At 43.4% G+C, this 70616-nt stretch overlaps 6 protein-coding genes across 8 annotated transcripts; 4 read left to right on the top strand and 2 right to left on the bottom strand.

The window, feature by feature from the left end:
* The first annotated feature begins 22107 nt into the window (after positions 1–22107).
* On the top strand, positions 22108–22781 carry LOC127338828 (uncharacterized). Its single transcript, XM_051364796.2, has one exon. The coding sequence runs from the start codon at positions 22301–22303 to the stop codon at positions 22550–22552; it is 252 nt and encodes an 83-aa protein (XP_051220756.1). The 5' UTR covers positions 22108–22300; the 3' UTR covers positions 22553–22781.
* Positions 22782–24249: 1468 nt separating this feature from the next.
* LOC127345415 (uncharacterized) lies at positions 24250–26621 on the bottom strand. Its single transcript, XM_051371892.2, has 5 exons — positions 26447–26621; positions 25734–25851; positions 25573–25641; positions 25381–25487; positions 24250–24921 (listed from the first exon to the last, which is right to left on the bottom strand). Exons 2-5 carry the CDS (start codon positions 25840–25842, stop codon positions 24448–24450), a joined length of 759 nt encoding a protein of 252 aa, XP_051227852.1. The 5' UTR covers positions 25843–25851; positions 26447–26621; the 3' UTR covers positions 24250–24447.
* A 4440-nt stretch (positions 26622–31061) lies between these two features.
* LOC127345414 (uncharacterized protein At4g15970) lies at positions 31062–32874 on the top strand. Its single transcript, XM_051371891.2, has 3 exons — positions 31062–31536; positions 31637–32005; positions 32119–32874. Exons 1-3 carry the CDS (start codon positions 31288–31290, stop codon positions 32608–32610), a joined length of 1110 nt encoding a protein of 369 aa, XP_051227851.1. The 5' UTR covers positions 31062–31287; the 3' UTR covers positions 32611–32874.
* Positions 32875–35432: 2558 nt separating this feature from the next.
* On the top strand, positions 35433–43631 carry LOC127345410 (mannosyl-oligosaccharide glucosidase GCS1). 2 transcript variants are annotated; one of them, XM_051371885.2, is made up of 22 exons: positions 35433–35844; positions 36349–36422; positions 36742–36993; positions 37582–37756; positions 37874–37960; positions 38086–38154; positions 38319–38415; positions 38681–38763; positions 39214–39321; positions 39523–39644; positions 39773–39880; positions 39966–40039; positions 40637–40762; positions 41115–41182; positions 41343–41492; positions 41581–41631; positions 42213–42269; positions 42342–42488; positions 42601–42692; positions 42855–42964; positions 43061–43124; positions 43219–43631. In XM_051371885.2, the coding sequence occupies exons 1-22, from the start codon at positions 35512–35514 to the stop codon at positions 43370–43372; spliced, it is 2601 nt and encodes an 866-aa protein (XP_051227845.1). In that variant the 5' UTR covers positions 35433–35511; the 3' UTR covers positions 43373–43631. The 2 variants fall into 2 exon arrangements, with proteins under 2 accessions (XP_051227845.1, XP_051227846.1); XM_051371886.1 differs by lacking the exon at positions 35433–35844 and having other exon boundaries at positions 36349–36435.
* Positions 43632–45019: 1388 nt separating this feature from the next.
* LOC127345413 (probable arabinosyltransferase ARAD1) lies at positions 45020–48190 on the top strand. 2 transcript variants are annotated; one of them, XM_051371888.2, is made up of 5 exons: positions 45020–45643; positions 46253–46291; positions 46764–47060; positions 47170–47265; positions 47457–48190. In XM_051371888.2, exons 1-5 carry the CDS (start codon positions 45134–45136, stop codon positions 47868–47870), a joined length of 1356 nt encoding a protein of 451 aa, XP_051227848.1. In that variant the 5' UTR covers positions 45020–45133; the 3' UTR covers positions 47871–48190. The 2 variants fall into 2 exon arrangements, with proteins under 2 accessions (XP_051227848.1, XP_051227849.1); XM_051371889.2 differs by lacking the exon at positions 46253–46291 and having other exon boundaries at positions 45021–45643.
* Positions 48191–48540: 350 nt separating this feature from the next.
* LOC127345412 (9-beta-pimara-7,15-diene oxidase) lies at positions 48541–50462 on the bottom strand. Its single transcript, XM_051371887.1, has 2 exons — positions 49481–50462; positions 48541–49285 (listed from the first exon to the last, which is right to left on the bottom strand). The coding sequence occupies exons 1-2, from the start codon at positions 50450–50452 to the stop codon at positions 48656–48658; spliced, it is 1602 nt and encodes a 533-aa protein (XP_051227847.1). The 5' UTR covers positions 50453–50462; the 3' UTR covers positions 48541–48655.
* Positions 50463–70616: the final 20154 nt, after the last annotated feature.

The raw sequence follows: 70616 nt of genomic DNA, 5'->3' as shown, positions 1-70616 counted from the left end.
TCACCAAAGATAATCTTGCAAAACATAATTGGCAGGTAAGCAAAACGTGTGTCTTTTATCATCACGACGAGACTATAAACACCTATTCTTCCGGTGCGAATTTGTCAGATCTATACGGCTAGCCATCTAGATAGGTTCTACCTTATACCCCACATAGCATTGGGAATACATTTGGTAATTGGCATAATGGTGTGGATCCTAGGTTTAAGCTACTTATTAGGACGACAATGATTGCCGCTATTTGGTTGTTTTGGCTACGCAGAAATGACAAGATTTTTAACAATAAATATATCTCTTTAATGCAGGTTATCTACCGGTCCACAACTGCACTCTGTTTGTGGCCGTCTCTACATTGTGTGGAGCATCGCGACATCTTTATGAAGGTATCTACACGGTTGGAGGATACGACGAGGGGTATTTTTCTCAACATGGATAGCAACGTGATCTTCGGATTGGACCTCCTTCGCCTTAAACTTTTTATGGTCGTAACTTGTGGATTGGTACGGTTTTTTTTTTGAGAGAATGTGGTCTTTATTGATCAAGAAACATCATTACAAAGTTCGTCCCGGATGAAACCCGGGATAAAACCTACTGAAATATTACAAACCAAATGCTCAGAACAACGAGCCAACTTGTGTGCTACCACATTCACATCACGACTAGCGAATTTAAACGAACAGGACTCAAAGTCCGTCGCTAAGGTTTTGATATCAGCAATAACTGAGCCCAAAGGAGAGCGATCCAAGCCCTTCGAAGAGATGCGTTGAACCAGAGATAAACAATCCGAAACCAGAACGGCTTTTGTTACTCCATGATCACGTGAAATCACCAGAGCTTGTCGCGCGGCCAGAGCTTCAGCCATCTCCGGAGAGGGTAGCCCAGCCGGTCCTTCACTTACTGACAAGATGAAGTCGCCATCATGGTTCCTGAGAACGATGCCACAACCCATCCGATTCTCCTGCGGAAAGAGAGCTGCATCGACATTTATACAAGTAAAACCTTCCGGGGGAGGCGACCACCGTGGAGGAACAGCTCCACCCCGAACCTTGGGCGCTGCTGGCGGGGGAACCAGATGTGTCAAGATCATCTGCACATATGCCAAAATTTTTGAGACAACTACAGCAATCCGGGTTTGGTCTGAGTTGTTCCTCACATCATTCCTAGCATTCCAGATGTGCCAAACCACCACCGCTAACACAGTAGCATTTGTCTTGGATTCTCTTTTCAAGAAATCGAAAACCCATTGCTTTGCATTCACCAGCTCTTTGCGTCTCAGCTGTAGAGGATAGTGTTGCTTAATTTCCTTCCAAATCTCTCTAGCCAGGGGACAGAATAAGAATAAGTGCTCCACTCTTTCCACTTGGCCACAGAAAACACACTGATCGTCCGCGGGAATATGACGATGTACCAGCTGGTGGCCTGTTGGGAGACAGTCATGAACCATTCGCCACAACACAATCTTCATCTTCCCCGGAGCTGAAATTTTCCAAAGTTCCTTCCAGCATTTCTGTTCTGCAGCGAAGTCAGAGGACGCACCACGTCCTCCCGTATTCTGGCAGCAGAAGAAACTCTCTGTCCGAGCCAGGTTATACGCCGACCGGACTGAATATTGGCCAAATCTATCGTGTGGCCAGGACACAAAATCTGCTCCTCCATGTCTGCTAATTGGGACTTGCAGAATTTCCTCTGCTAGCTCATCATGAAAGAAAGCTCTAACCGTGTCCTCCTCCCATCCATTTCCATGTTCATTCATCAGATAACGAACCTTGGCTGTCGAGGGAATAGGAGTGAGTGGTTTGATGGTACCTTGCTGATGTCCAGGGATCCAATTATCAGTCATGATCTTCACTGATTCTCCATCCCCAATGCCCCATCGAATACCCTTTTTGAGCAACTCTCGCCCAAACAAAATTGAACGCCAAGTAAAGGACGCCGATCTCGGTTTACCCGCAGATAAGAAGTCAGTATTCGGAAAATAGCGACCTTTTAACACCCTTGCACATAGCGAGGTCGGATTTGTAATTAGGCGCCAAGCTTGTTTTCCCAGCATTGCTTGGTTAAAGAGACCAAAGTCCCTAAACCCCATACCACCGAGAGATTTTGGTGAAGAAAGCCATTCCCACGACCTCCAGTGCATCTTCTTCACACCATCCTCAAAACCCCACCAATGGTCTGCAACACTGCCTGTCATCTTATCGCAAATCGAAACTGGGACTTGGAAACAACTCATGACATAGTTTGGAATGGCTTGAACTACAGACTTGAGCCATGTTTCTTTCCCAGCTCGGGATAGTGGTCTACCCGAGCAACCAGTGGCACACTTCCAGACTCTTTCAGCAAGAAACTTGAAGGATGATGTGGCTGCTCTAGCAATCTCTGTCGGCATGCCTAGGTATGTGTCCTGAAGAATCTCATTTGACACCTCCAGAGCCTCTTTCACCCGGTCTCTGATGTTACCTTGACATTTAGTTCCGAAGAAGATGGAGGATTTCTGTAAATTAACCTTTTGACCAGAAGCCTCACAGTAAGTGTTGAGAACTGATTTCAGAGATTCAACACTACTTGGATCACTGCGTGCAAAGAAGATACTGTCATCTGCGAAGAGTAAGTGTGATATAGAGGGGCCTTGTCGACCATTTTTTAGTCCTTGTAGCTCACCAAGACCCTCCTTCTTCTGCATCAGACATGATAAACCTTCCGTACACAATAAGAATAAATAAGGACTAATTGGGTCTCCCTGACGGATCCCTCGAGATGGAACCACAGGAGATGTTAAAACCCCATTGACCTTCACTGCATATCTAGCCGAAGTGACACATCTCATCACTGATTTGATCCAGCTATCAGCAAAGCCGAGCTTACACAGACAACCATGAAGGTATTCCCATTCAATCCTGTCATACGCCTTCATCATATCAATTTTGAGAGCAAAGAAGGGGTGCTTGCTCTGCTGACGACGAACTGTATGAAGACTTTCATAAGCAATAAGAGCGCTGTCCGTGATCAACCGTCCTGGGACAAACGCACTCTGAAACTCGGATACAACATCCGGCAACAGAAGTTTCAGTCTATTAGCAACAACTTTGGACGCAATTTTGTATAAGACATTGCACAGACTAATTGGTCTAAATTTAGACAAGTGTTTGGCCTTAGTCACCTTGGGTATTAGTACAATTACTGAGTCACAGAAACCCTCCGGAATCTCCTCTCCACCCAAGAAACTACGAACTGCATCGCAAACCATATTCTCCACCAGGTCCCAGTGCACTTGGTAGAACATAGCAGGGAAACCGTCCGGGCCAGGCGCCTTAGTCGGTCCCATTTGGAAGAGTGCAATTTTAATCTCTTCATTGGAATAATCTTTGCACAAATCAGCATTCATCTGATCGTCCACCTTGGATGGAATAGCCTCAAGAACAGAATCCATAGATGAAATTGGTTCCGAAGAGAACAAGGTCTCGCACCAATCATGAACCATACCTTTAATTTCACTCTGGTCAGTACAAATCGAGCCATCCTCCCTAGTCAAAGCATCAATACGGTTTGTGTTTTTCCTCCCCGTACACCTCTGATGGAAGAAGGCAGTGTTTCGGTCCCCCTCACGGAGCCATTCTTGTGGATTGGTACGGTTGTGTATCTCAGTTATGCAGAAACAACGGTTCCGCTTATTAATGAAAAAATAAATAATCTCATTGTAGGCAAATTTTCTATTCCTATGTTACTTCTCCACCTTTCCTTTGAACCAAAAAGGCCCTAACATTCTAGATGCAGTAAGAGATCAGAATTCAGAAGTATCCATCATACATGCTACATGCAGCATGTAACATAGTGTTGGTGCGCTCCACCCTTTGGTGATTATTATCTTCTGTCAAGCTAACACGAATGTGTTCTGAATCTGCTGCGGCTGCAGCAGAGCCACGAGAATAACCAAGAAGACGGTGAGCACCATGAAGAAGACGTTGACCATCCCGGAAATGAGCAGTAGCGACACCTCGCTGCCCTCGTCCGGGACCTCGTGAACGAGTAGCATCCTTGTGAGGTTGGCGATGAGCGTAACAAAGATGAAGAAGACGCAGGTCTTGTACAGCTTGCTGAAACCGGGTGCGTCGCCGCCGATGCTCCTGGAGTAGGACGCCATGAGGACCCCGAACATTGCCGGGCAGAACCCGAACCAGATCAGCGACCGCCGTCTGCGTGCCACTACCGCGTCTTCTCCGTTTCCCCTCCCCGAGATCGAGGTCGACCCAGCCGGCATTCTGGTCACGTTCCAAAACAGGCCGCCGAGGAACGCGCCGAAGACGAGCACAAACGCCAGTACTATGTACGCCTGCAAGATCTCGATCGCTGCCAGGAATGCGACGATGGAGAGCAGCGCCAGGAGCGCGTACGTCGAGTACCTGATGAACACCCTGACGAACTTCTCCCTGCCTTCCTTGAAGTCTGCTGCCAGGGGAACCGTGCACACGAGCATGATGAACAGCCCGAACAGCACGGTGTACATGGTGAGCACCTCCGGCGCCCTGACCTCGACGCTGTGCGTGCACTTGCTGCTCTTCAGCTGGCTGAAGAGCGTCGTCGGCAGGCCCAGGAATGCTGCCTGCGTGACCTCCGACGACAGGTCGAAGAAGTATTTGATGTCGTCCTGAAACTCCTCGTACTGCACGATGCCCCAGGTCACCGTGTTCCGCGTCGAATTCTCGATGTGACACGCGTAAGGAAGGGCAACAAGAAACAATACTGCCGCCGCGAGGTAGAGGTAGACGACGTTTAGCACCGCTGTGAGGCAGGCGGCGGTGAGCATGAGAAGAATGTTGGAGACAAATACGGTTATGCACAGGCACCGTATCCGGTGGCGATTGTAGTCCTCGACGAGCTCGGGATCATGTCTGCCTTCCTCCGGCCGCGGGGTGCCCTGTCGGCGCATCTTATCGGCAAACAGCAACGGCGTGGTGTTCATCACGAGCGAGAGAAGTGCAGAGACGCTGAAGGCGATGGTAGCATGCCTGGTGCTCCTGCAGAACGTGATAGGGAGGAATCCTACCAGCATTGGGAAAATGATCCCAGATGCGGATCGCTTGAAGTACTGCAGGAGCTGCCTGTCTACTGTCGAGTACTGCGAGCGCTTCGTCAAATCTAACGGCCCCTGCACGCACAAGGAATCACATCCTACTCATTAGAAACATGAACATTCAGACTCCACAGCAACGATACTTAACACCAGAATCAATTTCTGTCATGTAGCGATGTAGATGATACTCAAACAAACCGCTTATTTCGGATAACGCTCGAACGTGTATACTTAAAATTCACATACCGATAAGATCTACAACACGCATTTAATAATAAATAGTATAAAAGTTACCATAGTTTTGTAACAAATAGGTACACGCAGGTAAATATAGGACATCGTATCTTTTTCGTTTTCTTTGAGAAATACAGCGAGCCGGGATCATGCATAAAAAGCGAAGGACCTCTAACTTGGAGTTGATACACACTACCGTAAAGTTAATGAACCAAAGATCGTACTTGTTGCTCCGGCATTGCCTTCGCACTGGACAGCAGCATTGGATTATGGCGACCTTATGAGAGCACCCCCAACCTGCACCACCTATCGAATTCGAAGATTACCATACATCCTGACTTGCCTGCTTGGAGGAGGAAGAATTTAAGAAGCTGATCGAGCATATATGCATACCAGAAAACAAAATAGCAGATGAATCTACCATACAAACCTTATCAGTTAAGCAGCTCCCAGACTCCCAGCTCGTACCACCCGAAATGTCGAGCAAGATCAAGAACAAACGGCTGTTCAGAGCTTCAGCATTCCAGCCATATATATGCCATATGATGTGTCCACAACAAGTGGCACCACAACAAGCTGTTGACGCGCCGTCCCTAGGCCTAACACAAGCTGCATACACTTAAAGTCATTTTTCATTTTTCTTCGAAAAAGGGGAATAAGCCCTGTATTGCTAAGGCATCACAACTTCACAAGTCATGCAGAATAATGAAGGAAACAAACCGGCAAGAGTAGACCAGTCAGTTTGGGACTTCTCAAGAGTACACTTTGGAACAACCGAACAAAACGATCTAGCTAGTTGACAACAGCACAAGGTTATTCAACTGTTAAAAACAAACTACCATTAGTAGTCGTGCAAACAAGTATCAATCAGTGCACAAACCCTCCCTCCTGATCACGGACAGCCAACCTTCAGGAGGTAGATGTATTCGTCGTGGAAATCAAAGAGGGTCAACACCAAAGAAAATAATCGTTTAGCTTAATGAACCTGCACGACACCTAAATTTCCTTGACTAAGTATATTTTTACCAACTATATTAATTTTACAAGGTGGCTCAGACCCAAGCTAACTCAACTAATTAATCTTCATATATCATTGGTGAGGATGCAGTCGGAACCTGTCTACACATATTTCTGTCGGATATCAAATAAAGGTGATTATCAATGCATACAGAGAAAGCTATGTTTACGATACAAAAAGAGGCATGAAAAAGAGTTGAAGGGGCATAATACAAATTGTTCATGCATTATCTCAACGCGAACATACAAAACACTTGTATGCGGTTACATTATGTTGTAGCATGCCAGTACAAAACAACTGTCCATGCATTATCTCAACACGCGGACATACATAACAATTGCAGACTACACTTGTATGCAGTATCTCAACGCGAACATACAAAACACTTGTATGCGGTTGCATTAGGTTGTAGCATGCCAGTACAAAGCAACTGTCCATGCATATCATTAGCCCAACCATGAACACAGAAAGCGGATACCACAGGATTTGAAACTACCAATCCGGGTACGATAGATGCTCTCGCTTAAAATGAAACATTCTTCCGTCTAGACTTCAGTCAGAATGTGGTAGTATTTCCTCCGGCACCATGAGACATCTTGTAATGGTTTAGTATTGATTCTGCGTGATGTACATCGACGAAGTCGCAGGACAGATGCTGGCCATTTGTCTTAGTTCCCTTAATAGTTAAAATTTTCACGTTGGTGCTTCCAGAAAAGCTGCGAATTCAGTAAATTAAAAATTATCTTACGAGCCAATCTTAAAGCCGCACAAAGATGATAGACAGCTAGCCTGTCTTAAGCCTCTATATTTTATGAAGACGAGTAGGGAGAATGTGCTTCAATTATTGAATGCATGTGTAGAAATATAGAGAGGTTCCCAACCTATGGTAGTTGATATCCACTAGTTCAGATATCTTGGTTTCAAAATGACTCTTCATTGCATTTTCTGCGACACAACATAAGTCGCCTGAATACAGTAGCGCATAAGATCTTTTCTGCAATGATCAAGGACAGAACGATCCATCAGGGTATACCATTGGTTAGGGTAACAATTTTTCAGAATGAGCATGCTCAATTCCAAATTGATCGAAACTCTATTATAAGGACTGTATTTCATTCCAGATTCACCACAGGAGATCAAAATTTAGAAATCAAATAACCAAAGGTATTTTATTTGTGTCATTCACAATTTATTTACATTGCAAAGAAACATATATTTCATTACCTTCTTGTGACGAAAAATAACCCTGTGCATCTCATTCCAGTTCACGTCGTGCATCATCTCGAGCTTATAAAAATCCCTTAGGGCAATGCAAGCTGCACACCAAAAGATAATATGGTGAGCCAATTATTCTTGGAAATGAATTTTCTATGCTATTTCAATAACATATCGATTTTTTTATTTCAATAAACGAACATGTATGCCACCAATGAGGATCCAAGATCATCCATTACACTCAGATCGGCTCGGTAGTGCACAGCTCATTAACTGAAGTATTCTAAATGACCCAACCCCTGCATATGAAAGTAGTAATAATGTTGCCCACTTTAGTTTCAAAAGAATGAACTAATGTCTCTAAATGCCAGAACAATTTTTTTTAGTTCCACCATGTGTGTTTTTAGAGCAAGTTCCACCATGTATTGGGAGTTATCTTGGCATCTAAAACTGATGAACTCACGCTGCCTAGCTTGCACCTTTATTTGTGCTCAAGTGACAACAATCACTCCCAATTAAGAAAAAATAGGACATGCGCAGCAGTTGCTTTAAGATATGTTTCTAAACAAAAAAAAAAGTAGTTAAATAGCATAGATAAACTTATGGAACAACCTAAAACATTATTAGAATATGACTTTAGATCTCATTCCTTCTACTAGATTTTTGTTGTTGTTGTGTGTAAGTGTACAACGGGAGTTAGTTAATTATTAACCGAGTTTGCCAAACTAAGCCCATAAGACAAATTCATCATAGCACACTTCCACAAATAAGCTCTTATGCCAAACATCATTGAATTAACATCGCTTAGTCTCTTGATTTTATTCATGGATGTGAGCATGATGCATGATGTCAATACTAATACTTGGAACAGTAGGAAGATCACTCTTAGGAATAAACATTTATATCCACACCAGCTACTTTGGGGCAGTTTTGGGTGAGCTCAAGGATAATAGTGGCATACCATGCTTGGAACAGCTAATGTATTTATCAGACGTATCGTGCAAGAAATATGTGAAAGTTCACAATTGATAATGAAATCATACTCCAATAACCACAACATGATATAAGAAACATGACATGTCTTACTATGGACACAAGAAGATATATATCGATAATAAGAGATCGATGCAAATGGAATATTAGGAATCTTAGATGACTATAAATTTATTTTATGCTCCTTGGGTGGTCTTCTATGTCCAAATGTATGCTCCAGCATACTATTGAATTATATTGCATGTCTTCCAACAATTAACCAGATTAAGTTTACAATAAAACTATTTGTGCCGTTGATGCAACAATTAATCTATGAATAATTTATGGAAAAGAGTAGTAATAGAAGTAACGATGAACTAGATTCCATTTTGTCCTACACTTTCATGGTTAGAAAAAGTGAATTAGATAACACATACTCCCTCCATCCTACAATACAATTCCACTTTATTTTTTGAGGAAAAATTTGATTAATAATACGGTCAACCAAATATAAGTTGCATGTCATTCAAAACTTTATCGTCAGATCCACGTTTTAAGGGTTAAGTGCATTTTCGGTCACTCGTGTCTTGTAGAAGTCTAACTTTGGTCCCTTAACTCTGTTTTGGTATAAACCTACCCTCAAACTCTTAACTAAGTCCATTTTAGTCCTGGTAGCGGTTTAACGATGGTTGACAGGTTTTTGACTCTCTCTCTTTTTTGCCATGTAGGACCATCTCACCTCGAGATCAGTTATGCAATTAGCATTACAAATGTTCGGTGGCGAGATCATGATCATGATCATTATCCGTTTAACGTATTAACCCTAACTCTTCCCCAACTCCTAGCGGTGGTGCCTGACACTACGAGGGCGGATAAGCCAGCGAGAAAGGCAGAATCGGCGGACATGCAAGGTCTTTTATGACAGGAGGAAAGGCGAATGCGGCTGAAGTGGCGAGGATGGTTGCACCAAGCTAGAAAGGCCGAGGCGCACATGTGTGTTAGGTCAAGGAGATTTCTTCTATTTGTGAGGAAAATTGATCACAGGTAGATTAAAACCGGCCAATTTTGTCCATGATGACAAAAGGAGAGTAAAACCCGGTTAGCCATCATTAACCGTTGTTAGGGATCAAAACTATACTCTTGACTTAATTAAGAGTCTGAGGGCAGATTTAGACCAAAACAGAATTTTGGGACCAAAATTAGATTTCTACAAAACTTGAGGGATCAAAAGTACACTTAACCCACATTTTAATGAACTTCCAATTGTATATTTTTAGATGACATATAACTTATATTTGGCTGACTAAATTATTAGTAAAAAAATTACACGCAAAACGATTGGCCTTGTATTCATGGAGGAGGAAGGACCAGAAAAAACTATGGTTTTGATAAGTGCAAATTAATTACATAAGATCGTTGCTATCATTACCATGAACGATCATAGTCGATCGATTACAAGATAGAATGTCCATGTAAATTTTTAGTGATCGCGTATTGTATGGAAAAGAATGTTGAGATATAGAAAAAATATTGAGAAGAAATATATAATTTTATAAGATGTAACATGTTGTATTTGGACGTTGTGGATATTATGTGACCAACTCACTCTTTTAGGTGCATTTCACATCTTATGAGCACTTGACATGTTAGTTGGTCATAGTAATTTATGTTGGCTAAAATATTATCAAATGGTTATAATGAAATTTTATATACTTTTTAAAATGTATAGTAAGTGTACATTTAGAGTTCGTTAAAATCAGATGAGACACTAAACTTAGAAGATGAATTCATGACAACGCAATTCCACAAATTGTCTTATGGGCCAAGTGTCAACTTAATTTGTATTATGTATTGTTCATGAATATGAGCATGATGATTTCAATACTGATATACCAATAGCAATAGAAGGCCTGTTATATGAATAAACATTTGTACCAGCATCCAAAATTTAAGGTTTCATTTTGGATGATCTAGAGGTTATACGGTAATAGTGGCTTATCATGTTTGCGATAAATATGTTATATGTGAGATCAGAAATTACTAGATTTCTATTGTAAGAGTTAATAGTTGATACTACCTCTGATCTAAATTAGTTATCACATGTTCAATGAACCTAGAAAGATTTAGGTACTCCTTATTTTTTTATCTAAATCTGCAACAATTAATTTGGATCAGATGAAGTAATAACATCCCACTCTGCAAATCATATGCAAATATACCAAAACATGTCATGTATGAACTGGCATGTATCTCTTCGGACACAAGAACATATGGGTGACAAAGGACTAATGCAATTAAGGTATTATGAAGCACATTTTATATGTTCAAAGACTAAAGAGATTGATATGCTCCTCGATGTTCTTCTTCGACTAGTTGTCGCCGCGGAGATCATGTGGGATTCCAATGCTTGTCTTCCAACTGTCGAATTAATATAAACTGTCGAATTAATATAACAAGGACTTTGCCGGAAATCCATTTTGGCTCATAGGTGTAGATGCACCTATTACTGAAAAAACATATTTCAAAATGTCTAAAAAAAATTAAAATAAATTCGGGGTGTACTTCCACATATTCTATGCCCGCACACAAAGTATCGTGAAAAATTATTATTTTCTATGGCCTGTGCAAAAAAGACAATTTCTGATCCTCCAAAAATGTTTTTTAGAGATATTTATTTGTCTTTTCTACATAGGCCACATGAAATATTTTTCCCCCCAAAAACTTTAATGAGGTAACATAGGATGTTTGGATGCACGGTGAGGAATTTATTCAATCTTTTTAACATTCTAAAATAAATTTAAATTTTACGTTTTCTAATAGGTGTATCTACACCTATGACTCAAAACGCCTTGTCCAGACTTTGCTGTCACTATTGCAGGAACAATCCATACATGAATAAGTTCTCACAAAATAAATACAACAACAACAACAACAACAACAACAACAATAACAACAACAACAACAACAACAACAACAACAACAACAACAACAACAACAACAACAACAACAACAACAACAACAACCAAGCCTTTCAGTCCCAAACAAGTTGGGGTAGGCTAGAGTTGAAACTCATAAGATCTCGAAGCCAAGTCATGGTTCCGGAACGTGGATAGCTAATTTCCACGCACCCCTGTCCATGGCTAAATCTTTGTCGATATTTCAAACCTTCAGGTCTCTCTTAACGGACTCCTCCCATGTTAAGTTTGGTCTACCACGACCCCTCTTAATATTCTCAACACGCTTTAGCCGTCCGCTATGCACTGGCGCTTTCGGAGGCCTCCGTTGGATATGTCCAAACCATCCGAGACGATGTTGGATCAGCTTCTCTTCAATCGGCGCTACCCCAACTCTCTCCCGTATATCGTCATTCCGTACCCGATCCTTTCTTGTGTGTCCACATATCCATCTCAACATGCGCATCTCTGCTACACTTAACTGTTTGATATATCGTCTCTTCGTTGGCAAACACTCCGCGCCATACAACATCGCATGTCGGATAGCTGTCCTACAAAACCTGCCTTTTAGCTTTTGTGGCACTCTCTTCTCACAAAATAAATCTGTATGAAAAAGTTAAGAAAGAAAAAGGGCATGTACGATCATAGTCAACTGAATAAGAAAGATAAGCTTGTACCGATAATATACTCATTAAATGCTTCAAGCATTAACATGTGAAGGCAGAGTTCAGGAAGCAGGCTCTTTTCGATAATGGGAATATATTAATATAAAAAAAATACCAATTACACTCAGTCTCTGCAATAACGCAACATCCTAATAACAGTACGGATGCACACAGCTAAAAAAAGAAAAGAAAACTAAGAAACAAAAGTTCCGCTATAACATCATAGGCTTAGCAACAACAATACAACCACCACCAAGACAACACCTGAAATACAGAATCTCCAAGAACAACGCCTGAAAGAAGGAAACAGTGCACCAGCGCCGTCATCGCCCGACCAAAGTGCCTCCAACAAGATCATTGTCAGGCACAACCAGTTAAGTCCAGACCTTGAGTTTTCACCCTAAAAGGTAGGACTCTGCACTTCCCCTATGATGCCGCCCCCACTTCCATACTACTGATGCGGAGCCCGGGACATCAAGAAAGTCCCTCGACAACAAGCATGTAGGAAGCAGGCTCTGGATGTAAAAACAAAGCATGTAGAGTGCTCATAGATATTCATTCTATTTTCCTAAAGAGGGAATGTGGTACAAACACATCTTAAGTTGTCGGCTAAGCCTAAGCGTAAGCGGTCTATAAGGACACTTGACCTTTTCCAAACGGGCTACCCCTTTCCATTACTGCGACTATAAGGACACTTGACCTGGATACGCACCTACATGGCTCGCCTGCCAGCGGGTTGTGGTAAACTATGCAGTGGCGGAGCGTGAACAAAACATTAGGGGGGGCTAATGGATAATAAGAAATACAAAATATATTACATGGAAAAATGCCTAGTTATATAAAAGAGAACATGGAGGTAGTGTTAAAATAACAGAAATGTTGTTTCGACGCAAAATAGGAGATATTGGTTCACATATACCTGAGAATTCATTTTGTTTTAATGCAAAACAGGTGATATTGGTTCACATATATCTGAGATATTTTTTTGCGGGAAATACCTGAGCATTGTGGACAAGTACTTTTTTTGTGCTCCAAAGAAAAGAGAAATGCTAAATGCTAATGATCAAAAGGAGCAAAGGACTGTATGTTCGTTTCCCGGCACAGCAACATAAACAGCTAGTAACCTGGGCGAGGCATCAATTACAACAAATCTTCAATGAAATAATCAGAAAAAGGATTTATCTAACTTTGGCAGGGGAAAGGAGGCGGCTGGGCACCATGGCGATTGTCTGCAGGGTGCAGGCAGCTAGCCAGACTACCAGAGGCGGAGATGCAGCAGTACGGAGTGTCGGCGTTGGCTGGGATCGCTGATGGTGACACCAAGAAGAAGAGAAAAAGGGGATGGAGGAGACGAGCGGCAGAGGGACTAGGGAGGCCGTCGGGAAGGAGGAATCCACGAAGCCGTCGCCATGGGGTGGATGCATCTCGGACGTCTCTGGCTGATCTACTTCGCTTCATGCTCTGTTTGGTGGAATTAAGGAAAATAGGCTCGTCCACGAGGCTGAGCATACATAGTAAAATAAAATTTGTATTTTGGAAGTGGGGGTCGTGGCCCAGTTTCGCCTCCACTACCCTCCGCCCATGAGAGTATGAGACTATGTGGCCAGCTGAATCGAGTCCGTACTATCAAGTATCCGGTCACCATCGCATGGTTTTGCCATCTCGTCGCCAACGGTGGGAAGGGAAATGGGACTGAAATCGGACAACGCCCAAGTGATCTCGCGGCCACTACAATTTGGCTTTGGGGATTTTGAACAGGTTGGAATCTTGAACAGGGGTTCACTAGCTGTTGGTTCATAGAGTTTTGGCTGTTTAGATTAGAATGATGTTAGGAAATTAAATCAGCAACAAACGTTTGTCGCTAGTCAGCCCATTGTGCAGAGCTAGTACGTACTATTCCATTGTAAACGTTACTGTACATGTTAACTAGAATCATTAAGCATCGAGAAAAACTAAACAACCTAATCGAATGCATGATTAGCCGGGAAAACAATATAATGGCAAGAGAGACAAACCGTAGCCAAAACGGTCGAAGCTATCTTTCACACGTTCCACCACATAATTGTCGTCTGCGTGGACGGACGGATCTGCCGGAAGCTGGATCTTGCAGACGACGCAGAACAGCTTCCCCTCCGCTCCTCCCACGATAGTCATCCACTTCTTCATCTTCTCAACCGCCGACGACCAGAACGAGCTACTCATCGCTTTCGGTTTGGGTCCTTGGATCTAGGATAGTACTTTCAGAGGATGGATGGGTAGCTGCGTGGATTTATACACATCCTATATATGAGCCTAAATGTCTAATCTGTTAAGAGATCGGTCCACATACATGTGTATTTGTATCGTATGTGCTTTGTATTGTAACCTGCCAAGTATATAAATAGAAGAGGTGGGGAGCACGTTGCTCCATCCACGAAAACCCTAAACTTGTGTTTTGACTTGGTATCAGAGCCTACAGCCGCCGCACGGGTCTCCTCTCTCCCGATCCGATCTCATCGCCGCCACCCTCTCCGATGGATTCCTCTGGCGCCGCGATGCAGCTTTCCGTCATCGGACCGCTCGTCTCTCCGCCCGCGCTGACGGCTGCTCCCACGGTTCCCCCCGTCGGGATTCGACTCGACCGCAACAACTTCGCTCTGTGGCGTGCTCTCACGCTCACCAATATCTCCGGGGCTTCGCTCCATGGTTACCTCGACGGCACGATGGCGGCGCCAGCCAAGACCATCACCGAGGGCACCGGCGATGCCGCTCGGCAGGTTGACAACCCCGCGTATGGTACGTGGTGGACTCAAGACCAGAAGGTCTTGGGCGTGCTCCTCTCCTCCATGACTGAGGAGATCGCGAGCCAGCTCCTCGGCTGCAAGACGGCGGCCGCGGCTTGGACGGCAATCCAAGCCATGTTTTCTGCGCAGAGCCGAGCTGGAGTCAGGCATCTCCGTCGCCAAATTCAGGGGCTGCGGAAGGGCGATGCGACTGCAAGCGAGTATATGCATAAGGTGCAGGCTCTGGCTAACGCCATGGCCACCGCCGGGTCTCCTCTTCGTGACGATGAAATCATCGATTACATGCTTACCGGCCTCGGCTCCGCTTTCAATCCGATCGCGGCGTCTCTGAACATGATCACTAGGGTGGTGACCGCCGCCGAGTTCTATTCCATGGTCCTGAACTACGAGGGCCTGCAGCTATCGCAGCTGGCTGAGACTGAGGAGTGGACCTCGTCTGCCAATGCTGCTGCTCGCGGTGGTGCTCCCTGGCAGCCCCGCGCGCCCTCGCCCGCCTTCTCTGGTGGAGGCTCTCAGCCTGGTTATGGCGGGGGCAACAGCGGCCGCCAGACTTACGGCGGTAACGGTGGAGGCGGCTATGGGTCGCCAGCAGGTGGCCACGCCCAGCCCTACGGTCCGCCAGCGGGCGGCAACGGCAACAGTCGCCCAACTGGCGGCAATTACGGCGGCGGTGGCAACCGCGGCAAGAACGGAGGACGCCGGCGTCAGCGCCCGCAGTGTCAAATCTGCGGCTACTGGGGGCACACTGCCGATGACTGTCGGAACCGCTTCAACCCCGACTTCGTGCGCGGCAACAACCAACAGCGCGCCGGCAACAATCAGCAGCGTGCCGGCAACTCGGCATCGACCAGCTCTCCGCCTTGGATGATGGATACTGGGGCGACGGATCATCTGACAAATGATCTTCAGCGTCTTCACATGCAGGAGCGCTATGGTGGGACGGATCAGGTTCAGGTGGCCAACGGTGCAGGTTTGTCTATTGCCGACGTTGGTCACTCTTCTTTAGCCGGTTCACAACTAAAACTGAATAATATCCTTCACGTCCCACATATTAGTCAGAATCTTCTCTTTGTTTATCGCCTTGTCTGTGACAATGATGTCTTTGTTGAATTTCACCGATATTTTTTCTGTGTTAAGGACAAGGTCTCCCGGAGAATTCTGCTTCACGGTAGAAGTCATGGCGGACTCTACCCCGTTCCGTTTAGCCGGGCGTTTTCGCCGCCCACTCGTCATGCTCTTTCCGGTGCCAAGGCTTCATCATCTCAGTGGCATCAGCGTCTAGGTCATCCCACAAATAATATTGTTCACACTATTGTTAAGAACCATGATTTATCCTGTACTTCCACTAGTCCTCGTTTGGTTTGTGATGCTTGTCAGTGTGCCAAAAGTCATCAACTATCATATACTTTGTCTCATCGTGTTACCACTATGCCTCTTGAACTTATACACTCTGATGTTTGGGGTACTGCTATTGCTTCTTCCGGTGGTTTTAAGTATTATGTTAGCTTTATCGATGACTATTCTCGTTTTTGCTGGATCTACCTCCTTAAACATAAATCTGATGTTGAACGGGTGTTTTATGCTTTTCAGGCTCATGTTGAGCTCCTTCTGAACACCAAAATTAAAGCCGTCCAATCTGATTGGGGCAGTGAATATCATAAACTCCATCAGTATTTTCAGCGCACGGGTGTCTCACACCGTGTCTCTTGTCCCCATACCTCCCAGCAAAACGGTGTCGCTGAACGCAAACATCGTCACTTAGTTGAGACAGGTCTTGCCTTGCTCGCCCACTCCTCTCTCCCTTTACGCTTCTGGGATGAGGCCTTCCTGACGACTTGCTACTTGATTAATCGCATGCCTACACCCGTTCTTAACAAAGAGACACCACTTTTCTGCCTTCTCAAAATTCAGCCCAATTACGATTTTCTCCGTATCTTTGGCTGCGCATGTTGGCCGAGTCTTCGCAAGTATAATGCTCACAAGCTCGAGTTCAGATCCAAGATGTGTGTTTTCTTGGGCTATAGTCCTATGCACAAGGGATACAAGTGCCTTGATAAATCCACGGGTCGTATCTACATCTCCCGTGACGTTATTTTTGATGAATCCGTGTTCCCGTATGCCACTCCTGGGGTTACGGTTGATATTCCAACACTTCGTGAAGCTATTAATTTCCCTGTCACTGAACCGGCTACGAGTGATCATGTGCGTCAATATGACCTATCTTACCTGTCCACTAACCTGTCCTCTCCAGCTGTTGCTCTTCCTGTGCAGAATGCCGCGCTGATCAACGTCCCTCCGGCTATGGACGTGCATGTGCATGCCCCGGGGACCGCGCCCCACTCGGATGCTGCCACGTCGCCATCGGGTTCTCACGGCGCGGATGCTGCCGCGTCGCCTCCGGGTTCCGCCGGTACGGATGCGGCCACGCCTTCGGTGTGTCATCCTTCGTCGCCTGCGCTTTCTCCCGGATCGCCTGAGTGTGGCGCGTCCACGCCACCGCCAGCTCCTTCGTCTGGCGGGCCGTCCGCTGAGCAGTCGGCTCCGCCGGCCTCGCAACCTGGCCATGGCATGGTTACTCGTCTACGTGACAACACTCGTCGTGAGAAGCATTACACCGACGGCACTGTGCGATATGATACTCGTCGCCGTGCTCTCTTTGCAGCGCCGGTGTCTCACCATGATGCTCTTCGTGAACCGGAGTGGCGCGCTGCCATGGCTGATGAATTCACTGCTCTTGCTCAGACGAAGACCTGGACTCTGGTTCCTCGCCCACCTGGCACTAATATTGTTGGCAGCAAGTGGGTGTTCAAAACCAAGCATCGTCCTGATGGTTCAATTGAGAAGCACAAAGCTCGCCTGGTTGCTCGCGGGTTCACTCAACAGCATGGCATTGACTATGGTGACACTTTCAGTCCTGTTGTCAAACCAGCCACCATTCGCCTGGTTCTCTCTCTCGCTGTTTCTCGAGGCTGGACCCTTCGTCAGGTTGATGTCAGCAATGCTTTTCTCCATGGTTTTCTGACAGAAGATGTCTATATGCAGCAGCCTCCTGGTTTTGAGGATGTCCGTTTCCCTTCTCATGTCTGCAAGTTGCAGCGTGCTATTTATGGTCTGAAGCAGTCCCCTCGTGCGTGGTATGCTCGCTTGAGTACTCGCCTTTTTCAGCTGGGATTTCTTCCTTCTCGGGCTGATACGTCCTTGTTCATCTTTAATCAGCATGGTGTTCAAGTTTTCATGTTGGTCTATGTCGACGACATTGTCATTGCTGGTTCCACTGCTGCTGTTGTGGAGGGTCTTGTTCGCTCTCTGTCTGCCACTTTTCCTATCAAGGATCTTGGCGTTCTGGACTATTTCCTTGGATTGGAAGCGTCGTACAATTCAGGGGGCATGATACTTATGCAGCGCAAGTATGCGCTAGACTTGTTGCATCGGGTTAATATGGAGAATTGCAACCCCACTTCCACTCCAATGGTGCCCACTGAAAGGCTAGCTCGAGACACTGGTGCACTTCTTGGTCCAGAGGATTCTTTCAGATATCGCAGTGTGGTTGGTAGTTTACAGTATTTGACTCTCACACGTCCAGATATATCCTTTGCTGTCAACAAGGTCTGTCAGTTCTTGTCTCAGCCCACTGAAGTGCATTGGGAGGCCGTGAAACGAATCCTTCGTTATGTCAAGGGAACATTGGATACAGGGCTTCGCATTAGGAGGTCACTGCAGCAGAGTGTGAGTATCTTTACTGATGCAGATTGGGCTGGAGATGTTGATGATCGACGCTCTACGAGCGGTTTTGCAGTGTTTGTGGGTCCGAACCTTATTTCATGGAGTTCGAAGAAGCAGCCCACAGTTTCCAGATCGAGCACTGAGGCAGAGTATAAGGCTCTTGCAAATGGAGCAGCCGAAGCTATGTGGGTATGTTCATTGCTTCGAGAACTTGGTGTTACCCAGCGGCAAGCTCCAATCTTATGGTGTGATAATTTAGGTGCTACCTACCTGACGGCGAATCCAGTCTTCCATGCTAGGACCAAGCACATTGAGATTGATTTTCATTTTGTGCGAGAGCAGGTGGCTGATGGCGCTCTGGTGGTAAGGTTTATCTCTTCTAATGATCAGTTGGCTGATATCTTCACTAAGCCAGCGACACGGCAGATGCTAGACCGATTTCGAACCAATCTAAACCTTGTATGTAGTAGTAGTTTAGATTGAGGGGGAGTGTTAAGAGATCGGTCCACATACATGTGTATTTGTATCGTATGTGCCTTGTATTGTAACCTGCCAAGTATATAAATAGAAGAGGTGGGGAGCACGTTGCTCCATCCACGAAAACCCTAAACTTGTGTTTTGACTTAATCAAGCAGGAGTGCGGAGTGCGGGAGTATGAAGTTTTCTCCATGACCCCTTCCTTTTCTTGCTTGAGGGGTAAGAGAACGCGTCTTGCAAATGTGTCCACGCGGCCACGCGGCTTGATGTGGACAACGTCAACCTAAGTGGACCGACTTTGGGAAGTTGCTGATGCAATTTCGCCTGAATTAAGCACTAGCTAGCTCTTTCCCATGATCTCTCTCTCCCTCTGGCGATTCAGGTGGGACCGTGGGATGTAGCGGAGTGGTGATCCATTCCGACTCCATGGATGTGATTCAGAGTATGCTAGTACATGCATGGTAGTCAACGCCATTGTAAGGCGACAGCGAACCTTCATGCTTGTTTCCCTCTAGCGGGTGAATTTGTCAAGGCAACCTGCGTACTAAATTATTTCCCTTAAGCAAATTTGGTAGCTCATGGTTGAGCTTACCTGGCGGCAAGGGCGGAGCTAGCTACATGTAGCTGGCAGGCAGTGTGTACATGATTAGTGCACCACTATGGCATAGCTCCTCCACACGCCACATGATTTGCACCACGATGCATAGGCCACGAATGGTGCACCCTGATTAGTTCTAGTCTAGGCGTCTAGCTCCGCCCCCTGGCTGGGTGCCAAACGCGAATGGTCATAAAATTAACACCGCTAGGAGCCAGTAATTGCAGATGGAATTTCGCTCTCTATGCAATTGAATTTTGTCCCCGAATCAAATTCTTTGTCGTACTAGTAGTCTAGTACCCTTAATGTCTTGCGGTTGCGGCAAGCTGATGACTCCGGCTATAACTCAGTAAACAGAACGTAAACACTCGACTGTGCTATTCAATCACCTTCTAAAATGTATTTCTCTCTAGATCTCTGCCTAGCTTTTATCTCCTCGTTCTTACAAATATCAGAAAGTTCAGTAGAAATTGATTTTATTTCAGCTTTTGAAATAGGGGATAAACACTGAGTTTTGTAGATAATATCCAATAAATCATACTCAACAACTAACTTTTGCTTCAGATTATGTCGGGCAGATTCAATATTAGCATACCGGCCCTTGACGCCTTTCCTAGTATTTCTAATCTTAAATTGCCACCTATAATAGATTTGCTTAGGTGGCAAGGAGCTAGCCTAAATTTGGCCACCACCTGCTCAAACCCTTCCATTTGTAGCCTCCATTTCTAAAATCTAAACTGCTTTACTTTGGAAATATGAAGAGATCCAATGTAAACAATGAGAGGGATATGATCACTGCAAACTCTTGGTTTTGAGGTAAGAGTACTTGAAGGAAACATGGTATCCCAACAGGTAGACACAAACACACTATCCAACAAAGCAATAACCAAATTGTCTAGCCCAAGAGAATTGCCTACTAGCATTTTTTTATTTCCATTAACCCAAACTTGTTAATCAAATCATTGATAAGTTCCCAATGTTGATTAATATTACCAGTGTTCTTTTTATGTTTTTCTCTAATGGGATTAAAATTACTACCCACAAGAGTGGTTCCTGACTAGCATGAATAGACATTATGTATCTCATTAATGAAATCTAGTTTATGTTCCTCATACAGAGAACCATAAAGAGCAATAATTCTCCATATTACACCATCTTTGGATTTGATCCAGAAAGAGATAGAATATGTATGACCATCCCATCTGATTACATCAAAAAGGTCAATACTGACACCTACTGAAATACCACCTGCAGTGTTTTAGCCGGAAGCCAGTTCCAAGAGAATTTCCCCAAAGGTGGACATTTCTCTCTAATGAGATTATTGACTCTGATAAGCTTCTTATCAGAACTATTGACACCTCCAGGATTCCATATTAGAGATACTATCATAATGAAAAATTAGTTTCTTTTTACACTTTTTCCTACTGGATACCATAACCCAAGGCTCTTCCTCGTCACGTTGATCACTACTGCATTCATCCTAACTTTCTTGGGGTGGAATTTTTTTCAATTCTGGATGCTCTAATATCTTCCATTGTTAGACTAATGTCAACAGGAAGGAACATGGCTTTGTTAAGATGGAACTTTTCAAGTATATCCACCTCAACAGCTTTAATAATATCAATATTTTTCTCACAATTATTAAGATTGCATCCTAGGCTAATGCCTACATCTCTAGCTTTATCCATCAACTCATTATTATCTATAGCGGCAAAAGAATTAGAAAACCCATGAATTTTTATTTACCTTTTGAAAATCGAAGGTTTTTTGTTTTCTTTAATTCTTGAGCATTCTCAGTTGGAGAGCGCGCATCCTTTTGGATCCTGCTACTCATCCTTGTAGCTTGGACATGTCTCCAATTCCTGTTTTCTTTCCAAGGATAGAGTTCTTCTGTGGAGCCACCTGCTCCATAGGTATTCCCATCTCAACAGTATTTCCAGCCACCACAATAGCTCGTACTAGTACCTTCATGTCTCGCGGCAAGCTGATAACTCCGGCGATAACTCACTAATTGCAGATGAAATTTTGCCCTCTATACAGTTGAATTTTGTCCTCGGATCCAATTCTTTGTCCAGTCCAGCAAACGTAGCATCTGTAAAAAGTATCTGTAAAACATAAGCACGGGGAAGAGGGGAAAGCATCAACCGCAGGCAGCCACCGCAAAACACGTTCGCTTTAAGCTTCTCTACTCGGCTTCTTTTCACTGTTAATCTCTCGAGGTTTCCTTTGGCTTTCGGCCAAACACTTCGCGAAAGAGTACCCCTAGCTGGAGCCCCCTCTCACACTGTAAAGCCAAAAAGAAGAAGCAGCAGCAGCAGCAGCAGCAGCAGCAGCATCTGTACACTGGTCTCGTTCCGGCCCTTCCTTAGCCCGCAAGTAGAGCACGCATTCCTTCCTTCGCCCTCGTCGACAAGCCACCATCGCCAAGCAACCTCGCTACATATTCTTTCGTCTACCGCATTGTTCTGGCTTACTCGATCGGTGACTCCATAGTTTATACACACGCACGCACAAATCAGATCAGAGCAGGTGCAGGGAAGTGTGACCAGATTACTACAGGTAGCTGGAGGCCGGTGGCGTGACGTGAGGAGGAGCTATGAACGGGAACATCGGTTCCACGACGGCGTCGCCTCACCCGAGCACGGACTGGGGCCCGATCATCGTCGCGGTGGTCCTCTTCGTGCTGCTGTCGCCGGGGCTGCTGTTCCAGCTGCCGGCGAGGACCAGGGTGGTGGAGCTCGGCAACATGGCCACCAGCGCCATCGCCATCCTCGTCCACGCCGTCATCTTCTTCTGCGTCCTCACCCTCGTCGTCGTCGCCATCGGAGTGCACGTATACGCTGCCTAGTTTCTTCTCCAGACAGAGATGGTTCTTTTTCTTGATTCGGCGCTGCCCTGCCCCTGACTTTCTTTGAGTCTTTGTCTGTTTGATTTGGTCGGCTCTGAACTGCAGAAACACTAGATGAGACAGTACGTATATATATACTAATTCTTGGATCAGGATTTGCTCACGTGTAATTAGTTATCCATACTCATTATTGATGAACATGAATTTGGGTTCTCCTTTGAGGCTTTAATTTGGGTTCTTCTAAACACAGTCCCAATCTAGCTCCGGTAGGGTTCGTGGGACGCCAGATCAAACATAACAAGGATCAGAGTGGTGTAAAATGGATTTGAATTGATTCTAGAAGAACTGATAACAACAACTGCCAATACATATTCTTAAAATCAGACACGCAGACCAGCAACCCAACGCATCACATTTCCCTGATTCCCTCTCGAAAGAAAAAAAAAATACTCCACAGCATGAGCCACTACTTCCTAAGAGTTTGACATGTTTAGTACAAGAATCCGGGTGTGATTCGATGGGAACAGAACAGAAACACTCGACTGTGCTATTCACCCACCAACGGTTGAATACTAGTGACCTGGAGATTTCGGGGGCATATGCTGTGAACTAGCTCCATCAGGTGTACTTTTAGCTGGTTGATTTATGTATCGACCTTACCTTTCCCTTAAATGTAATAAGTTTTGTTGAAACTTTTGAGACTTGATACACCTTTTTAATAAAACAAGCCATGTGCATCTATTGATGCAGAGGCTGGGGCTATGCTCCTTATCGAAAAAAAAGGTGTACTAATATACTAAGAGACACGTGAGCCATCCGATGATGCACAGAGTGTCCAGATTCATGCAGGTGGACTACATCTCAGTAGGTTCAAACATTTTGTTAAAACGTCCCCTTACGAAGGTCAGTCTTCCACACAAGGTGTCATTTCCTCGGAACCCTAGTAGTGATCGGCTGCCCTTTGTTCTCCATTTTCATCCACAAAAAAATTAATTTAGCCTGAAACTATTCATCTCAAGTTTAGCCCGAAACTGTTCATCTCTGGTCTAAAAAGAAGTCATCTTGTCTGCAACCGCGGCAGCCCATCAATAGAGATCCTTGTATCCACCTCCATTTCGTAAATCCAAATGATCTGGAAGGAGTCTCTTCGTCCAGTTTGAATTTTTCTAGTGTCCGTGTGTACAGATCAAACTGCAGTCTCTAGCTCCCTATTCTGTAGCTTTCCCCTTTTTGCAAATTACATTTTGATTTTTTCCGTACGTTAGATGGGCAAGGAGCCAGACATACAGGCATAAGCACAGTCAATCACAGTCTAATGAAAACTTTGGATTGCCAGGTCGCTGCAAGAATGCAAGTCCAGATGGGAGGGACATTTTTTGTTAAAATTTGCAGCTGCCAAAGGGGCTATGTGGTAAAGTTGCAAGCAAGTGAATGCCCAGCGACCTGCTTGAATCTGAAAGGTCTATTTCATATCCAATGGTACACATTGGCAGGGAGCTAGTTCACAGCATATGCTCCCGGAGATTTCAGAATAAAGTCTGAAAGCCCATTTGACCAACTAACATGGTCATAGATACGACTTGCTCCATGATACACTGAAGAATTACTATAGGGATGAGCTTCAGAATGATTAAAGAACAAAACAAAATTGTACCGAAAACGCTTCACAACCATTCAACAGTTCTGCTGGAAGATAATTAGCAAAAAAGAAAAGGAACCGGCTAAATCAGGTAACTGAAAGCACATTCTCATCGTCACCTCAAAACAGGTACCTAACATAAGTTATTTTCATCTCTAGAAAGTAGTAACTAGATAAAAAGTATCTGATACAGATGATAGTTCACCTCAAATTTATCCAGGGTTCATCACTACAGACAAGCAAAAGGAGATGCAAACTAGACCCCCTTGCTGGCATATTTGTCAGCCTCGTCATCCTTGAAAAGGTTGTCCATGAGGTCGTCATTCTTGGTGCTTTCCAAGTTGGCACCGGAAGTGCCACTGGAGAACTCATCACCTCCGGTGGAACCTGCCGGAGCAGCATAGTTTCCAGCTGGGTTTCCACTGAAGCCACTGTCACCACCAAAGTTGCTAGCGGCAAAGTTATCACCACCAGCAGGAGCAAAGTTGCTTGCAGAGAAGGTGTCATTTCCGCCAGATCCTCCAGGAGGGGCATAACTATTGCCGCCGCCACCAAAGTTACCACCTCTGTTACCACCATAACCACCGCCGCCACCACCATAACCGCCGCCACCACCCCCACCATAACCACCACCTCCATAGCCACCACCACCACCTCCAAAACCGCCATCACGGAAGCCGCTAGTCCTCTCGGTGGCAGGACTAACCCTTATGTTGCGTCCATGTAGATCCTGAGACAAGAAAAAAAAAGGATCATGGATAACACTAGATACAAAGCTTCAAAACGTATACGAAACACGCATCTTCTAGCAGATGGAAGCATGACAGAATTCACATAATTATTATAAGAATAATATCACCGTTCCCAACACTTGGATAACATGTATCCAACTTGAATTGGAATGCAGTGATTACTGATATACAGCCACATAGCTTATTCTGTGTTATTTAAGGCACAATCACGACCTTTAGTGCAATCAACACGAATCCGACCAACCATAAATCTAGAATATGCAGTTGCAAAGGCCATGTTTCGGACAACATTGTCTTGATGCAGAGAATTTGGGTAGGATATGGTTCTAAAAAATTATCCTAACCTAAAACTTCTTTCCCATACGTAGTAATTACATCAGTATCACAAAGGACGGAAACAAGAAAGCTGATAGAGTTCATCCTGATTATGAATTTACCTTTCCATCCAAGGCCATGATGGCAGACGAAGCATGCTCATCTGCTGCATAAGTTATAAAGCCAAAACCTCTAGACCTTCCAGTGTCACGGTCTATGATTATCTTAGCTGGAAAGAACAAGAGAAAAACCAAACACCATTACAAAAGCAGAAATTCAAGATGAGTGCAGAGAAAGAACAAGAACACCAGTACCATCAACAACTTCACCATAATGGGAAAAGGCATCTCTCAGAGTGCCTTCGTCGGTGCTATAGGAAAGCCCTACAACAATTATTGCGGCAATCAGATAACAGTACCGCAACAGAGGAGTTTTGAAAAGATAAACAAATGTATAAATTATAAGGGGGCTGAACCTCCAACAAAGAGCTTCGAGGATGACATGCATCTTATCGCCTGATAGAGAGCTGGGTTCGAGCCAGTGGCCTTCTTGAGCAGATTACCAAGCTTATTAGCCAATGCCATAGTTCGAATCTGCAATGTGACAAGATGTTGAAATAAATAACAGTTAAGAGAGCTGACTGGTCGATATAATCCCATCCTATGTTGGGGAACATGTAGACGTAGTACTTCGCAGCTAAGTTACACAGGATGGGTACAGGAACACGGAGATGCAGATGGCATTACCTAAAACACCAATTTGTGGATATGACTATATAGATTATATAACTGAGTAAAAACAAGTAACAATGTTTTAGAGGATGGGAAACATAATGTCAATAAATTTTCGTTGTTCCCCGTTGTTTAGCCGTTCATTTCTCAATTCCTTTCATTACATGCAGCACATAGCATCATCATCATATAGTTTAGATAACTAGAAACATATATAATATATGATTGAATAATAGTACACAACAACAAAGAAGTAGGCTGTTAGCCTGTTACTGAGCCAACCTACCCCAAGGCCCAAGCCCCAGACTGAGGCGACCTACTGCTGCTAACCCTTGTTGACGGTCCTCACAATGATCAGTGCAAGAAACCAAACGCTAACTAAAGCAGGGCAAGCGTGCACTAGGGCATGGAAAACCAAAAAAAAATGGATGAGATCGAGCCGGAGATGTCAGATCACCTGCTGCCAGCTGGAAACTGGAGGAGATTGCCGGCGTGGAGGAAGAAGGCCGCACGGCGTGGAGAGGTTCCCGGTGTCGGAGCGGGGCGGAGGAGGTCCTGGCGGCGGCGCGTGTAGGACCTGGCAGGTGCGTCGTCGAATCGTGGCAGGCAGTGGACTGAAGCCCTGATTATTTGCACTCCCCTAGGTTTTGTAGGTGCACAGTTGGGCTATAACTGGGCTTGCCGGTTGAAATAGACTGGGCCGTCTGAAAAAACGAATTAGACAGAAGCTGACCATTGTGAGCTCTGAATAAATGTCTCTATTAAGGTTGCTAATAAGATTCATGTAAAGGGAAAATAATCTCTTAGTTCTGAAGAGTTTAATAAGTATCGATTTTTCTTAAAGTGCCAAAAGAGGATCGTTCAGGATTGCATTGATATATGTGATACTACTATCGTTAGATTCTTTGTAAAAGTTAATATGTTTAATCAAAGGATTCAAGAAGAAATGGTGTTTGATTATCATTTACGGTGTTGCACAGGGAGAGGAAACATGGGATTTCCTGACATAATTGAGAGAATTGTCCAGGGACCAAACTTTACATCTACTTGCTGGAGATTTTAACCTGTTAAGATGTTCTGCAGATAAAAATAGAAAAATGTGAGACCTAGTAAATGGAATGATATTTTTAATTCCATTATGAGCTCAGAGAGTTGACTATGTCTGGTGGCCAATCTACATGGTCTAATAATCAATTAGTTCTCATTTCGGAAAGACTTTATAGGTTTTTAATTAATAAAGAATGTAAGAATTTGTTTCCTCCTACTACTGTTCATAAAGAATGTTTTTAATCATTGTCCCATTGTCCTGGTCTCCTGCACACGATAGAAGGGAGAGAAGAAATTCAGGGAATTCACATTCAAAAGGAGATGGTTTAAACATTATTCATTCATGATGAGGCTGTCGAAAATCTGGACACAACCTGACAGAGCTAAGGATTATCCGGAACTAGTTCAAATCAAATTGATATTCATTTTAAGTATGAGAAACATGTTGTTGATTTTACGCTAATTCACGGAGGACCTTGAAACCATGACAGTATGTTTTAGTCCAACATGTTGTGCCCCTTAGTTGTTCATCTTATATAGGTGCATTGACTTGTGTTTTTTTTATCTAATTGTTGTTTATTTCATATAATTAAGTTAAGGCTATCCCATGTAGCGTAAGGTGTGACTTCATGGAACATATATGCATAGAAACAGTAACCAACTGGAAATGTTTGAAGTCATCCTGCAGCAGGACTCACTGCCAGACCTTCATTGTTGAAGTCACCAATGAGACAAACCGAACATATTTCCACGGAACTCGTTGGAGACAGATCATAGAGTCCATGTCGCCACAGTTCAAGAAACTGATCCGGCGGGTCTTGAGACTGACGATGTCATTATGGGAGTCTCGCTGTCGACAGGAACGTCACTTCAATATTCCGCCTTTTAATGAGACACCAGTGTCAAATATAAGATTTGAACTCTGATGGGCTGGTGGTGTCACTGCCCTCCTAATCATCCAACTAAAAGTTGGTTATCATCTCATGCCGGTCTAATTTGTTGCTCCGGTGTCTTTATAAATGACGGGACATGCTTAAATAACACTGCATGTCAGAACATTCTTCGGAGGGAAGCCCAGGGGAGTGGTGAATGCCGCTATGGAAGCTTATAGGGTCGGAACTTCTTCTTCACTTGATGTCCCTCGTCTGGAAGGTGGTCAACACTTGCAATTCTGGTTGTGATGATGAAGTTTCTGATGATAACAGTTGATTACCTAGGAGGGAGAAAATCGTTATCTGTCTAATCCTATGGAAAATTGCGGTGGGAAATCCTGTGTGTTTTGGTCGTGTATTTATCACAGGATAACATATTGATGCCGAGTTATTCCATGCTTTCTTTTTTTGGATGGTTGGTACATGTATTGATCTTGTGTGATCCATGATGTAATACTTTGTAAGACTTAAACTCAAGAAAATAAGAAAATAAAGAACCGCATGCATCAATCAATGCAGCGGTTGAGGCGTTGTCTCCGTTTTGAAGAAAATTTTTTTGGCTTCCCCTTTAAACACTAGCAGTAGGAGGCGATTTTCTTTTCGCTTTATCTTTGCTCCATCTTGGTAATCCAAATAGGAAGAAGTAGACAGCAAGAACGACAGTGCAGTTTCTGAGAGGGAGCTATCAGATTTTACGGGAAACCCGTCGCGACTCGCTAGAGTAATCGGGAAAAGAAAAAAACTGGTGCCACTCGCGCCTTGAATGGAGGCATAGATAGGTTGAGAAGCACCTTTCAAACAAGGGCTGTGTCTCGGTGGAGCTGAAGCTTTCTTTTTCAGATCGATGACACGTGGAATGGAGAAAAATATCAGAGTCCCGCAACCGTATAATGTATTTCCCTAGACTTGAATTTCTATGACCTGGAATTTTCAAGGCAGTGTAGATCTGTCGACCTAATCAGTAACCACAGATGTGTCTTGTTCAAACACCACAGAGCATGTGCTTCATTCCTGGGAAAAAAAAAACTTTGCAGCTCAACGGTCGATGGAGGCGGCCGGACTCTCCGCTTCATGCCGTCCTGCGCGTCGGTGCACACGAATGACACGACAACTTATGCACTCGTATGAATCAATAGTTCCTCTAGTACAGTGCTACTGTACTGCTAGCACTAGGTAGGTTGGTTGATCATTGATCTTGGGCTCTCTATGATTTGTCCTCATGGAATTTCATGGACCATGCATTGCACCGCGCACGTCGAGATCTAGATTTTCAAGAGCAAGTAAAGTACAAATATAATAGTGGGCTTGTACTTTGTTTATGCATGTATCGTTTTTTACCTACGTGGAGGAGAGACATGAAAAACAAAGCGAAGGGAGTGGCCTCTGATGCAAGAATCTCACGTGCTTCTAGACACTTCTGTAAGAGTGTGAGGTGCGTCATGTACTCTCCCTCCTAAAATAGGTTGCTTATAATTTTTTGTCGAAGTTAAATTTTTTAAGTTTTAATAATATCAAACCTATTTATCTTGTTGAAGGTATCGTAGCCGCGAACCTCCCTTGCGCAGATGTTCCAAGGGAAACCTGATCAGACGATGGCAGAACTTGTGTCGCTCTCCCTCTTGAGGCATTTTTAGCAAGTGATGCCTGAAGGGGGCTGCTGGTGGAGCGACGTTTCATCTACTGTGTCGACGACGGGTCTCGGCGACGTGGTGCGGTGCGGGGAACCGGCGACATGGGTGTGACATGGTGGAATCGTGCGGGGCGGAGGCAATGTTGGTAGCAATGATGTCCAGCCGTGGATATCTGGCATAAAGATGGATTGATGGTTTGTCAGCGGCGCTGGCTTTGCATCGTTTGTATGAGGTGCACGTTTAGAGTATGTTGGACATGATGTATGCTTCAGTCTCTTCATAGGATGATTTGGTGATGCCTCGGTACCTAGCTGGTGCAACGTTGTTTGTGCTTTTAGGGCACAAGTCCCCGATGGCATGTTTATAGGTGTTGCATGATGTCTTTAGGTATTTTGACATATGTTCTCGTCAGACCCTTGTGAAAATAAAATTTAAATAATGGTTGTATGCATCTTGTCGATGCAGAAACCGGGGGGCTCAACCTTTTTTTTGAAAAACAAAATCAAACCTATATTACGGGAACCATGATAAAGTAAATTTTCATGATATCTAGATCTCTTATCAAGCAAAACCCCACTAGAGGGTCATTTAAGTTGTCTATCTCAATATGCAAGCTATCCACATCATCCATTTTATTGGCCATCCAATTGTCCATGTCACCCCCCACTAACATTCATTAATACTCTACATGCAAGCCACATCATCTATTTTTAAGTCATCCAATTATCCACATCATCAACTTTTAGCCGCCAACTACATAACCATTTCAAGTCAGTTTTTTTAAAGTTAGCCTCTTACTATTTACGCCAATTGAATCATGCATGTCCCTACAAATAACATCCTATTCCAATCAACGTATATCCTTTTGTTTTTTTTTTATAAAATAGAGTTATCGGAGAAATTTCTGCCGCAACGCGCGAGGTATCCTTCTAGTATACTTAGATGTTGCAAGGATTAATATATTTATCTTTATACGTGGTCAAACTCCATAAAGTTTAGCTTTGACCAAAAAATATATACAACATATGTTAGAAAGAAGAGTATCAATAAAATGCTACTCCCTCCATTTTAAATTAATTGAATCAGCTTTATATCCAGCGTATACAAAGCTGAGTTAATTAATTTGAAATATGGAGGGGCCATAGATAAGATGAGTGTCGGCTTGCTTGCTTCCGGGAGTTGTGTGTACTGTAGCAACGATGGGACCACGTGGTACCGTGGCAAGCTCGTTTAAGTAAGATCCCACTCATCTGTCGCATTCGCTAGCTTCAGTAGAGTAACTCACAGATGGGGATGTTTTTGACACTTTCGCACGAGTCCGTTCCGATCCGGTTTGATGTGTCATGTTACGTCGGCAGTCAACTCGACTCTTGGCGCAACGACGCATGCCGACTCTATTGAACCTCACGTTGATTCGTTCGTTGGTAACGATACTACCGGAAGAAATGGTTGTAGACTAGTAGTAGCACACGAAACATGAGAGTCGGAGGGCACGAAGTCACGAACTGGCACGGTGATCTATGATGTACTATCATACACCAACTAATCAGTATCCAAGAAAAGTCAAGCTTGCTAGCACATACTCCTCCTACATAGAACAGAGCTTGCAATGTGCCAAGTTGCGAATACTCCTAGCATGTCATAGTCCTTTCCCCTGGGTGCCTCGTCCTTAATCAATCTGCTCCCTCATGGCGAGCTCCAAGAGCGGCCTATCGCCGGCGGTTATCTTCCTCCTCGGGGCCGCCTCGGCCACCGTGTTGCTCGTCTTCTTCTTCACCGCCACCGCAGGTCCCGCGTGGCCCACGACGGACATCAGTGCCAGTAGGAGGCAGCCCGTGGCTGGCTCAGTTTCTGCACGGGCGGCGAAGGTGACAGCAGTATCAGAGCAGCATAGCGGAGCAAGATCACGAGCTCGAAATGCGTCTCCTACCAATGCGGTACGATTAATCTGTTCTTCCTCCTTTGCTAGCTTAGATTGTTGCCTCCCCTCTGCTTCAACGGTTTCAAGAACACCTTCTTCTGGGCTCTGGCATGCAGACGGACGATGACGCGTTCGCGCGGATGCTGCGGCGTGCGGCGATGGAGGACGGGACGGTGATCATGACGTCGGTGAACGAGGCGTGGGCGGCGCCGGGGTCGCTGCTGGACTCGTTCCTGGAGAGCTTCCGCGTGGGGCTCAACATCTCGCACTTCGTCAAACACATCGTGGTGGTAGCCATGGACGAGGGCGCGCACCGCCGCTGCCGCTCCCTGCACCCGCACTGCCACCTCCTCCTCCCGGACGTGGACGGCCTCGACCTCTCCGGTGCCAAGAGCTACATGACCAAAGACTACCTCGACCTCGTCTGGAGCAAGCTCCGGCTCCAGCACCGCGTCCTCCTCCTCGGCTACAACCTCCTCTTCACGGCACGTCGCCATTGTTTTTTCTTCATTTCCTTTCGGGGAATGCGCGTTTTCTGATCGGTTTCCGTAAAGAAACATTTGAATGTGTATCTCACGATCGAGGCGTTGACGTACAGGACGTGGATGTGGCGTGGTTCCGGGACCCGAGGGTGCACATCACGGCGGCGGCGGACATCACGACGTCGAGCGACTTCTACTTCGGCGACCCGGACTCCCTGGGCAACTACCCAAACACGGGCTTCATCTACTTCAAGGCCGCGGCGAGGAACGCGCGCGCCATGGCCTACTGGCACGCGGCGAGGGCACGGTTCCCCAAGGAGCACGACCAGTTCGTCTTCAACGAAATCAAGCACGAGCTCGCCGCGCCGCCGATCGGCGTCAAGATCAGGTTCGTCGACAGCGCCGACGTGAGCGGGTTCTGCCAGCTGGGGCGCGACCTGAACCGGATCGCCACCGTGCACATGACCTGCTGCATCGGGCTGGAGAACAAGCTGCACGACCTCAAGCGCATCGTGGAAGACTGGAAGCATTACGTGTCGCGCCCGGTGTGGGAGCGGCAGGCCGGGAGGATCGGGTGGAGGTTCGATGGGGGGAAGTGCATACATTGATTAATTGATAGTATAGTAATACGATCGATCACAGATTCGAAACGTGGTTCTTTGTCTGGGAATTGAGAGCGATGGCATGGAAGCTTCGCCCCGGCATGCCGTTCCGTTTCGTCATGAAGACTGTTCATATTTCAGAAATTACGATGCATGATATAATATACTCCATTGGATTTTATGATGTTCAGTTGTAATTTGTTGCTAGCTATGTCCAGGTTTCTTCTTAGTCGGAGGTAGAATTTGGTAAGAGAGAATTTGCTCACGGAATCCTTGCCATGTCCAATCTTCACTCTCCCATTTTCAGGTCCATTTTCCTAGTAGATTTTTTATGGAGTAAAGTCTGTAAAAAACATGAAATTCTGGATGATGTCGGAATCAAACCCCAAACTATCCATAAAAAAAATTCATGTGTGATGCTCTGAAATCGCTAACATGGCAATGCTCAACGTTGGGTTATTGGCTTGCTGGTTAAGATGTGTCCGCCTAGGCTGGGTCGTGGTTATAACCATTATTGTCCTCGTTCGCTCGTGCAAATCAGATAGGAGGGACCACAATTAGGTGTTCATCAATATGGATCGAGGTAGGAGAAAGGAGATTGACATGTCTTTCTATTACTTTGTGATTGCACCAATAAGTGTTGAATGTCCACGCTTACACTGTTACGCATCTAGAAAAAGATGCAACACATTAATATCTCAATCAAGCCAAGTAAATCGAATGGTGTTAAATTTGGTACCGGTGAAATGGAAATTTGATAAATCATTGGATGAAAAATGGGAATGCGACATTTTGTTTTCATGGCATATCCATATCGAATCTGGTATCAAGTAAATGAAAAACGGCTCATTTCCCCCTTCCCTCTCTCTCTCCTCTCTTATCCAGTTGAGAGTCTCCCACCTTCCCCCGGCTCCTCTCTCTCCCCTCTCCGGCGGCTTGGCCGGCCGGAGTAGGCAGGAGAGAGGAGGCCGGCCTGTATATAGTAATGGTCATACCTGGCCATGGGCAGCCCGGTCCGGTCGGCCCGAAATTCTCGGGCCAAGCCCGACCCGACCATGTCTCTGGGCCGGGCCCGGGACTGATTTTGTGGCCCGGTGCTTGGGCCGGGCCGGGCCTGGGCCGTAGTTTTACGCGTTTTACTGAAGCGGCCCAGCCCGAGGCCCGACGGGCTTTCTCCTCCATGGGCCGGGCTTGGGCCAATTTTCGGCCGGACAGTCGGGCCGGGCCGGGCCTAGGTCGGGATTTTTTGCATCGGGCTTTGGTCGGCTCGGCCCGAGGCCCGGCCCGGCCCGAGAAATGCACAGCTATAGTAGCATTAGGGTTTCTAGTTGTAGGGTTTGGGCTTCGTCAAGTCTGGCGAGATGCCGGTGGAGGCTTGTCGGTCATGGCGCGCGGGCGGTGCATGGCGGCAGGAGGAGAAGCTGTTCCTGCTTGTGGAGCTTCAGAGGATGGAGCAGGCGAGCAGGGGAGCAGATCTTCCCTCCACAAGAGTATAAAGCCCAGGTTTGTGCCAAGCTCGAGATCTGTCTGCCTGTATCCCCCCCTTCTCTGGCCGGCCACAGTGGCGAGGGGAAAAGGGGTGTTGATGCAGATCCAGATGCTCAAGCTTGGTGGCAAGGGGGAGTTACGATGCTTCGTCGGCGGAAGCTTCCAAGCGACGGCGAGAGATGCGCCGCCGCTATCTTTGGCCAAGGGGGCCGCTCCGCGCCTCTGGAGTTCCGGCTCACAGGTTTCTTCTACCTCCTAATACGGAGGATCTTGGACTTCAGCGCGGCACATCAACGCCGGCTCCAGATCAAGTGGTTTCGTCCCCGATCTGGATCAGGTGGCCGCTGCCTCGAGGTCAACCGTGGCGTCGGTGGAGGAGGACCGGATCGCGTTTCTTTCTACTCTTCGAGGCCCTCTTAGCAAAAAACAAGGACTATGTTGTAATTTCAGTTCTTTTTTCTGTTCCTTGATGTAATTTCATCCCACCGCTATAAATGAAGCTTCTAGGGCCTTTTGGCTCTACCCCTGTTAAAAAAAAATCTGGTATCAAAGCTCTCGTCGACTCAAAGTCTAGGCGGATTGTATCGTAAATTGAATTTATGGTTTGAGAACTAAAACACTTTTTCATGTTTTGTTTTTGGGAAAAACTTGATGACATCATCTTTTCTGTTTAATGTGACATGCAACTGAAATAGCCATGATTCAGTGCGTTGTAAGTAACATAAAATGGTCACGTTCCATTGTTTGCATGGTTTTACATTTTTTTTAAAGATTCTTTAGGGAATTTGAGGTAGCCAGAAATTCTAACATATGGTCTGCAAAGACAGTGAATGGACCTATTGTGAATTGGTGGTTTGATGTATCGGCTTATAGGTCCACATGCACCTATTATGTTAAATGAATTTTAAATTATTTTCAGAATGTCCAAAAATTTCAAAACAAAATTCTAGGTGTACATCTGGACATTTTATATGTTAGCACACGAAAATTTTGTGGGGAAATGAATTTTTTTCAAAAAATATCTCGTGAAAATCAAAATCTCCTTTTTTACACCAGCCACATAATGTTTTTATTCCGCGGCACTTCGGGTGAGAACATAAATATCTAGACATACACCCATTTTTTAGAGAGTCTTTAGGTATTTTGGAATATGTTTTTTGCGCAGCGGGTGCATCTATACGACTATACCTACCGGCCACAACATTTTCTTTAGAACATATACTTACCGGCCACAGTGAACACCCGGTTCATTTTCCTTGTGCCGGAGACGGAAATCCTATTTTCCGTTAACGCAGTGAGAAGGCACAAACCAGAAGAAAGCCAAACCCCGCTGCTCTCCCCTGGAGTCTCCGGTCAGTCTAGCCGAGCGTCGAGTCCAAGAACCAAAGCAGCAACGGGGAGATCGCCGAGATTCCTCAGATGAGCACGCGGCGTCCAGCCGCCGCCTCCAGGAACCGCGGAGACCCGTCCTCATCTGGCCCTAATCCGGACGCGCGCCGGGTCGCCGCCGCCGCAGCAGCAGCGCGGCGCAGTGGCCGTGGCGACCATGGCCCCCTGCGCGTCATGGCCGTGAGTGCCCGAACCCTCCTTCTCCTAGGAATTGCTTCCGTTTCCCTCCTGTCCGTAGCCTTCGTGGCGTACAACGGCGGGTGGTGGCAGGCGGAATCGGAGTCGGAGGGCTCCGCGGCGCTGCGCAGGATGGCGCGCTCCGTCACGCCGCTCGACGCGCCCCGGATGATGGATCTGCCTCAGGTGAGGACCGTTACCCCGTGGCGTTATTTCCGTTGACCCCTTCCTTGTCTTGCTACATTAGAACGTCTCAATTGGTCAGGCAGGTGTTATTTTGTACTAAGTTGTTATTCATGCTTTGCTACACCAGTGCATAGTGGACATTAGGAAAATAAGAGAAGGACACCACTGTAATATGTTTGAGCAGCAGGGTGGATATAGCTGTTTAAGATGAGCCGGGGTAAAACATTTGGTTACATTAGTGCGACGAACTAAGAATTCAAACCGTGTATGCTTTGTTAGAGCTCCAGCGAAGTAATTATTAAGCGCGCTAGTAAATTCTCCCGTTGATTTGCTAAATTTGTTTAACTCGTTAAGAGGCGGGATGTGGAGTACAGTGTCTGGGCGAGATAATGGCACTCTACTTTTTGAGGCGGGTGTTTGATTTACTCTGTTCTGGATTATTGTTATGCGATGTAAGGCTCCCATTTGTTGCATAGTCTGATGTTTAATATTGATTGGTTGCAGTTCCAAGGTGATCACAAGGAAAGCCTGTATTGGGGTACTTACAGGCCAAATGTATACCTTGGAGTTCGTGCTAGGTGCTTCACTTTGGTGATCTATTCTTCTTGCCCTTTATGACATGCTAATTGAAATGATTCCGTTCTCTTAGTCATCCAGGACAGGCTACAATTATCTATGATAATTCTCTGTGAACTTACTTTTCTGACGAACATTAGGCACAAAAATGTGTTTTGTTCTGTTCTCATTAGATTAGTACACATGTATAGTGCGGTGTACTATTTCTGCTGCTGGTGCAGCATGCTGTTTTTTACTAGTTGGAAATAGTATTTGTATGTGATGACGACTTTGTACTGCCAAGCCTGTGAAAAAATCATGCTAATGCAATTTATATTACAGAACTCCGCTGTCTATAATTGCTGGGTTGATGTGGGTTGGTGTGAAAAATGGACAATATTTTCTTCGTCACGTTTGCCAAGATTCTGATGAGCTTAGCAAATATGGCTGGGAAGATCATAATGGTAGGGATTATGGACGTCAAGAGTTGACTGATCATGGCCTACAGCTGACGACTAGTTTTCTAAAAGACAAAGGAGAGGGTAGTGGCTATGGTGGAGACTGGGCAGTTCGATTGGATGCTAAGAACGAGGGGTAAGTCTACATTCATTAATTGCAAACAGAAAGAAAACTTACGGTTTGAGAAGTGATCTGTACAATCTAGTGTTAAGCATGAGGTGGAAATAATGGTACTCCCTTCGTCCCAAAATATAAGGCGCCCTTAAATTTCGCTGGTTAACAACTTACAATTTTGACTATGATTTGTACTTATATTATATTGACAAAATTTGTATAAATATATATGAAATGTAAGAGATTTGCAAGACGAGTACAACGATACCATTTATACATTCAGAAACCATATAATTTGGTACAACCGCCATTCGGAAATAAGTGACTCCACTTTATCTAGATACGGATGTATCTGCACACTCAAATGTGTCTGGATACATCCGTATCTAGACAAAGCTGAGTCACTTATTTCCGAATGGAGGGAGTATATTTTAGTGGTCAAAGTTGTCACCATAGACCGTGCGAAGGAAAGAGGGACTATAATTTACTGGAGTTAACCTTTTCATTGCCAAATCCAACATGAGCAAGCTATCATTTGTTTATTGCTTCCTACCTGAACATCATCTAAGAAACCAAAGGAAATTCACCCTCCAGTTACAATTAATTTAGGTCAAGTTCAAGTGAAGCCCAAGAAAGCACCACACATTTGTTCTTCTATATTGCCGACGAAGAAGGAAAGTCGATCACTATGGGCTCAAACGAACCTGCTTCAAGTGGTCCTGTTCTTTTGGCGTCTGGGTCGCATGAAGATATTGGTGACTGGGAACTCCACTTGAGATCTGAGGTATACATATCAATTTCTAGGTTTATCACCTTGTACTTGTAATTTCAGTTTACTTTGTATTACCTGGTAATGCCATATGATTGATATTTATGTTTATAAAAATCTGTTTTCTCACAGGACAATTTGGAGATTCACAGAGCTGGATTCCAGTCGATTAATATGCATAATCTAAGTGATCTAGTTCAACACGCCGTTGCAACTAATGTACCATCTAAACTCCTCTTCAGTTACCTAATTATTGGAAAAACAAGTTCTCGAATGTTGTGTATCATTTTTTGTTATGAAGTTGTGCTTGCAATGCATTTAGCTGCTTTCTTTGGATCTTTTAGGCAATGCAAACTGGGAACCTTAACCTGCCAGACTTGACTGAAGACTCTTCAAATATAATGATCTATCAGGTACTTCAGAGGTGAAAAACAATATCCCATCAATATACAATGGTACACCCTATGTATCTACCAACTGTCAAACTTTGAATTAGTCACCAATTCACCATACACCGGTTGTTTAATTAGTATTTTCTTTTCGCTTTGTTATTTACATTTTCCATGTGTTTTTGCAGGTTTCCATAAAACTTCCTGCCAAAATAGACATAGTGTTCCTGTCAGGGGCTAGCTCAAAACGTCCAATGATTGCCGAACGTGTTAATAGGCTAACAGGTGATTTTTCTGCATAGTGCATACTCTGTAGAGATATGATCTAATTATTATGGGATTCACCGTCCATCATCAATGCATGCACTAAACATTTGAAAGAAGAGACATGAGCTCCTGACTTCACTTCTTTTTCTTCTTTGCATTAAATATCAGATCCATTTACCTGCATCTTTGCCTTCTGTTGAATCTGAACTTTAGGAATTTTGGATGCACAGTATATTCATTTTTTTTGTTAATTGTTACACCAGTAATGATATCAGATTTTCAGGTCCCATGCTGAGCACTTGCCTTGAGTCGAAGCGGAAGGATTTTGAAGAGAGATACGATCAAATTTTCAATGTCAATAAGAAGGTAATGACGTGCAGCTCATTAGATGAGCTTTGTGATTTCCATAATCTTTTTCTTAGCACTGGCAGTGTCTAGAGTTGTTATCCTCTCATTGTATTAATCTCTATGTAATCCATGCCTCCTAGGAGGATTGCAACAAACTCTATCTATTCAATGAAATGAAACGCAAAGGTCCTTCACATTTTCTCGAAAAGAAAAAAAAGAGTTATTCTCTCATTGTATTAGTGTTTCCTACTGACAATCCATTTACTTTCACTAATCAAGTCTGGTATTTTCTTTCATGGGTGTACTTGATAGGGTGGTTCATTTGCTAGTGTTTGTGTGTTTGACAGTTGCAGGAAAAATGCAAATTGATTTCTTGCCAGGGACATAAATAGTGTACTAGGCAATAGATATATCTTGACCAAAAGAATGTCATGGATCTATGTTGATGTTATTGTTGCTCTGTTGCAGATCGTTTCCAAAGAACTATCTGTTGGTAGAGTTGCCTTATCAAGTCTTCTTGGTGGTATTGGCTACTTCTACGGGCAGTCAAAAATTGCACTCCCCAAAACTTTTTCAGTAAGTTTGAGATTCACCTCATAATCTTATTTCTTTACTTTTCCTCATAGGTGTTGGCCACATGCTCTACTGATACTGCTACTCCCGGGTAGTTCTTCTTATTAGAACTGTGTGAGTCTATTTCTGTTAGTAGGCCGGATGGAAATTCTAGGTTATTGCATATCACCAAAAAGTATAATGTTTGAAGCATTTCCATTGCAGCAAAAAAATGGGGATAAATATATTCCATATTGGCCTGCTGCGTTATATACAGCTGTGCCAAGTCGCTCATTCTTCCCTAGGGGATTCCTGTGGGACGAGGGCTTCCATCAGTTAGTCATTTGGTAAGAATTTGATCAATCTTATAATGTTTGATGCATCATGTGTGCTACCATGTCATTATCTGGAGAATTTTGCATTCATGCTGGTATTGTTGCTTTGTGTTTATTGTTTAACATCCATCGGTTTACAGGCGTTGGGATGCTCATATATCCATGGATATAATTGGTCATTGGTTAGATCTAATTAATGCAGATGGATGGATTCCTCGAGAGCAAATTTTGGGAGCTGAAGCTTTAAGGTTAGTGTCCAGTAATAACAATGAACTATGCTCATAGCTAACGATTTCTCAATTCCTTAGATCATCTAGTCTTGGCTTCATGCAGCAAAGTTCCCGAGGAATTTGTTCTGCAGTACCCTTCCAATGGAAATCCTCCGACCTTATTTCTTGCGCTACGTGGTAGGACATCGGTCCCTCCCTTGCTCTTTTTTTTTATGATGTCTCGTTCTCATCAGTTTGCTTCACTGAGATGTCTAAATTCTTTCCTGGATTTGCTGTTTAGTTTTGCAATTTGCACATATTCCATATTGCATGCTTCAAAATGACAAATATATAATCAGGCACACACAAAATTTTCCATGTTTTCCCCTCTTCCCTTTTTATTATGACAACGGGCAAGGAACCTTTTAGGATTCATTAAAGAATGAGATGCCCAGATTTATGCCCTCCTCCCAGGACTTGAACCTAGGCAGGTTTGGAGATTAAACAACTTCCCTACCATAATTGTCACTGGCTTGTTCCCTTATCCCTCCTATTTTAGGTATCCATGGCATAGAAAATAACACTCACGCAAGAGAAAACATGGCAGATTTTTTTTTATAAAAAATTGTGGTGCTAGTTGTTTCGGTGCATGTGTATAAAATTATGTGCTAAGAGAATTATTCGCAGTGGCCAAGCATCAAAATTTTGTTAATGTCTGGATCTGGCCAATCAACAAAAGTGATAATTGCTTTCAATCCCGTGAGTTTAATCATGTTTTTTAATTTCTCATCTCAGACTTGGCAAGTGGCATACATGCACACCAGTTTTCAGGTGAGGAAGCTGAAAAGATATCCACTTTCCTTGAAAGGGCTTATGTACGGCTGAATTCTTGGTTTCAGTGGTTCAACAGTACACAATCAGGTGAGCATTGCTGTTCCAGTTTTTTTATATCCCATATTTATTTACTCTGCTTTTTGTTCTGACAATCATGGGGACAGTGGTCAGAATGCATCACCATGCTGAACTTGCAAGCTGTTGAATGTAGTAAGCAACTCAGCATAATTCTCAGAAAGTAACCAAAGCTAGGCAAGGGCAAACAGCTAATCCAGCTGATAAGACCACCTCTTCTGTCGATCTTCTAGATCAGAAGTCAACCAACCCTACATATACATTTCCACTATCTGTGAATTGCCCATTATTTTCTACTTGTCCACATTGCCTTCCTTTGGCTTATTTATCATTGAAATTTTTTTACCTGAAAATTTGTTTCTAGGGAAATATGAAGGGACTTTTTTTTGGCATGGAAGAGACAATATGGCAACAAGGGAGTTAAACCCGAAGGTTTGGGAACAATTCTTAGTTGCTTTCTACCACTATCAAGTTAATTGATTTGAAAGACAAATTCACAAGTTTCAGTTGTTGAGAATGGTGTTTCTTCCCTTGCCTTCTCTACATTATTGAAGCAGCATGATCACGCTTAATGTTGCTGACTTCTGTACAGACTTTGACATCTGGGTTAGATGACTATCCTCGTGCATCTCACCCTAATGACGAGGAACGGCATGTTGACCTTCGGTCTTGGATGCTTCTAGCTTCAAACTGTATGCGCTCAATTGCCGAGTTCCTTAAAATGGACACCTCTCTTGAGAAGGTATAATGAATAGACCATGAGTTTTGGCTTTGTCCCAACCATTCTCTGAGTGGCTCTTCCTGAAAAATCTTTTATTGAACTTCTACAGGATTACTATAATATGTCAAATCAACTTTCAGATTTTGGGACACTTAACAAGGTATTGCTCTGAAAATTCTGACAATTTCTTCTCTTTTGTGGATGCCATCTTTGTTTTCTAGATCAATCATCATTGAAATAAAACAATTGCTGCATTACATTTTGGATATGAATAAATGCATTTGCAATGCTAATAATTATGAATATAATACACTTTTCGTATACAACCATTTTAACTAGACAGAAACTGTGCAGCCAGTGGTAGTTAACGCCATCAAGAAATTGGGTGAGTTTTTTTTTTTTTTTGGTTTTACGTCCCGCCTAAATTTGAGTGTTCCCATAAGCAAATTTTTTGGGAGTAGTTTTGGAGCAACATGCTGATCCTTCTGTTTTCTGCAGAGTATTTCAATATTATGATTTCCATATGCCAGTAGGAGACCGAAAATATTGCACAAATGTTTCAAATTCATGATTTATCATGTACTTTTTAATTCAAAAAGCTGCAAACTACCACATGATTTTTATCAACTGGTACTTGAGTTTATGTATGTCACAAACGTTTTCAAGAGATTGCTAGAGTTCCATTTGCATTTCATAATTGTTTGTTGCATTCATTGTCTAAAGTGTTCTCATTTTTAACAGATGCACTTGGATAACAAAACTGGTGCCTATTTTGATTATGGTAACCATACAGAAAAGGTTGGTGTTTACGTCTAAAAATTTTCATTACAAGACATGATTATTGATTTTGATTTTGAGATCATGTTGAAGGTTCGATTGAGATGGCATGAATTGAAAGACAAGGATGGCATGAGACGGGAACTTTTGAGAGAGACATTACAACCCCCTCAGCTGCAATTAGTACCCCATGTTGGTTATGTCAGTCTTTTCCCATTCATGATGGGAGCCATTCCACCTGTAAGCTCGTAACTTCCATCTGCTTGTTTCTCACTTTTACTCGTATTTTACTCAGTGGTACTGATGCTCATATAAACTACTCAAGTGATGAGCACCATTTAACTCTGCGCAGGAATCATGGGTTCTTGAGAAGCAGCTGGACCTTATATCTGATAGGTCTATCTTATGGACGGATTATGGCCTCCGGTCACTTTCTAGAACAAGGTATATCTAAAGGTCACTATTTATTTCTCTTTGTGAAGGAATAACAACTCAATTGTTGTATTATGAAATTTCAAATTTGATTTAATTAGCACTTTGGAACTTACATCTATGTGAAAAAGCCTATCTGGATTCTGAGTAATATGTTGCGGATCCTTGGTCCAGTTCAATGTACATGAAACGTAACACGGAGCATGATGCCCCGTATTGGAGAGGTGCCATTTGGATAAACATGAACTACATGATTCTTTCAGCACTACATCACTACTCACACGGTAAAATCTTCATCTGGATGCTGTGAAACGAGCAATGCTCTGCCTTTCGTAAACTTCACCGTACATAGAGTGATCTAACATCGTGCTGTACTGCAGAGGACGGTCCCTACATGGGCAGGGCAGGGGAGCTATATGATGAGCTAAGATCAAACCTTATCCGGTACACCCGTCATCCTCGCATGCTGAATGGAATTACCTGAAGTGTACCCTCTCTAATCGATTGCTGGTGTTGCTTGTCTGCCCGCATTTTGCAGGAACATCGTGCGGAACTACCAAGAAACAGGTTTCTTCTGGGAAAACTACGACCAGACAAACAAAGGCAAGGGAAAGGGCGCGAGATCGTTTACCGGGTGGACTTCACTTGTTGTCCTGATCATGTCGGAGTCCTACCCAACGTTGCATAGGTAGACCGTAGACAGATGGGGTATATCCAAGCAGGCCACATAGAAGGTGGCAGTCCCAGTTCGGGTGGAATTTGCCGTCCATTGCTCAGCCTTTTTTTTTTTTTTTGAAAAGGAGTTGTATATTACTTAATCAGGTAAACTTTTCTTACAATCTTGCACAACCAGCTCAGACATACAAGTCGGGACCTGATCGAGCATAACAGCACCACACAATTCACTACGCCCCAATTGAGCAAGATTATGGGCAACCTCCCATTAACCTTCGTATTGACGTGCACTATTTTTATAGTTCTATCTTCAGGCTTCAGAGCATGGAATTCCTTTGCTATTAAGCTAACCGGTGATCTATCCTCGGAGGCTGGGTCAAAAATCTTCAGCAACGAGCTGCAATCAGTTTCAAACAACAGATTTCCATGGGTTAGATCAATGGCCAGTTTTAGTCCTTCAAGACATGCGATGGCTTCAGCCATTTCTGCAGACTGACAGCGGTTAACAGCGCCCCAAGCAGAGTAGACAACTGACCCATCATCCATTCTTGCAATAGCACCCCAGGATCCATTTTTGGTATCTTTCAGGAAGGATGCATCAACATGTTGACCAAAAATGTTGGGAAGAGCTTGGCTTTTTACAGCTAGCCCCAGCATTCAGAATATATGCATTCTTGACGTCACTGCCAACATTTTATCTCCGATAGTTCCTTGAGTAGCTACCTTTTTCTGGGCATGGTAGTGCCCTCGAGAAGTGTAAGCATCACCGGATACTGTTCATACGGAGTACTTGTGATTTATCAAGGAGGAATAACCAAGCCAACACACCATATGCGCTGAGCCTCCCAGTAGCAGTTGCCCCGTACGCAAAGCATCATCTCATCTGTGATAAAATGTTTACCAAGCAAAGGCATCATCTGCCATTCTGCCCTGCCCTGCCCAGTACGCAAAGAATGGTACACATAATACAGGTGTGCGCCTTTTCGGCATCGTGATTTTGAAGTTGTCGCTTTGAACTTTGAAGTCTCGTTCTACCAAGACAGTAAACACCCAAAACGTGCAGCTTAGCTCTTCATGGGAGAGGCCACAGTCCGGTCAGTAGGGAATGTACTGCACGGTTTCGTCGGATCGCTTTCTGATTTGAGGGTGTAGTGGTGTACCTGAGTGGTAGCAGTCCACTATGTATCACAAGACGTTATCGTGCTTGTCGATGTTAACAGTGTAGTTCTATTGTTCAAAAAAAAAAAAAAAAAAACAAAAAAAAACAGTGTAGTTCTAGTGTCCACCCAGGTTGCAAATAGTTACTCACTCTCATCCATAATACTGTGGTTTTTGCTTAAATTTAAACAAAACTGGCGACACTTATTATGGATTAGAGGGAGTATGTTTTGCACGCTGAAATTTATACGAATTAATTTAACAACTCTAAACATTTTTTGAGGCACAATTCTGAACTTGAAAATTGTGATATCAGCTTAGAAAGATGTTTTCCGCAATCATCATCAATCTTATTTGAGGGTTAATCATCATCAATCAAAGTCCGACAAAAAAAGAGGGTCCAATTTCAGTCTTTTTTTGTGTCCAATAAAAGATGGAAATGTCCAATTTCGGTCTTGAGAAACAAAGAAAACTGTTTTTTTTTAAGCACAAAGAAAACTGTTGGGAGTTGCGACCACATCCCCCGCTACAAGGCCCCGACGCGGCAGGCTACCGACTGGCGACAGAACTGGGGGAGGGGAAGCCCCGTGCTGCCCCAAATCCATCCCGCGACGCCGGCCATGGCCATGGCCGCGCCGAGCATCCGCACGGTGGCCTCCGTCTTCGGCCTGCTGCTCCTCGTCTTCGCGCTCTCCTCCACCGTCATCTACCTCGTCTCCTCGGCCCCCGCCGCCGCCCCCAGCAGCATCCTCCTCAACCTCCGCCCCTTCGCCGCCAGGTGCCCGCCCGCCCCGCCGCTCCGCGTCTTCATGTACGACCTCCCCGCGCGCTTCCACGTCGCCATGATGTCCACCAATTCCGCGGCGCCGGCGCCCTCCAACGGGTCCGGCGCCGCGTTCCCCGCGTGGCCGCCGTCCGCGGGCGGGATCAGGCGCCAGCACAGCGTCGAGTACTGGATGATGGCGTCGCTGCAGCTGCAGGGCGGCGGAGGAGGCGCGAGGGAGGCCGTCCGGGTGCGGGATCCGGACGCGGCCGACGCCTTCTTCGTGCCCTTCTTCTCCTCGCTCAGCTTCAACGTCCACGGCCGCAACATGACCGATCCGGACACCGAGGACGACCGCCGACTCCAGGTGCCCGCTCCCTCCATATCCTGTTGCTCCTGCTGAAAATCCTGTCCGTCCTGTGGCCTAGAATTGACTTGCGCAGCTCAGATTGCGACGGCTCTGCGCGGAATTATGCTCCGTGTTGCGGAGAATCGTTTTGGTACGACGATCCACTGTGGCAGTAAGCAGCCAAAATCGCCAACCAGTCAAAACAACACCTCTACAAAACACAGTAAAGTGGTAAAACATAACCAAATATCTGTGATACACTCAACACTATATCCTCGGGGTTTGAACATTGCTCTCATGTAGTTGGTGCTACATCACTGTCAGCCGCGCACCATTTAGCAGCTGTGGTCTCCCCAAATTATGTTGGACCAGACAGACCTCTGCCTCCTACGCACGGTAATGGAATGTGCCTTTTTTCTAACAAGATAATGTTTGGGAAATACTAACTACTATATAATTTGTGAGATGTTAATGTTGTGTTCATACGGTTTGAACTGCGATGATAAATTCCCTATTTGATATGGTGCGTGATGCTCCCTATAGTCCCTACAGTGAAGGCTCATCGGTATTACTTCTTGTGGTAGTATAGCCAGAAGTTGAAATTTGATGCAGATAATGTTTGTGCAGCATTCATCACTGCGGCCTCATAGTTGGCAATCATGCGAGGTTGGTATTCTAAGAGTTTATTAGGAAAATAAGACAGTGACTAAGTTTTCCTTCATCATAGTTGGCAATCATGCGAGGCTGGATTCACATGTTTCCGTTCCGTGCTCAATATTTCTTAAGAACAGTGCGTCACATGCTATTAAGGTTCCTTCAGGCATCCGTAATAATGAAACTAATCTTGAAGCAAAGAATATTCCATTGCTTGCAACTCACTTGATTGTTATTCTGTCATGTCAATATATAAAGTTTTCTTAGCCACAAGAAATTACTTTTCCCTAACTGCACAACATCTGATGTGTATTGGTAAATACCTTTGCATTCAGTAAGGCTTGCGTGAGAATGAAATCACACAAATACTTGCTTCCCTGTAAAAGTGTAATTTGTCCTAGTTCTGTGTAATCCTAAGAAGATATTTCATTGATTAATCATTAAATAAAACTGCATTCAACATTTTTCTATCTTGTTCTTGCAGGTGGAACTTATGGACATTCTGTGGAAGTCTAAATACTGGCAACGATCTGCAGGACGTGACCATGTGATTCCAATGCACCACCCAAATGCTTTTAGATTTCTGAGAGATATGGTGAATGCATCCGTTCTTATAGTTTCAGACTTTGGGAGATATACAAAGGAATTGGCTTCCTTGAAGAAAGATGTTGTAGCACCGTATGTGCATGTTGTAGATTCCCTCCTTAACGATGACCCATCTGATCCATTTGAGTCTCGCCCTACACTGCTTTTCTTTCGGGGACGCACAGTCAGGAAAGATGTATGTCATCAATTTCGGATATCACCCATCCTGATTTCATCATTCAGTACAGCATTTATGGTAGTTGAGTTTATTTCCAGAGTATGGCATCTTAGGTTTTCTTTTTCAGGAAGGCAAAATCCGCAAAAAACTCGCTAAGATATTGAAAGACAAAGACGGTGTGCGCTTTGAGGATAGTCTTGCCACGGGCGATGGCATTAAAACAGTAAGCATCTCTGTCATTCTGATCCTTCTTTATTTGGTGACATAGAATTATATGTACTTGCCCTCACCTTACTAGTGCCTTAACTCTATAGTGGCTTTTGTTTATGGTTTCAGTATGTTAGCATGAGTTTCTTTTCTGTTGAGGCTTCATTATATCAGTACTGATATTTTGGAGGTTGTTTACTCCTACAGTCTACAGAAGGTATGCGGTCATCAAAGTTTTGTCTCCATCCCGCCGGGGATACTCCTTCCTCATGCCGCTTGTTTGATGCCATTGTCAGTCACTGTGTTCCTGTGATCATCAGCAGCCGAATTGAGCTGCCTTTTGAGGATGAGATTGATTACAGTGAGTTCTCACTTTTCTTCTCAGTTGAGGAAGCTCTAAGACCCGATTACTTGCTCAACCAGCTCAGGCAGATGCCTAAAGAGAAGTGGGTTGAGATGTGGTCAAAACTAAAAAATGTCTCTAGTCACTATGAGTTCCAGTATCCTCCCAGGAAGGGTGATGCTGTGAACATGATATGGCGGCAGGTGAAGCACAAAATCCCTGCAGTTAATCTGGCGATTCACAGGAATAGGAGATTGAAAATTCCAGACTGGTGGTGAGGACTGGTTAATCGTGTACATATTATCACATCAATGACTATATTGGCATCATTTGGTTCACGGCAAAGCCATGCTGGTCATTCCTTGTGCGCCAGGAGTTCAGCTTAGCACCATGAGGTGGAATTACGGTTTACTGACAGGCACCATTTTTGCCCCTTTTTTGTTGATCCTCTAGCACCAGAACCATTCCCCCTGAGGTTATGATATAGTGAGTAGTAATGTTATAGAGCAGACTTGCTTGACAAAAGCATGTGTATTATCCTTAAAACACACACTGACACGCATACAAACATGTGTACCAATAGATACAATTTCTCTCACTGCTTGCTACTTGTCGAGTCCTTTATAACTGTCTGGAGGTCTTTATTTTAGACGAAACCATGAATTCCATAACTGCTTGGAGGTCTTGATGTGTTCAGCATGTGTTTCACGCGTGTTCTGTATGTAAATGGTCAGCTGAAAGAAGGAAAATAAACTCGGACAAAAGAGACGTTTCTTCCGAGACACGTCGATCAGGATCATCCGTTGATTGTTCACCTGCTTATCTCATTCAGTTGCTCGCCACATGTTAGGCCTAATGCTTTTACTTCAAAAAATTGTGATTCAATGATCTTTTTGGTTGAACTTGTTGACACTAGGGTGAAACACATGTGAAAAGTAGACACGTGAATAGACACGAGATTAGAGCTTTATTATTCAGATCTCCGGAGAAATTAGATATATACATTGGTTCCGCATGCCCTAAATTTTGTTCGTCCTTCATCACCAGATGCCTTTTGCGATATTCAATTTTCCATCGGAATTTTGTATGGCGAGGCCACTAGGTGCAGGTGGTTTGTTCTCCTCGCAGTGGCGCCCACCGTCACATCCATGTCTAACTCGTCTGGTTGCATTCCGTTTGGTAAGCTCCAATCAAAGTAATACAGTAGCCGCGCCACAATGAGCTCCAACGCAGCCGTCGCAAAGACATCGCCAGGGCATTTCCTCCTCCCGCCTCCGAATGGCAAGTACTCGTAGTGAGTACCCTTGTCATAGTCAACCTCGCTATCTTGGAACCTCTCTGGCATAAACTCTTCTGCTTCGTGCCAGTTCTCAGGGCTCCTCGCCACCGCCCACACGTTGATAAAGACCCTGGTGCCCTCCGTGACCTCGAAGCCACCGACATCGCAGGTTTCCCTGCAAACACGAGGGAGCAGGAGTGGCAGCGCTGGGTGTAGCCTCATGGTCTCCTTGATCACCATCCTTGTATAGTGTAGCCCCTCCATGTGGTTCTCATGGTTCTGTGGGCTTTTGTTGTCCAACATCCATCGCACCTCTGCTTGTGCCTTCATCATCATCTTTGGATTTTTTATGAGCTCTGTCATGACCCACTCTGCGGTGGACGATGTGGTTTCTGTTCCCGCCGTGAACAAATCCTAAAATAAATAGACATAAATAAATAATACATAAATCTATAATGGGTTAAATTATTTCTCTCAACATGCACTCTATTCATCTCAAAAAAATATGTCACGCCAGCATTTCTGTCTTGATTTTCAAACAATACAAAAATTAAAATAACAGACAGTTATATGGAAAACTCGCCCTTCCAAAAACTTAAGAACACTTACCACAATGATTGCCTTAATGTTTGTGTTGCCAATGGGGAACCCAATATCCCCCTCGTCCCTCACCCGAAGCATGACACTTAGAAGGTCATCTCCTGCCGTCGTTGTCTTCTTCTCCTCTCGTCGTACCTCGGCGTCGGCGATGATCTTGTCAACTACGGTGTCGACCTGCTGGTGCGCTCTCTGGAGCCGACGTCTCATCCCGCTAGCGACGTCTACGAACCCCAGAGAAGGGAAGAGGTCCCCCACGCAGAACCCCGAGCCGTTAGCCTGCACCACCTCCATGGCTGACATGAACCTGTCTCGGAGGTCACTGTCGCAACGCTCGCCGAAGGTCGCCTTCCCGGTGATGGCGCTAGTGCACAGCACGAGCAGCCTGCCAAGGTTCACCGGCTGACCCCCTCGGCTGGTGGCGCGGATCTCCTTGACGAGCGACATGGTCTCGCTGTCCCTGACGGGCGCGAACTGCCGCACCTTGCGCGAGCTGAGCAGCTCCAGCATGCACAGTTTCCGCAGCGCGCGCCAGTAGGCGCCGTAGGGCGCGAAGGCGACGTCGATGTTGCCGTAGCACATGATATACGTCGCCAGCAGGCTCGGCCGCGACGCGAAGGAGATGTCCTTGTCCCGTAGCACCTCTTGCGCCGCCGCCGGGGAGGAGATCACGACGGTGTCGACCTGGCCCAGCCGCAGGTGCATCACCGGGCCATGCTTCTTGGCCAGGTTCCAGAGAGCGAGCTGGGGCTGGGACGTGATGAGGTGGTGGAGGCTCCCGAGGAACGGCAGACCCCATGGACCCGGAGGCCGCCTCGGGTTGTTGGAGAAACTGATTCGTGTGGATTTGCGGCTAACTAGGGACACGAGAATCACAAGCAGTGTGACGAAAGAGAGGAAGAAGAGAGTGTATGAGCTCATCTCCATCTCCATGATGGTGAGTTGGTATAGTTGATACTGTGCAGCTTTTGCTTGGAAAGACATGAAAGAGAGGGTTCGGTTTTATAGCCTTCCGTGTGTTTCTGTCGCTTTTAAGGATAAGTCTTTGGGACTCACTGAACTGAACGTATAGCTGCCAAGACTCATAGTAGAGTGTAACGTGACTAACATACACAAACATCTATTTCCTCGTTTAATGATGTGGCAACACTAATACGGAGTACAGTCTAAAGTCTACTCTGACTAGTCCAAAGTCCACCTCTTCATTTGTCAGTCAGCATCAGGTGTCGTTTTTCTCGCCACGTGAGATGAATGGGTCGAAAAACTGAGCCCCAACAGAGTTACTATACTGCACATCAGCGCGCATGGAAAGTCAAGACAAAGATTATCAATATCGTTATCCAGCCATAGTTTATTTCTAACGTGTAAGGCGAATATTAGAACATGTGTACTGCTGACCTTGATTGGAACAGTTCTGAGTTTGATTCTCCGCGTACTAAGTTACATGCCTTTCGGAAATGTACGGTATTCCTTGAGACTGTTCATTGTAAACTTATCATTTTTTCTTAAGCTACATATTTTTGAATTTCGGTACATAATTTAACATGCACATAAGTATATGTATCCCTATTTAAAAATTTAGAGGTTCGAAAATACGAAATATTAGCCCATGCGGTAAACCGGGTTCTGTTGGATCTAGGTGCCACTGCCTATTCCTATTGTGCGGGCCATATCATATCGATTTCACTTCCTGGTGACTGCACATGTTGCGCACTCCATGACACAGTGCAGTGTTGCCCATCCTATTAGTCAACGCCAGCACATTGTTTAGAACAAGTACTCCGTATAAGAGCAAGTACAATAAAGCTAAATAAACATGTTATAAGAATTTAAATATAATATTTATGATTAGTTGGAGGGGAGAGAAGAGGGAAGAGAAGATAAGTGGGTTCTCATGCAAGAGCCAACTTTAGCACGTGCTCCTAGTCACTTTGCGAGAGTAAAATGTGAGCCAAATATTGATAAGGTAACACATTTATATAGCCAATTATTGTATATGTTAGCTATATGATGCTTGTAGATGAAATGACATCTTGCTTGTACTACTGTCTATTGTCTATACTATTGAACTTGCTCTAAGAGCGACTAGATAGGGCATATGTCGACGGTAGATGTAAAAAACACGTCATCGATTGGGCATTGTGATTATCTAAAAAAAAGGGCAGTGTGATTGGCGAGGAATTTCCTCATTGGCTAATGCGCACAACAATCGGTCCACCTCGAATGAGGAAGAAAGATAGGGTTTAAAGTAAAAATTATAAAATTAACTAAAATGAGATTTTGGCGGAATCCCGCTTCCTCGAAATAGGTTTTCGCCCGGTGATGTCTACACACGCTTCTATTCTTGTAGACAGTGTTGGGCCTCCAAGTGCAGAGGTTTGTATAACAGCAGCAAGTTTCCCTTAAGTGGATAACCCAAGGTTTATCGAACTCAGGGAGGTAGAGGTCAAAGATATCCCTCTCAACCAACCCTGCAATTACGATACAAGAAGTCTCTTGTGTCCCCAACACACCCAATACACTATTCAGGTGTATAGGTGCACTAGTTCGGCGAAGAGATAGTGAAATACAAGTAATATGGATGATTGTAAGTGGTAATTACAATCTGAAATAAAAATGGCAGCAAGCAAACATGTAGCAAAACTGGTTATAAACGGTGTTTCAATCCTTGGAAACAAGGCATAGAGATCATACTTTCACTAGTGGACACTCTCAACAATGATACCATAATTGAATACATAGATATTATCACTTCACTACGCTACTCTGAACCACTCTCCGGTTTGATAATAAACACAAATTTACTGCGTAGGGTTGCATAAGCATTCCTTAAAGTTTGCATTCCCAATCTATGTACGCCCCACACTATCACCTTGAGCATACAAAGATGGTACTAACTAGTCACCACAATTCATAAGTATTTATGTAAATTAAGCTTAAGAAATAAATACGGTGTGCACACTGTCACCATCACACCGTTGGACAAGGTGTCCCCAGAGATCACATAATAAAACCACTTGAGTAGCACAATAGTTGAAGAATAACATCTACTTATTCAACTAGATTACAAAGCTCATGATCACATAAAGATCATACATAGAGAGATAGATAGACCACATAGCTACCGGTAAAGCCCTCAGCCTCGGGGGAGAACTACTCACTCCTCATCATGGGAGTCAGCAAAGGCGATGAAGACGGAGGTGGAGTCGATGGAGATGGCTCCAGAGGCAATTCCCCATCCCGGTAGGGTACCGGAACAGAGACTTCTGTCCCCCCGGATCTTGTCTTCAACGGCGGCGGAGCTACGGCAATTTTCGTGGACAGAGGCTTATTATAGGTGGAAGGGAGGGGTCGGTGGAGGCCAGGGGGCCCCAGACCACCCCTAGGCGCGACCAGGGCCTGGGTCGCGCCTAGGCCTGGTCTGGCCGCCCTGTTGTGCCTCTTCGTCTCCCCTCTGGACTTCGTCTTCGTTACGGAAAAATAAGATCTTCGGCTTTTGTTTCGTCCAATTCCGAGAAAATTTCCTGTACAACTTTTCTGAAATACAAAACAACAGAAAACAGGGAACTAGCAATGTGACATCTTGTCAACAGGTTAGTGCCGGAAAATGCATAAAAGTGCCACGAAGTGCAAACAAAACATCTAGCAATTGGTATAAAATAAGCATGGAGCATCAAAAATTATAGATACGTTTGCAACGTATCAACATCCCCAAGCTTAACTCCTGCTCGTCTTCGAGTAGGTAAGTGATAACAAAAATAATTTTTAAGGTGACATGAAGCCAACACAATCTTGATCAAGTTATTGTAAGAGCATTGTGAGCTGGGATCAAAGTACTCTAAATATAGGCATGATACATATAATTCTAACAATAGAACTTAGCAACTATATTACAACATGAGAAGTAACTCAAACAAAGGATCATGAATAATTGTGCATTGAAAGCAACTATTTGTTTATGAGCATAGAGAAAACATAGCAAAGTGGTACTCAGCTTGTCCTTTATGAAGTAGCAGAACATAAATGCCAGGACACCTTTAAAGTTCAAAGGGTGACTAGATACAAGTAATTTAAGAACAAGCAATATCATAATCATGAATCAATCAATAATAGATTTTGGGACTATGCACATTATACTCAGAATGACAGCTATGCTCTCTTAATTGGTGCATAAAGCAAGAAGATGAAGACTCAACATAAAAGAAAGGTCCTTCGAAGAAGGAAGCAAGATTAACAAGTTTTATAAAACTTCCAAAAATTATGGTACTCATTAGCTAATGTGAGGGAAAATATGAGTTTTATGCTTGACAAATCACAAGTTGAAAATCTTGTGCCCCTTGAATACGAGTACCTAAACCTCATGCTACTCAACTTAGGTCTCAAATAAGTTATTGTCATTGTAGTTATACATGTATCATTGAGAACGTCAACGGGGTACCTCATGCCCCTTGATATAGGGATACTCATGCCCATGATATAGGAGCATTCCCATACAAAAATGACAAGACAAACAGACAATGAGCATCTCAGCAATCATTTTATTTACTATGGGCATAGCTTTTTATTGTAGATGCTTCACAAAATGCTCATGATGGTTCACTGTAAATTTTCACCATGAATGATGCATGGCTGAAGTTGGCCGTGATACGTCTCCAACGTATCTATAATTTCTTATGTTCCATGCTTGTTTTATGACAATACCTACATGTTTTATTCACACTTTATATCATTTTTATCCATTTTCCGAGACTAACCTATTAACAAGATGCCGCAGTGCCAGTTCATGTTTTCTGCTATTTTTGGTTTCAGAAATTCTACATAGGAAATATTCTCGGAATTGGACGAAACAAAAGCCCACGGTCTTATTTTCCACGGAGTCTTCCAGAACACTGAAGAGGAGACGAAGAGGGGCCACGAGGCGGCCACACCATAGGGGGGCGCGGCCCCACCCCTGGCCGCGCTGCCATATGGGGTGGGCCCCTCGAGCATCCCCCGACTCTGCCCCTTTGCTTATTTATTCCTTCCGTCGCGAAAACCCTATCACCGAGAGCCACGATACGAGAAAAGTTCCAGAGACGCCGCCGCCGTCAACCCTACCTCGAGGGGGTTCAGAAGATCGCCTCCGGCACCCTGCCGGAGAGGGGAATCATCACCGGAGGGCTCTACATCACCATGCCCGCCTCCGGACTGATGCGTGAGTAGTTCATCCTTGGACTACGGGTCCATAGCAGTAGCTAGATGGTTGTCTTCTCCTCTTGTGCTATCATGTTTAGATCTTGTGAGCTGCCTATCATGATCAAGATCATCTAATTGTAATGCTACATGTTGTGTTTGTTGGGATCCGATGAATATGGAATACTATGTCAAGTTGATTATTGATCTATCATATATGTTATTTATGTTCTTGCATGCTCTCCGTTGCTAGTAGAGGCTCTAGCCAAGTTGATACTTGTGACTCCAAGAGGGAGTATTTATGCTAGATAGTGGGTTCATGTCTCCATTGAATCTGGGGGAGTGACCATTGAATCTGGGGGAGTGACAGCAACCCCTAAGGTTGTGGATGTGCTATTGCCACTAGGGATAAAACATCAATGCTTTGTCTAAGGATATTTGTATTGTTTACATTACGCACAGTACTTAATGCAATTGTCTGTTGTTTGCAACTTAATACTAGAAGGGGTGTGGATGCTAACCCGAAGGTGGACTTTTTAGGCATAGATGCATGCTGGATGGCGGTCTATGTTCTTTGTCGTAATGCCCTAAGTAAATATCATAGTAGTCATCATGATATGTATGTGCATTGTTATGCCCTCTCTATTTGTCAATTGCCCAACTGTAATTTTTTCACCCAACATGCTATTTATCTTATTGGAGAGACACCACTAGTGAACTGTGGACCCCGGTCCATCCTTTTACATCTGAAATACAACCTACTGCAATCATTGTTCTCTTTTATTTTCTGCAAGCAAACATAATTCTCCACACCATACGTTTAATCCTTTGTTTTCAGCAAACCGGTGAGATTGACAACCTCACTGTTAAGTTGGGGCAAAGTAGTTTGATTGTGTTGTGCAGGTTCCACGTTGGCGCCAGAATCACTGGTGTTGCACCGCACTACACTCCTTCACCAACAACCTTCACGTTGCCTTCATCTCCTACTGGTTCGATAAACCTTGGTTTCTTACTGAGGGAAAACTTACTGCTGTGTTCATCATACCTTCCTCTTGGGGTTCCCAACGGACGTGTGCTTTACCATCACAAGGAGCTTCCACTGGCGCTGTTACACCCCAGGGATTTCTAACTCCCTACACGCCAGCAGCTACTTTTCTGGCGCCGTTGCCGGGGAGATCAAGACACGCTGCAAGGGGAGTCTCTCACATCCAATCTCTTTACTTTGTTTATTGTCTTGCTTTATTTTATTTTCTGTCTTGTTTGCTTTCTTTATATCAAAAACAAAAAAAAATTAGTTACTTGCATTTAATTTATTTTGTTATCATGTCTAGTCCTGTACTTGTTACTCTGTCACCTGAGGAATTGATCTTTACTTTTAAACAAGGGGATGAGGAGAGTTTTAAAGAAGCTTGGTCTAGAATTTTTGATTCTTATGGTAAAACTGAACCTAAAATGACTCTAAGCCTGCTTCTTAGTAACTTTTATTTTGGGCTTATTCTTCGCTATAGATATGCTTTGGATGTTGTAGTGGGAGGAGATTTCCTTCACTGCGATGGGGATCAAGCTTTTAATGCCATAAAAAAATTGGTTGCATCATCTAGCTCAGCTAATAAATTTGATTCATCTCTTGCTAGCATTCATGATAGATTAAACACTCTCGAGACAAATATATCTTGTTTAAAAGAAGGGTATAATCAGATTCATGAATATTATGATTATGTTCCAGTAAACTTTGAACCTTCAATGTGGGTCCCTACTATTAAGGTTGCTATTTGTGGTGAAACTTTTTATGCCCGTTGTGATATTATGTCTGAGTTTTGCCTTATGCCTAATAGTATTTATGAATCTTTGACACTTTGGGGACTTACTGAAGGTGGAGAAGGAATAACTCTTGCTGATAATTCTGTTATAATTCCTAAGGGGATAGCTGAAGGTATGTTCACAACCTTTCTTGGAAGAACGGTATCCACTGATTATCTCGTTATTGAATGTGTAGGGACAGGACAAATCACACTTGGAAGATCCCTGCTGAAACTCTTGGGAGCAACCGTAGATGTGGGAAAAGGTACTCTAAATTTTACCTCTACACCCGGATTCGGTCATGTATTCCCTAGACCAAAGAGTAAGAATAAGAGTAAGAAGGGTAGGCGTAAAGCCCCTGGTAATAATGTTAATGCTTCTTCTCTTGATGATACTTGATTTTCACTTTCTGCGCCTTGCTGAAAGGCGTTAAAGAAAAGCGCTTATGGGAGACAACCCATTGTTTTACTTCTGCAATTTTTGTTTCATATTTGAGTCAAGGTGCTTGTTACTACTGTAGCAATACCTTTGTATCTTTATTTTATTGCATTGTTGTGCGAAGTAAAGTCTTTGATAGAAAAGTTGATACTAGATTTGGATTTCTGCGCAGAAACAGATTTTTAGCTGTCACGAATTTGAGTTGATCTCTTTGTAGGAAACTCGTAAAATCCTGAAAAAATTCATGCGTTATCCTCAGATATGTACGCAACTTTCGTTCCACTGGAGCTTTTCCATCTGAGCATGTGAAGTGCCTCGAAAAAATTCGTCTTTACAGACTGTTCTGTTTTGACAGATTCTGCCTTTTATTTCGCATTGCCTCTTCTACTGTGTTGAGTGGATTTCTTTGCTCGATTAAATTTCAGTAGCCTTGATTAATGTCCAGAAGTGTTGGGAATGATTGTGTCCTTGCTGAACATGTGAATTTTTGATTATGCACTAACCCTCTAATGAGATTGTTTTGAGTCTGGTGTGAAGGAAGTTTTCAAGGATCAAGAGAGGAGGATGATATGATATGATCAAGAAGAGTGAAAAGTATAAGCTTGGGGATGCCCCCGTGGTTCATCCCTGCATATTTCAAGAAGACTCAAGCGTCTAAGCTTGGGGATGCCCAAGGCATCCCCTTCTTCATCAACAACTTATCAGGTCACCTCTAGTGAAACTATATTTTAATTCCGTCACATCTTATGTACTTTACTTGGAGCGTCTGTGTGCTTTCATTTTCGTTTTGTTATTTTCATTCTCTGAATAAATTCGGATCCTAGCAATCTTTGTGTGGGAGAGAGACACACTCCGCTTTTTCATTTGAACACTTGTGTTCTTAATTCATGTTCATGGCGAAAGCTGAAAGCCGCAGCACTTATTGTTATTTTGTTGGAAACAGAAAATGCTTCATGTGGTAATTGGTATATTGTCTTGAATAATTTGATACTTGGCAATTGTTTTGAGCTCTCAAGTAGATCATGTTTAAGCTCTTGCATCATGTAGTTTAAATCTATTAGTGGAGAACTACCGTAGAGCTTGTTGAAATTTGGATTGCATGATTGGTCTCTCTAAGTTCTAGATATTTTCTGGTAAAAGTGTTTGAACAACAAGGAAGACAGTGTAGAGTCTTATAATGCTTGCAATATATTCTTATGTAAGTTTTGATGTACCTGTTTATACTTGTGTTTGCTTCAAACAACCTTGCTAGCCAAAACCTTGTACTAAGAGGGAATGCTTCTCGTGCATCCAAAACCTTGAGCCAAAACCTATGCCATTTGTGTCCACCATAACTACCTACTATGTGGTATTTCTCTGCCATTCCAAGTAAATTGCTTGCGTGCTACCTTTTAAAAAAATTCATTCCTTGTCTTTGCAATACATAGCTCATGAGAAAGTAGCCTAAAAAACTATTGTGGTAATGAATATGTCGCTTATGTATTTTAGTTCTTATAAGTTGCTTGTTGAGCGGTAACCATGCTTCTGGGGACGCCATCAACCTGTCACACCTTTGTTGAATATCATGTGACTTGCTATGCATGTTCGTCTTGTCTGAAGTAAGGGAGATTTCTCATGAGTTAAATGGTTTGAGTATGCATATTGTTAGAGAAGAACATTGGGCCACCAACCAAAGCCATGTATCATGGTGGAAGTTTCAGCTTGGACATCAATCCTCAAATCTCTTATGAGAATATTATCTGTTGTTGAATGCTTAAAGCATAAAAGAGGAGTCCATTATCTGTTTTCTATGTTGTCCCGGTATGGATGTCCTCAAGTTGAGATCTATCAAAATCGAGAAATCAAATGTGATTTATCTCCTTGGACCTTTGTACAGGTGGCATAGAGGTACCCCTTTGTGACACTTGGTTGAAACATATGTAATGCAATGATAATCCATGGAAGTCCGAGCTAATTAGGACAAGGTGCGGGCACTATTAGTATTCGATGCATGAGGCTTGCAACTTATAGGAAGTTTTATGCATAACCCATATGAATTATTACTACCGTTGACACAATGGTTTCCATGTTTTCAAAATAAAAAGCTCTAGCACATGAGTAATCTCTGCTTCCCTCTGCGAAGGGCCTTTCTTTTACTTTATGTTGAGTCATTACCTATTTGTTTCTATCTTAGAAGCAAACACTTGTGTCAACTGTGTGCACTGATTCTTACATATTTACTTATTGCACTTATTATATTACTTTGTGTTGACAATTATCCATGAGATATACATGTTGAAAGTTGAAAGCAATTGTTGAAACTTAAATCTTCCTTTGTGTTGCTTCAAAACCTCTTATTAAGAATCTATTGCTTTATGAGTTAACTCTTATACAAGATTTTTTTTATGCTTGTCTTGAAAGTACTATTCATGAAACGTTTTTGCTATATGATTCAGTTGTTTAGTCATTATCTTTTTGTTAGCAAACTATAGACCATTGCTTTGGGTCACTTCATTCATCTCATATGCTTTACAAATAGTGTTGATCAAGATTATGTTGGTAGCATGTCACTTCAGAAATTATTCTTTTTATCGTTTACCTACTCGAGGGCGAGTAGGAACTAAGCTTGGGGATGCTTGATACGTCTCCAACGTATCTATAATTTCTTATGTTCCATGCTTGTTTTATGACAATACCGACATGTTTTATTCACACTTTATATCATTTTTATGCATTTTCCGAGACTAACCTATTAACAAGATGCCGCAGTGCCAGTTCTTGTTTTCTGCTGTTTTTGGTTTCAGAAATTCTACACAGGAAATATTCTCAGAATTGGACGAAACAAAAGCCCACGGTCTTATTTTCCACGGAGTCTTCCAGAACACCGAAGAGGATACGAAGAGGGGCCACGAGGCAGCCACACCATAGGGGGGGCGCGGCCCCACCCCTGGCCGCGCCGCCATATGGGGTGGGTCCCTCGAGCGTCCCCCGACTCTGCCCCTTCGCCTATTTATTCCTTCCGTCGCGAAAACTCTATCACCGAGAGCCACGATACGAGAAAAGTTCCAGAGACGTCGCCGCCGTCAACCCTACCTCGGGGGGGGGGGGGGGTTCAGAAGATCGCCTCCGGCACCCTGCCGGAGAGGGGAATCATCACCGGAGGGCTCTACATCACCATGCCCGCCTCCGGACTGATGCGTGAGTAGTTCATCCTTGGACTACGGGTCCATAGCAGTAGCTAGATGGTTGTCTTCTCCTCTTGTGCTATCATGTTTAGATCTTGTGAGCTGCCTATCATGATCAAGATCATCTAATTGTAATGCTACATGTTGTGTTTGTTGGGATCCGATGAATATGGAATACTATGTCAAGTTGATTATTGATCTATCATATATGTTATTTATGTTCTTGCATGCTCTCCGTTGCTAGTAGAGGCTCTGGCCAAGTTGATACTTGTGACTCCAAGAGGGAGTATTTATGCTAGATAGTGGGTTCATGTCTCCATTGAATCTGGGGGAGTGACAACAACCCCTAAGGTTGTGGATGTGTTGTTGCCACTAGGGATAAAACATCAATGCTTTGTCTAAGGATATTTGTATTGTTTACATTACGCATAGTACTTAATGCAATTGTTTGTTGTTTGCAACTTAATACTGGAAGGGGTGCGGATGCTAACCCGAAGGTGGACTTTTTAGGCATAGATGCATGCTGGATGGCGGTCTATGTTCTTTGTCGTAATGCCCTAAGTAAATCTCATAGTAGTCATCATGATATGTATGTGCATTGTTATGCCCTCTCTATTTGTCAATTGCCCAAATGTAATTTGTTCACCCAACATGCTATTTATCTTATTGGAGAGACACCACTTGTGAACTGTAGACCGCGGTCCATTCTTTTACATCTGAAATACAACCTACTGCAATCATTGTTCTCTTTTGTTTTCTGCAAGCAAACATAATTCTCCACACCATACGTTTAATCCTTTGTTTTCAGCAAGCCGGTGAGATTGACAACCTCACTGTTAAGTTGAGGCAAAGTAGTTTGATTGTGTTGTGCAGGTTCCACGTTGGCGCCGGAATCACTAGTGTTGCGCCGCACTACACTCCTTCACCAACAACCTTCACATTGCCTTCATCTCCTACTGGTTCGATAAACCTTGGTTTCTTACTGAGGGAAAACTTGCTGCTGTGTTCATCATACCTTCCTCTTGGGGTTCCCAACGGACGTGTGCTTTATCGTCACAAGGAGCTACCACTGGCGCTGTTACACCCCAGGGATTTCTAACTTCCTACACGCCAGCAGGCCGCCCAGACATTTCTCTAATATATATACAAACTCCATGGACTTACAAGTTTCCATTTTATTTTGGACTGCTAGGCATCCGTAAACAAAAGAACATGATATCAACTAAATAGGATTAAGTGCAATGTTGAAAGCGTGCCCTGATACGTCCAAAACGTATATACTTTTCTGAACACTTTTGTTGTTGTTTGCCCTCTAATTTGTGTGTTCTGAATGCAACTAACATGGACTAACACTGTTTTCAGCAGAATTGCTCTGGTCTCTCGTTTTTGTGCAGAAATCCAACTTACAGGAAAATTCCGGAAAATATCGCAAACTTCATATTTCACCCAAGACTCACGGAGCCAGAAGACGAGACGGAGGGGGCCACGAGGGGCCCACAGCTGCCCTAGGCACGGGCCAGGCTTGCCCGCGCCTAGGGGTGGTCTGGCCGCCTCGAGCACCCTCTCGACCTCTCCTCCCGACTATATTAAGCCTTCGACCCTAAAAACACCGGGGGGGGGGGGGGGTCGAAGTTTTCCCAGAAAGAGTTCCGTTGCTCCGCCGCTACTAGAAACCCCAATACGGGAACCAGAAACTCCGTTCTGGCACCCTGCCGGGACGGGGAATTGGAGGAGATCATCGCCATCACCGACGCCTCTCCATCAACCATCCATGATCCCCCATCCATGTGTGAGTAATTCCCCGCTGTAGGCTGTACGGGATGGTAGGGATTGGATGAGATTGTCGATGTAATAGCAATAAGATTGTTATGGGCATAGTGCCTAGTATCCGTTGTTAGTATTTTTGACAATGATCTCATATCTAAACATGTTATTGATTCATGATGAAATTATTGTTTTTGATCATACCTGCAAGTTTTATACACATATCATTGTCCGGAACCCGAGGCCCCAAAGTGATAATAATTGGGATAACCGGAGGGGATGTCTATGATGTGAGGATCACGTGTGTTCACCGAGTGTTAATGCTTTGCTCCGGTACTCTATTAAAAGGATTACCTTAATTACTAGTAGTTTCCTATGAGGCCCCGCTGCAACGGTGAAAGGACACGGATGTCGCCTAGAGGGGGGGGGGGGGGTGAATAGGTGATTTAAAACTTTTACGAGATGGGCTTAACAAATGCGGAATAAAACTAGCGTTTACTTTGTCAGGCCCAAAGCCTATATACTATGGTTCACCTATGTGCACCAACAACTTATTCTAAGCAAGAGTTCACCTATGTGCACCAACAACTTATGCTAAGCAATACAAGCTAGTATGTGATAGCAAGATATATATAACTTCAAGCACGATGGCTATCACAAGGTAAAGTGCATAAGTAAAGAGCTCGGGTATAGAGATAACCGAGACACACGGGAGACGAAGATTTATCCCGAAGTTCACACTCTTGCGAGTGCTAATCTCCGTTGGAGAGGTGCGGTGGCTTAGTGCTCCCGAACGCCACAAGAGGCTCACCTTGAGGTGTGGTTGCTCGATGCGCACCAACGCCACAAAGGCCTCACCCCAAGATGCGGTACTCACACCACACACCGAACGCCACGAAGGCGCCTCACCTAAATCTCCGGTGACCCTCGCCACAAAGGCCTAGGTCACGGTTCCACTAAGGGATTTCCTTCGAGGCGGAAACCGGGCCTTACACAAAGCTTGGGGCACGCATCCACAACTTAATTGGAGGCTCCCAAGAAATCGCCACAAAGGCCTCAAATCCGTCTAGGGTTCCAAGAACCCAAGAGTAACAACTTTCTTGCTTCCACTTCCACGAATCACCGTGGAGAACTCAAACCGATGCACCAAATGCAATGGCAAGAACACCACAAAGATGCTCAAGTACTTCTCTCTCAAATTCCAACAAAGCTACAAAAGCTATTGGGGGAATAAGAGAGGAAGAACAAATAGGAGGAGGAACACCAAATTTCTCCAAGATCTAGATCTAATGGATTCCCCTCACAAAGAGAGGGATTTGATTGGTGAAGATGTAGATCTAGATCTCCTCTATCTTTCTCTCAAATAGATGCAAGATTCATGGGAGGGAGAGGGAGATAGCAAGCTCAAAGAAGGTCAACAATGGGGGCAAAAACGAGCTCAAACGGATGAGGAACTTTGGGGAAGAAGACCCCCTTAAATAGGGCAAGAGAAATCTGCCCGTTATGCACAAAACTCGTCAAAACCGGAACTTCCGGTCATTTGGGGCGGAACTTCCGCCCCCCGGAAGTTCCGGCCAACTTCCGGGTGAAGTAGGGCGCCCCCGGAATGCTCCCGGTATGTTTTCTGCGTGCAGATTCGTCATTTCCGGAAGTTCACCGGAAGTAGGGCGGAAGTTCCGGCCACCGGAACTTCCGGTCATTTGGGGCGGAACTTCCGGCCAACTTCCGGCCAAAAAATGGCTTCACGGAAACTTGAATAACTTTTGCATCCGGACTCCGATTTTGATGATCTTGGGCTCGTTTCAAAGCTAGTAACAAGCTCTACAAGATCATGCAGGGAACCATCATAGTCCAATAAGGTAGGATATAAATAAGTGATGAAAGGTTTGACATATCTAAAAAAGACATGCCGGTAAAACCTCCAACCTCGAAAATGCAACAACTTGAGTTAGGAAACTCGGATTTGGGTGAAACCAATTTTGTTGTAAAGAAGATGAAAAGAGCTACCCCACAAAGAGTGAAAAGCTTAAGAACAAGTGGGTTAGGTTTTTCTATGTTTTTAGAGTGAAACCTCTCAATACGAGAAACCGAGAAAAACTCCAATATCGAAAACGCAACAAGTGATTCATGTGGAATCCGTTTTCGATGAACTAGAGCTTGTCATGAGAATAAGCACAAGCTCTAAAACACCATATGGATAAGATACAAATAATAACCAAGAAGGATGATGCAAGGATGCAAAGGTTTGAGCTCTCCGAAGGATACGATCGAGTTACTCACTCGAGAGCCCTCTTGATAGTACGGCAACTAAACTATAAACCGGTCTCCAACTATACTATGAGACCGGTGAGAAAGAAACCCTATCAAGAGCAAACCTTATACTTGCGCATTCCACTTGAGCTTGATGACGACGATCTTGACCTCAACAAGATGGAACGCCTTTCTTGCTTGTGCTTGCTTGACGAAGTCTTGTAGATTGCTCCCCCATAAACCACCATGGGAGAGCTACTTCTTCGGCGCATCTTCACATAACCATGACCACCATGTGGATTGCTCCCCCATAATCCACCATGGGAGAGCTTCTTCTTCGGCGCATCTTCACATATCCATGATCACCATATGGATGGCAAGACTCAAGCAAAGGATCTCTTCGAGATGGCTCATCTTGAACTTGCACTTCATTTCTTCATTCTTCATCATGTTGATGTCTTGAAGTAACTTGAGGGCTCACTTCATCTTCATCTTCAAGACATACTTGACACTTGATATCCTTCATCAATTTCTTCTTATTGCAACCTTGAAGCCAACATATGGTTCAAGAATTTCCTATGGACAACTCCTACAAATATAACTCAATGCAAACATTAGTCCATAGGGATTGTCATTAATTACCAAAACCACACATGGGGGCTCCATGCACTTTCAATCTCCCCCATTTTGGTAATTGATGACAATCTCTTTGAGAGGGTTTATATAAGGAATTTAAGTAACAAATAAGTTGAATATATAGAGCAAACTCCCCCATAATATATGCATGTGTGAATGATCATGACTTTCATTGCATATATTGGCATTCAAAGCCTAGTGGAGTTTCCTCTAAATATTGAACTATGCAAAGCAACAAGATGCAATGCAATAAAGGCACATGCTTAAGCACAAAGCAAAGACATAACCAAATTCCCTTAAACCCTCCAAACTTCTCCCCCATTGGCACCAATTGCCGAAATGGGTGAAAAATTTAGAAGGCCAATATAGTGAGAGTTCCTCCATAGCGTGTGCATTTTTCATAATTTGAGTGGAATCAAATGCACATATCCAATGACGAATATTCAGAAGGAATCACACTATAGATAGGATCAAAGATTGCAAAAAGATAACAAAATCAAGAAGCTTCAACAAATGAAGCAAGCAACCAAATGAACCACAAAGAGGATACCAAAAGAAAGATAGATATTATGATAAGATCAAGAAGATTGCTCTAAATAATATGAGGAAGCTCCCCAAGGTTTGTGCACAAAACTAGACAATTTGCATTAGAGTATAAAGTGCACAAACATGGAATCATCACTCCCATAATATCATTCAAAAACAAAAGATACCAAGTGAATCAAACTCTAATGATCGCCACAAGATAGTGCTCTAAATCAAATGAGGAAGCTCCCCAAGGTACATGCATAAATTAAAATGTTGTATTTGAATACAATATGCATAACATGGAATCCTCACTCCCTCATTTAAAACACAAACATTTGTAATAGATCATAGATAGAAAAGTAAGCTAAACACTTGCAACAAACAGATAGTTGAGCAACAAGTAAGAGGCACCATAATAAAAAGGCTCAACTAAGAGGATATGTGAAAGGCATGATAAAGCATATTATAAGACTATTACAAGGATGAGCAAAAAGCATCATCATAGTCTTCAATGAATTATATTGCTTAGCATGACCAATCAACACACAATAAATAAATAAGATATCAAAAGGAGATGTATCATCTCTTATGTGTATAAGTTTCTCTAAGTGGGCAATATCACAAAGATATTTATTCACAAAGAAACATGCACACACAAAATAGATACGCAAGAAAAATAGTATGATATCCAAGACGAAGTCATGCAATATACCAATAAGAATTTTTGCTTAATAGCATGGCCAAAGGCTCAATTTTATCTTATTGTACATTCATGAACTTCAAACCACAAACAACTAAGATACATCACAAATATCAACAAGGGATAGAAGATAGTTGGGATGCATTTGAGAAAGGCAACAAGTATCACAAACGGGGATACCAAAACAAGTAACTAAATTTGCACTTTCATCTATATTGCACATGTGAGAGACTTGAGGAATTGATATGCAACAAAATTGCTAGATAGGCATAGTTGGGATGGATGAATCATGAGCATGATTTAAAATACTTCCCAACAAATGCACTCATATCAAATTACTCACATTCACAACAAAGAGGTTTCATTAAGACTTTTGCAAGAAGCACAACATTTACAAATCAAGAGATTCATGCCAAGATGCAACCATAAGGTTGGATACAAGAAAAGTATGCATGAGAAGATACTTGTTACCAAGATAGCATTGGTGTGGATGTAGTAGATATGTGTTCGTTGACCATCCTAGCTTGCCTCAAGTTACCATTGAGTCACCACTTCTTTCCAAGAGTGAGACAAGCATCCAATGCATATCCATTGTACCTAACACAAAGGTAAGTACCAAAATGGTCCCCAAACTAATTGGGTCCGAAGTAGTTAGACACACTACAAAATATAGGACAAACTCCACAATACTATGTGCATATAGATATGAAATTGAATTTCATGCACATCTTAATCAAATTAGGATTTGATGGAGTTTACCCTATATATTGGATCAAAGAAAGTGACACATGCCATAAGATATACATATATTAAATATGCATGCACAATACTTTCAAGAACCAAAGGAAGATACAATTTGGACAAAACACCAAATAAATCAAGAGACAATGGTTGCCCAAATTATATCAAAGAATCAAATCAACACAAGATAGACTCCAAAGACTTATCTCATTATAAGAAGCTAATTAAGCCTAAGCACAAAGGAATGAGATAACCAACTCCCAAGAGAGCAAGGTTCCAACAAATAAACCAAACCCTCGAAACTTTTTATGATGGCACAAAGTACCAAAAAGAAAATTTTATGTCTCCCAAAACCAATTTTTTGATAAATATCAAGAGATGTTAAGCATTCTAATAATATAGAAGAGCTCCCCCAAGTTTGGTGCATTATCTAGGATTTTTTTTATATGAATACAAAATGCACAAAACTAGGATCATCACGCTACCTATACCTTCTAACAATGCTAAGAAAGTTTGAATAGATAACTTAGATCCATAAGATGCAAGGAAGACACATGGGAGTCAAAGCACAACAAATTCATGGCAATATAAATACAAGAGCCAATGTAGATATGATCAATAAATATCTACCTCATAATTGATTACCAATTGTCCTAGGACAAGAGGTATTAGGAAATATTTCCCGGTGGTAGTTTGTAAGTATACATAAGATCATATTTACAACGAACAAAGCATATGGTAAAAAATAAGAGTTAACCATCATGCAAAGATAGTTTCTTGATAGCTTCATTTAGTCATACCAACATGCAAGGCAATTAATAGTATTCATACCAACATGCAAAGCAATTAATAGTATTCATACCAACATGCAAAGCAATTAATAGTATGACTTGAAGCACATGGTTTTCCAAAAATGTATTGAGGGACACGTTGTGAAAAACCATGCCAAGAAAAACTTTCAAAAAAAAGATCCACAAAGATATTAGCAATGAAGCCATTTAAGCAAATTGGAGCTTGTTTGAGCAAACATGCCACATAGGAGAGAGATAATTTACGGTATCAATTCTATGTGACACAACCTCAAATGTTCACATTTTCTAGGCTTGTAATATGCACAAAGCTTATTACTCCCCCATAATGTGATAAGGAATTTATTTTCACAAGAGGCAAATAAGATCCAAGTAGAGATATTAATGGACATTAGAATTTGAATTTCTCATGAAGATGACATACCACATAGCGACTAGATAATCTCGCAATATCAATTCTAAGTGATATTCCTCATGTACACACATTGTTTAGGATCATGAAAATTCCCAAAGGAATATCACTCCCCCAAAATGGGATTGTCCATTAATCGCTCATAAGAGCCATATAAGATACAACAAGATGCAAAGAGGCTCCAACACAAACACAAATACATGGTGTGCAACCCAACATGCATAGACTTGATTTTTCAAGCAAAACTATTAGGAAGCACAACATATACAACCACATGTTAGGAACAAAACTAACACATGCAAAGGGGCGAGTAACTTTCAATATAAATGAGTTGAGCACATGTTACCGCAAGGAGGAACATTGGGTATACGATAGAAGTAAGATAACCAAAAGACTTGGCTTGAGATAATATAAATGATGAAGATCCCTTAATTCTTCATGATGTAGCCAAGTCTCCAATGCCCTCCAACAAGCACCTATTGATCAAGTTTTGGATTGTTGGTCCCCAACTAAGTTGGGTCCTAAGAGGTTAGTCACAATAGGCTTGGCAACCCAAATGGTTCTTTTCTTGACACCACTTTGAGCACCAACATATTTGGCAAACACATTGCCACCCTCATCCTTACAAAGAGAATAAACATCATCAATGGTGATAGAGTTGGATGAGGTACCAATAGTGCAAAAGGAGGAGATGTGGCCCTTCTCACGGCATATGTAGCAAGTTCTTTTCTTCTCCTTCTTCTCACTAGATTTCTCCACAATGGGAGCATTGGCTTGATTCTTCTTGGGAAGTGGCATTTCTTCAACTTGAGGTTGAATATGAGTTTGAGCTTGAGGCCACTTCCCTTTTTGTTTCTTCTTCAAAGGGCAAGATCTAACATGATGCCCTTCAATTTTGCACTTGAAGCAAACAATCTTGGCCGGGTCTTTGACTTGTAATTGGCCCTTCTTAATCTTGTTGTTCTTGGACTTGTTCTTGTTGTTGGAGTTGAATCCAAGTCCACTCTTGTCATTGGGGGATTGTTGTACACTTAACATCTTGTCAAGTTTGTATTTCCCTTCATGACTCTTTACCAAGTCGGTCTTCAAAGAAGTGACTTGGGCCTTGAGCTCTTTGATTTCCTCTACATGGTTAGTAACAACACAAGTACTAGAGGAAGTAGAACCTTCATTGTTAGAGCAACAAGGCAAGGAAGATAATTCATCACAAGATTTAGCAATACTATGAGTGGATGAATTACTAGGACTAGCACATGGCAATATAGCATTTTGGGTAGTAGTGCTAGTATCCATATGAGGCTCACAAGGTGTTGCCTTCGATATGATAGCCTCATGAGCTAACTTTAGCCTATCATGGGAGGCTAGAAGATCATCATGGGAGCTAGAAAGCTTTCCATGATTTTCTTCCAATTTCCCATAATTGCTAGTTAGCAATTCAAGTTGAGCCCTTAGCTCAACATTCTCCTTCAAGATAGATGCTTCACAAGAAGTAGAGTTAGTAGCACAAGCATCATCACAAGTCATATTAAGAAGAGAGGGTAACATAGCATGCTCTTTTAAATAGGAAGCTTGAAGTTGCTCATGGGACTTGGTGAGGATAGAGTGTTCGCTCTCCAAGACCTTGTGGGCCTTGTCTAGATCATCTAGATCCTTAACAAGTTTATCATGACCAACACCAACTTTAGGATTTTCCTTTTTAAGCATTTTTACTTGAGCTTTAGCATGGTCTCTTTCCTTAGTGAGTTTAGAAACTATTTCATTTTGAGACACTTCAAGGGTTTCAAGTTGCTCTTCAAGAGAGGCTATGGTCTCTTGTTCTTCTTCAAGATCATTCTTTAGGGATGCTACATCATTGGCATACTCTCGTTCAAGAGCACCCTTTTTATCAATGGTGTTCTCATGCATCCAAATAAGTTTTTGGCTCTCAATAGCGGTAGTCAAGATTTCAAAGAAGTGAGTGCTAGCAATTTTATCTTTGCAAATAACCTTGAATACGCTCTTACCCTTATCGCGTAGAGAGACAACCCAATCCTCTTCTTCATATTCATCCTCATCCTTATCACCACGAGACATATTAGGTTCCATGGTAGGAGGTACCGTGGAACCCTTGGCCATAAGGCATATATGAGGACCGTGAGATAAGGATGAGGAGTTACTTGAGGCTCCTTTCAAGATCTTGTCTTGACCAATAGAATCTTTGGTTTCCTCTACATTGTTAGACACACAACAACTAGAGGAAATAAAATCATTTTTATCATGGCCACAAGACAATGCAAGCATATCATCATTAGATTTTTTCAAGCAACTTACACATGATATGCAAGGACTATCAACACAAGCATGTAAATCATTTCTAGTGCTAGATGTGTTTGAGTCCGTAGATGAAGCATTGCAATGAGATAGAGATGAAGAATCATCAATAGTAAGCTCAATATCAACATTGCAATTTTCATCACCACTCACCATATCATTACCTTGTGTCTTGACACACTTTGGTGAAGTGGATGAAGATGAGAACTCATCACGGCCGGAAGTGGAAGCAATACAATCATCCTTAATAATATTGGACACATCATATTTGTCTTGAAGCTTTGTCCATAATTCATGAGAGCTCCCAAAAGGCATGATTGACGAAGTAACTACATTGCTCACAACAATGGAAAACACATGAGAAGCAAGAGCATCGAGGCAAGAGTTTTTCTCCTCCTCAAGAGATAAATTTTGAGGATCCTTA

This window comes from Lolium perenne, chromosome 3 (genome assembly GCF_019359855.2).
Source record: "Lolium perenne isolate Kyuss_39 chromosome 3, Kyuss_2.0, whole genome shotgun sequence".
Taxonomy (NCBI): domain Eukaryota; kingdom Viridiplantae; phylum Streptophyta; class Magnoliopsida; order Poales; family Poaceae; genus Lolium; species Lolium perenne.
The sequence above is the reverse complement of the archived record's forward strand: the minus strand, read 5'-3'. Positions and strand labels throughout refer to the sequence as shown.

Excerpts from the sequence above, each read along its gene's own strand:
- LOC127345412 (XM_051371887.1), bottom strand. The coding sequence starts at position 50,452 with ATGTCTTTCCAAGCAAAAGCTGCACAGTATCAACTATACCAACTCACC. Across the intron at positions 49,286-49,480 it reads ACATTAAGGCAATCATTGTG|GATTTGTTCACGGCGGGAAC; the intron begins GTAAGTGTTCTT and ends TATTTATTTTAG.
- LOC127345415 (XM_051371892.2), bottom strand. The coding sequence starts at position 25,842 with ATGGCATTGGCTAATAAGCTTGGTAATCTGCTCAAGAAGGCCACTGGC. Across the intron at positions 25,642-25,733 it reads CTCGAAGCTCTTTGTTGGAG|GGCTTTCCTATAGCACCGAC; the intron begins GTTCAGCCCCCT and ends TAATTGTTGTAG. Across the intron at positions 24,922-25,380 it reads TCATGGCCTTGGATGGAAAG|GATCTACATGGACGCAACAT; the intron begins GTAAATTCATAA and ends TTCTTGTCTCAG.
- LOC127345413 (XM_051371888.2), top strand. The coding sequence starts at position 45,134 with ATGGCCATGGCCGCGCCGAGCATCCGCACGGTGGCCTCCGTCTTCGGC. Across the intron at positions 46,292-46,763 it reads ATAGTTGGCAATCATGCGAG|GTGGAACTTATGGACATTCT; the intron begins GTTGGTATTCTA and ends TTGTTCTTGCAG. Across the intron at positions 47,061-47,169 it reads GACGCACAGTCAGGAAAGAT|GAAGGCAAAATCCGCAAAAA; the intron begins GTATGTCATCAA and ends TTTCTTTTTCAG.
- LOC127338828 (XM_051364796.2), top strand. The coding sequence starts at position 22,301 with ATGAACGGGAACATCGGTTCCACGACGGCGTCGCCTCACCCGAGCACG.
- LOC127345410 (XM_051371885.2), top strand. The coding sequence starts at position 35,512 with ATGAGCACGCGGCGTCCAGCCGCCGCCTCCAGGAACCGCGGAGACCCG. Across the intron at positions 40,040-40,636 it reads CTTATTTCTTGCGCTACGTG|ACTTGGCAAGTGGCATACAT; the intron begins GTAGGACATCGG and ends TTCTCATCTCAG. Across the intron at positions 41,493-41,580 it reads TGGACACCTCTCTTGAGAAG|GATTACTATAATATGTCAAA; the intron begins GTATAATGAATA and ends GAACTTCTACAG.
- LOC127345414 (XM_051371891.2), top strand. The coding sequence starts at position 31,288 with ATGGCGAGCTCCAAGAGCGGCCTATCGCCGGCGGTTATCTTCCTCCTC. Across the intron at positions 31,537-31,636 it reads ATGCGTCTCCTACCAATGCG|ACGGACGATGACGCGTTCGC; the intron begins GTACGATTAATC and ends TCTGGCATGCAG. Across the intron at positions 32,006-32,118 it reads GCTACAACCTCCTCTTCACG|GACGTGGATGTGGCGTGGTT; the intron begins GCACGTCGCCAT and ends GTTGACGTACAG.